The 71,156-nt window shown below is 42.1% G+C and overlaps 5 protein-coding genes and 1 long non-coding RNA gene across 9 annotated transcripts in view; 2 read left to right on the top strand and 4 right to left on the bottom strand.

The window, feature by feature from the left end:
- Nucleotides 1-2,664, bottom strand: part of LOC130382291 (uncharacterized) — an 8,141-nt gene extending 5,477 nt beyond the window's left edge. Inside the window, exon 1 of the long non-coding RNA XR_008895548.1 lies at nt 2,599-2,664. This is a non-coding gene — a long non-coding RNA (uncharacterized LOC130382291). The remainder of the gene's footprint in view (nt 1-2,598) is intronic.
- Nucleotides 2,665-34,929: 32,265 nt separating this feature from the next.
- pcare1 (photoreceptor cilium actin regulator 1) lies at nt 34,930-39,444 on the bottom strand. Its single transcript, XM_056591347.1, has 2 exons — nt 36,119-39,444; nt 34,930-35,154 (listed from the first exon to the last, which is right to left on the bottom strand). Exons 1-2 carry the CDS (start codon nt 39,442-39,444, stop codon nt 35,031-35,033), a joined length of 3,450 nt encoding a protein of 1,149 aa, XP_056447322.1. The 3' UTR covers nt 34,930-35,030.
- Nucleotides 39,445-39,978: 534 nt separating this feature from the next.
- LOC130383001 (G-protein coupled receptor family C group 6 member A-like) lies at nt 39,979-45,653 on the bottom strand. 2 transcript variants are annotated; one of them, XM_056590978.1, is made up of 7 exons: nt 45,406-45,653; nt 44,385-44,566; nt 43,480-43,768; nt 42,530-43,384; nt 42,200-42,409; nt 41,974-42,091; nt 39,979-41,896 (listed from the first exon to the last, which is right to left on the bottom strand). In XM_056590978.1, exons 2-7 carry the CDS (start codon nt 44,495-44,497, stop codon nt 40,776-40,778), a joined length of 2,706 nt encoding a protein of 901 aa, XP_056446953.1. In that variant the 5' UTR covers nt 44,498-44,566; nt 45,406-45,653; the 3' UTR covers nt 39,979-40,775. The 2 variants fall into 2 exon arrangements, with proteins under 2 accessions (XP_056446953.1, XP_056446952.1); XM_056590977.1 differs by lacking the exon at nt 45,406-45,653 and having other exon boundaries at nt 44,385-44,683.
- spdya (speedy/RINGO cell cycle regulator family member A) lies at nt 44,904-47,996 on the top strand. 3 transcript variants are annotated; one of them, XM_056590981.1, is made up of 7 exons: nt 44,904-45,069; nt 45,479-45,706; nt 46,069-46,127; nt 46,227-46,312; nt 46,435-46,606; nt 46,785-47,235; nt 47,435-47,996. In XM_056590981.1, exons 2-7 carry the CDS (start codon nt 45,565-45,567, stop codon nt 47,494-47,496), a joined length of 972 nt encoding a protein of 323 aa, XP_056446956.1. In that variant the 5' UTR covers nt 44,904-45,069; nt 45,479-45,564; the 3' UTR covers nt 47,497-47,996. The 3 variants fall into 3 exon arrangements, with proteins under 3 accessions (XP_056446956.1, XP_056446955.1, XP_056446954.1); XM_056590980.1 differs by having other exon boundaries at nt 45,479-45,817; nt 46,785-47,276; nt 47,435-47,994; XM_056590979.1 differs by having other exon boundaries at nt 45,479-45,817; nt 47,435-47,990.
- Nucleotides 47,997-48,793: 797 nt separating this feature from the next.
- trmt61b (tRNA methyltransferase 61B) lies at nt 48,794-52,093 on the bottom strand. Its single transcript, XM_056590982.1, has 7 exons — nt 51,065-52,093; nt 50,831-50,933; nt 50,260-50,453; nt 50,026-50,117; nt 49,484-49,677; nt 49,270-49,350; nt 48,794-49,156 (listed from the first exon to the last, which is right to left on the bottom strand). Exons 1-7 carry the CDS (start codon nt 51,854-51,856, stop codon nt 49,122-49,124), a joined length of 1,491 nt encoding a protein of 496 aa, XP_056446957.1. The 5' UTR covers nt 51,857-52,093; the 3' UTR covers nt 48,794-49,121.
- A 1,063-nt stretch (nt 52,094-53,156) lies between these two features.
- On the top strand, nt 53,157-64,876 carry wdr43 (WD repeat domain 43). Its single transcript, XM_056590402.1, has 18 exons — nt 53,157-53,435; nt 54,191-54,325; nt 54,529-54,650; nt 56,801-56,921; nt 57,231-57,349; nt 57,873-57,975; nt 58,092-58,156; nt 58,247-58,406; nt 58,512-58,598; nt 58,746-58,871; nt 59,057-59,206; nt 59,318-59,404; nt 59,498-59,529; nt 59,701-59,764; nt 60,704-60,817; nt 61,323-61,389; nt 63,592-63,650; nt 63,747-64,876. Exons 1-18 carry the CDS (start codon nt 53,229-53,231, stop codon nt 63,879-63,881), a joined length of 1,953 nt encoding a protein of 650 aa, XP_056446377.1. The 5' UTR covers nt 53,157-53,228; the 3' UTR covers nt 63,882-64,876.
- Nucleotides 64,877-71,156: the final 6,280 nt, after the last annotated feature.

The following is a 71,156-nucleotide window of genomic DNA, read 5'->3' as shown; positions in this document are numbered from 1 at the left end:
GTGACACAATGAGTCCTGGCAAGTTTTTCATCTTTTATTCCACGGCACGGGTCGAGCATCAAAGGACATTATATATGCCTCCTATACCTCTGCACATCAAACTCAACAGATAGCATTCGTGGTTCAAAGATCAGAAACCATTCCAGTGTAATTAATCAGTACTTGTTGGATGCTCACATCCGCTTCTTATGAGTGCATATATTGACCGTGGGATGGTAGGTATGCCATGATTTACGGCTCAATGCTGGACACCTTATAACCATAACCCAACCTTTGCATCATATAACACTGTTAGACATTGACATTTTATAATGTAAATGCAATATAATGGCAGACCAGCCAAAAGGTTCGAGGGTTGAAACCCCATGTTGGCAGTCCCTTGAGCACTCTTGAGCAAGATATCTGGGCCCCCATCTGCTCCTTAAAGGTCCCATATTATACCACCAGGTCTGAGTGTGATTAGCTGCTACAAGACGTCATAAACTCTGCCTTTTCCTGAAGGATAGATGAGCAACGTTTGTTCCAGTCAACTGGGTAAACTGATACATCCCGCAAAACGGCTTGTAACGGCTAATCACACTCACACCTGGTGGTATAATATGGGACCTTTAATGACTAGCGGGTAAGTGTCAGGTAACGCCACGGTAAACAACAAATGGATTGTTATGCGTTGAAACGAATGGTTTCACTGTACTGCAAAATGCACACATAAAATATAGAAAATGATCATCATGGTAAGTGCTCCACGGGTGCATATCCATTTCACCCTATTGGCAAGCTCTTACTCCTGTGTCCCATGCTGCAATATAAGAATTGCATTATAAAACATATCCACCAGGGCCCCTGAGCCATGAAACGATTGTTCCTTCTCATTAATCCCCTGGGTTACGCTTTCATTATGCAACCTTATATCTGCCTCCAGTCGCGTCTCTCCGCCCGGCTGTACTGCAGTAACCCGGTCGTTATCCCTGAACGTCACCCACCCCCCGTCTCAGTCCCCAGCATTGTGTTCTCTGCTGCCTGGGACTTGACGAGACATTTGGAGGTTGTGTGTGTTTGCTGTCTGCGTGTTCAGCTGCAAATCTGCAGTTTCTCTACTTCCCACCCGATAGACACAGCACACTTTGTTCCCTGTTCGGAGCTCACTATAGCATGTTACAAGGTGTTCATCTTCAAGGTAAACACTGATGGGGGGGGGGGGGGGGGAGGGAGCCATATGTGTGTGAGTGGGCTTTGAGCTGGTAAAAATAGACGGAAGGATAAAAATGAGCGCCATCGAGACAGAGAGAGAACCCTGCACCTTTCCACCTCCTCCCTGGCCCACCTACACACCCTGCATTTTCTTTCCTCCCACGCCGTCCTTTCTGTGGCAATGATAAAAGGCTTTAGAGGGCTCGGGCCATGTGCGCCCCATAGCTAATGGCCCTGCGGACTGGCGTGTCAGGCCTCAGGATTCTTGCTGCATTCGTTGTTAAAGCCTTCATTAAAACACATTGGGTGAAATTCTTCTACCCTACCCTACACACACACACACACACACAGACACGCACACACACACACACACAGAAACGCACACATTCTATGTATGGCCGCAGTGCAATACCGATGAAGCCTGTCATTGTCGACTCCCCCTGTACCCCCCCAACCCCACCCCTCTACTCATATTCATGCTGATGTCTAATGCCATGAGCAACCCCCTCCCTCGCATCCCACTGAACCCCCCCCCACCACCACCAGGGTGCACTACTGCCCCCCCCCACACCCCCCTCCCTACTGACTGAGGTTCACTGGTCACTGTTGAGATCCAGCACACGCACCGTCGTGATGGAGAGGGAGGGTCAGGGGTCGGCAGTCAGTGCCCCCCCCCCCCCCGCTGATCCGCCCACCAGCAGGGGGGGTGAGCCGGTCAGGAGACGATAACGAGGGCAGCGGCCCGCAGCCTGAAGCATCCACATCAGTGGAAGGATTCTGTATCTACGTAGCTATAGAGATAGACGTATAGATGCATATATAGGTATACATATGTTGATATAGATATATATATGTGTATATATTAAGTCATCTCCAGCTGGTTTGAGCTCGATCAGACTTCAAGAGGTCGATTTAGTAGTTTTGTTTTGCCGATCTTGGTTTGCGATGCAGCTGTGTTTTTGCAGACAAAAACAATAGTGAGTGTAAAGAAAAGAGAGTTTCCCGCCTTAAGTTCACCAATCACACACCTTGGGATAATATAAAACAGAAAATCTGAATCCCGAGAGACACTGAGGGTGAGTTACAGTGTGGTTGATTCCCTCGCTGAAACAATACGAGTTGCAAACTTTAGAAATTACGGAGTACGGAGACATTTGGCAACCACAACCAGGACACAGATCTGGGATTCCATCCAAACCTCTCTCTCTCTCTCTCCCCCCCTCCCCCCCCCCCCCCCCCCCCCCCTCTCTCTCTCTCTCTCTCTCTCTCTCTCTCCCTCTCCCCCCTCTCTCCCTCTCTCCCTCTCTGGATGAACACATTAGATCAAGGATCCAGGCACACATCTTTGATGCAAACCAGTCCGCCCGTCCGTCTCCCTCACACCGGACGCCTCCCTCCATACCGTACCGTTTGTCCAGGCCTTTCATGAGCCCGGACCAAAGCCCGGGCGGGGAACATGTCTCCTTCCCCCAGGGATCTTCCATTAGGCCCCGGTCGGGGGAGACGAGACAGAGGACAGCTCTCACAGGCTCCCCTCGTCCGCTGGGCTCATGTCCACCTCATGGAGGATGGAGATATGGAAGTTAGATCGACTACTACAGTCATCGTCGTTATGTTACAGCGTTTCTCTGTGTTCTTTCTTTGTATTTCTCGAAAACTAACGGCGCCGTTGGCTGTGAAAAGGGAATCGAACAGACCTCTTCTTTGCCTCAGTGCCTGCTCATTTCCGCAGCATGTGGAGTCACACCATTCTGGTGTGACTCTTCCTCTCCTGTTCCTATATCTCCACCTTTCAGTGAAGTTGGGAGAAGTTGGGACGACGTAAACATGGGTAATCTACGACATGGAATAAAATAAAATAAATGGTAAATGGACTGCATATCTAAAGCTCTTTTGTAACAAGTGGCCACTCAAAGCGCTTTACAATTATTGCCATTAGGGTAACATTCACCCATTCATGCACACATTCTCTCACCGACGGCTGAGTCAGCCATGCAAGGCGAAAGCTAGCTCGTCGGGAGCAGCTAGGGTAAGGTGTCTTGCTCAGGGACATCTCGACACTCGGGGAGGAGCAAACAAAGTAATAATCCTCCAAAGTAAAAGTCCTCCTATGTATATATTGATGTGCTTAGTGTGTAGGCTACCAGCTTGTGGGTGTAACTGATCTTGCGACATGATTATATACTCTGGGGACCCCTATATCTTGTGTTGGTGGACAGCTATGCTCTAAGAGATCAAAAGGGAAGCATTGCTGTATGTTTCATGCCCATCCCTATCATGTCTTCAGGGATGTGACCAGGGCATTTTTTTGGCTTGGTAATAGAGAAGCCAGGCGAAGGTAACCTGTTGATTGTCGTCACCATGGAGACAACACAGAAGCTATAATTTGCGCCGCTTCACAAACATATGGAAAAAAAGGTGAGATATTAACTTTATCACTGCTTCAAGGGAGCTCTGGATGACGCACGGCATTATCGGAGCGGATAAAAAGTTGGATTTGTTTAATGGAGTTTTTGTCAGCCTACGAATGGGCGGGGATCCGGTCTTTTCATGTTTAGCGATAAAGACATTACGTTTATTGGGCTAGGAAGGTTTAATATGGCCTATATGCCTTTGGTGTTATTGTTATTAATGCATAAAATAAGTCAACATAAGTAATTTGTCCTGTGTCCACAGAGGATAAAATCAGCAAGGTATGCAGTAAGGTTGTGTCAGGTAATATGCTAAATACTACAAGTGTTTAGTATTGTCCTTCACTGGTTCAAAATGTTGTTGCTGACATTTCAGTTGTAAGTACGGTATGTGGTGGTCACAAAATACAAAAATAAAAGCTTGTTTGGTATCCAGCCAGGCTATTTATAGCAGCAGTAAATCTTGGTGAACACATGTTATAGTATACCGAGGGATGAAGTTAAAGCATGCATGGTCGAGTAATGTGTTCATGATAGTCAATTGTTGGACGCTTTCATCAGAAATCGCTTGAGTGCTTTTATTCTTAGCCTAGGTGGCACCTGTGGGAATTGACCCATAACCTTGTCAGTGCAATGCCGTGTTCTCTAGGTTCAGTATTACCGAACTGGGCTAATGTTTCTGCTGACATGGGTGCATGTGAAGTGAGTACAAGCATCATTTCTACCACAGAAAGGATACAACACAGAATGGATAAAAGTATTTGATACAATTATCAATTTTTTTTCTTTGGTTAAATAAACTCATCTCTCAGTGTTCAACAGGAGGTTGCTAAAGAAAAACAACAGCGGTAAATGACAAAGAAAAAACGAAATATCCTCCCTGAAGGGGAGAAACATCTGCCTTTGTATCCACCCGTGTCTTTCGCACTCTGATGACAGCCACCAGCTGTCAAGCAGTGCAAACAGTCCGGGAAGCCAATGCTGTTTCATAAAGTGACCCCAATACACCGAGATATAATAGGAAATAATGGGGGCGGTGTTGGGGGGGCCAGAGGAGAGGGGATGCGAGAGGGAGTGAGGACAGGAGAGAGTAAGCTAGGAGCTGAGCAGTGAGTGCACTGGGAGAGATGATGATGAGTGAACGGAGAGAGGGAGGGAGAAAACAAAGAGTTCCCTTTTATAAAAGGCTCCATGTGGTAGTTGTGTCGCAGAGGAAAAGAAAACGGGCAAATGCTGCTAGCAACTTCTTTCTGGAAAATCCAACCAAGAAACAAGGCCCTAAGGGACAGAGAAGTAGTACAATGCTTCTGTTGTTGAATACAAAAAATATGAACAGCGGAGAAAGGGGGCAGGTAGATGGACAAGCGGGCCCTGGAAGAGATGGTGGCCACATACAATCTCACAAGAAACTAGTGACTGATATAAACTGGTGATTGTGGCACAAGTGGGAATAGCGATGGTAAGTTTATTCCCTCGTTATTAACATGTAGGCTTATAATTGGGTCATCGTTTATTACCACTGTAGCCAATGGGTGTTTCTAGGATTTGGGGACTTCATGGTCCGGATCTCTGTATTGTTGGTCTCGGGGGTCTTCCCATGCACTGTATTTTTAAACACAATGTTTCTCTGTTATCTCTAGGACCTTATTCAAGATTCAAGGTTCAAAGGTTTTTATTTGTCACATGCTCATACAGGATGTGCAGTGAAATGTTTGGGTGACGTACTCTGTATTTCTGTGCTTAAAATAAAAATAAAATACAATAGAAAAATAGAATAAAATAGAATATACATTTGACCAGAAATGAAGAATATCCTAAATCCTAATCCTAACCCTTACAGAGTAAATGTCTTCATCGTTGTAGTAGTTCTGCTGCCTGACTGACACACAGTGGACCCATGACATACTCGCATTTGTTAACAACGATAACGATTTTTTCGCTGGCTTTAATGTATGATCGGAATCACATTCCAATCATGATTAAGACTTGGCTTTGGGTGCATTATCAATGCACCGCAGGTCATCATTTTGTCCTAACGACGACAAACACACACGGTGAACGTGTATCAGCTTTTGATAAACGCTGTTCGTGATTGAGATGTGAAAATATGAAAACCCATCATTTTCTTTCTATAGAGAATTTGTTTGGCAACGTACTGGGTGCCATGAAAACATTCCCTGGCTAGACCCTGAATCGAGCTGCCTTTTCTTATTAGCATTTCCCAACACAGAGATTCTCTCTTTCCTATGGGCTATTCAGGCCATTCTGTTCATCTCACATGAGACATGACCTTGGGGTAGATATTCGGACTCACAGTAAATCTCAATGTGATGATTCTCTTGAAAGCCTTGTTGTCTCAAAGGAGTTGATTCTCGAAGCAAGGTGGTTGTGAATCAGATGTTTCCTATGAAGTGCTTTTGTCCTTAAAGGCCACGTTGTCCCAAAGAGCTTGTTTTCCACGTAACCATGATTTTGAAGGTCAGTCTTTGTGCAGCACTCTCACAAAGAGAAGATGTTGTAAACTTCATCTACATTTTACTAAGAGAGGGTGTTACGAGAAGTCATTTACTAGTCAGACCAGGGTGGCATTTTTATTTTCTTTCCAGATATTCTGTATAGCAATACTAAAATAGATTTGGTTTTGAAAAGGCACAAAGCGATTTATTCCAGATATATTATAAATCACATAATTGGACAAGAAGGGGTATATTGATTGTAGGATGGTTTGGCAAACCCTTAAATATATAGCATGTGTACCTTGGCCCACATGGCATTAAACTTATTTTTCTAAGATGGCACATAGCACACCTGGATGTCAATGTGCGTACTGGCATGCACGTCCTGCTAGCAGGGATGTACTAGCTTGCACACACTAGTAGGGGGGTAGGAATTCTGAGTGGTAACAACACTTTTAAGGGTGTTCTGGTTGTTGCTGCTGTAATGTCAGGCAATAGTTTGCTGGTTCAGCTGACCTCTGACCGCTGTACACTGCACCAACATTGACTGCCTGCCGACTGTCCACTTTTCAATAGATTTATATGGGGATATTTGCTGAATCACTAAAATACATATTTTTGATAACTGCATTCATTTCATAATAACGGATCAGAATCCCTCAAATTTGCGTCCAAGCGCATTGAACCGGATGGGGCCCCATCATTATGGAAATGGATAACTGTGGGAGAGAGCTCTAGAAGATCAGGCGGAGAAAAAATAAGCCAACGGATGGCAACAAGAACAACAGTTATACTAGCATTCGCTTTTCAGGTTAGTGTTCGCAAACGATTTGTTGAAAATGAATCTTTTGGGTTAATAAACTGAACTGAAGAAATTACTCCCTGAAATGACCTGCTCATTTCTCAGTTAGTTGGGCTCCCAGTCCAACCCGGTATCACGCGATTGCGTGCTCCTGCGCATCCAACCCCCCTTTTATCAAAGGGGATCTCAAAGGACTTATACGCTTCAACAGCGGCTGCAGCAGAAGTGTTGAGACGAAAGATGATATCAAGACATTTATAGAATATTCCCATTCACATGATTCATCGCACGACCTGCAGGTTGGAGAGACTGAAATAACCCCCAAAATGAGTAATAATGTAAAAGCAGCCAAGTCCCACAAATTGATTGAACTATTTATTTCATTCCATTGTTTCGTTGATATGCATTATTGAAAAGTTTCAAGCATATGGATTTAATGCAATATCCACAAACAGTTCAAAATGGTACCATGAAATGTCTTGTTTAATGTATTAACCAGTTCATCTCTTTTGTGAAAGTCACCAAAAGTCAAAAAAAGTTAAACGCAAGGTCACAGGCTAACAGTGGAGCCGTGTTGGGAACCAGCAGCCAAGAGCTTCCATGGAAACTTTCTACCCATGTTAAATAGATTTAGTTGGCAGTTCCTTTTCTGCCCATTCTTTTTTAAACTTGTGGAAGCACTTTGCAGTACTGGGAGACACCATTTCTAACGGCAATGGAGCTAGATTCTAAAAATATCAAAAGATGCCCAAAGCAAATACCTTTAACCCATAGTTGTGTTTCATCAAATTAAAAAATTTCAGAGTTTCATTGACCACAAATTGAGCAGAAATATTTTGCATACAAATCTTTAAATAGTTTAACCACATTAAGAAAAATACATTCGTTAATTATTTTTATTAGTGAAGCCACAAGTTTTGCACATTATCCAAACAGAATACCTGAAATGTTGATATTTCAGCCCTTTCGGGTTAAAACAAGAGAAAAGGACAACCTAACAAGAGTGAAAAGTTTGGGTTAGGTGACCTATAGTTCAAAGATATCCCTGGTCAGGTAGACTAAATAAAAGTGTATTCCCAATTGCTCCAGGACATTCGTGTAATTTACTTGTGAGCTCTCCCTCAAGCCTAGAGAGACATCAGTGTTGAACCACCAACTGAAAGAGGGTATTTGCCATTAGTATGAGTGACAACATTTCATGGCTATTAATTTGGTTCATTATATTTAGCCAATTTGAATAGACTTTTCTAGCAGGTGAGGCTGTCAAAGAACTAAATATGGAGCAACTACAAAAAGTAAATTTGCAGCATGACCAAATTATACAAAAAGTATAGGAACTGTTCTAGCAGATATGTTTTAGAAATCTCTTTTGATAGGCAGGGAATAATTGTCTTTGTCACCCTGTAGTCATGCCATCAAATCTGTTGGGCAAAGTACCGCTACTGATTAATCCAGTAGACTCACCAGTCAAGTCCCCCTAGTTAGAAAATGGAAGAAACCCAGTTAGTCATGTTAATTATTCTGTTGTTACAAATGAAGACTAATACTTTCCACATATTGCGATCCAAGTTACTGGCTGCAGTCTTGGATTTTATAGTTCTATATGAATAGATTCAATTTACTAAACTATTAATCATGTGTGAGAAAGAGGTATTGAACCCTCAACTCACATGCGGGACGGGACGCAACCAAGGAGTCAGTTGGTCAGAAAATCAGGAGTCAGCAAAGAGAGTTGAAGGTTGCAAAAATGATGCCGGTTTATTTACAGTGCACAAAAAGATAACACAAAAGAATACAGCCTCTCGGCAAGCTGTTGCATGTCAAATGCCCGACCTTTTTCCCCTCCCATGTCTCCCCTTAAATAGGCCTACCAATCAGGGCCGATTGGGAGAAACCACTGGGATAGGTGACGCATCAATATCACATGATCAATCAAACACCACAAAACAATAGCCCCAACACTATATGTTCATCAAACGATGCATACCAATATATGCACACACACACCCACAACACAGTCTTGATAAATAAATCACACCAACCATAACGACACTCAAAGTACAAACGCTACCTCACCACCCCCGCCATTAGCAAACCAAATGAACTGTCCCGGAACAGAAAATAAAGCCCTGGTTCCCATGCGGCACGCGTTCCCCATGGACCAGTTTGCCGGACGGACAGGAAGAAGGGTAGTTGACAAACACATCTATGTGTGAATTATCTAGCATGTTTGTAAATAAATGGAGTGTATTAAACTGTGTTGCGTGGTTGTTTGTAGTGTGGTGCTTTGTGTGAATGCAAAGGTAAATGGCTAAATGGTAGCATCTGGGGAAATACGACCCTCGCTTTTCACAATGCTTCAGAAGAATTAACCTTTCTTGGATGGCAGATCTACCACAAGCCTCCATTGCCACAACCTCCAGATGGCTTACGACCTACGCCAACTCCTCGACTACTGCAAGCCAACAAATTGGCTCTTGCACACCAGACACACATTTTGCTTTATTTTAGGTTTTCAAGCATCTTAAAATACCCAAATCATCGCTCCAATACACAAGTCAGCTAATGGCCTACAAGGAAATGCTGAAGCTAGTGTTAGTGATGGCGATAGAAATGGACAAGCTTGCGTGTACAAATATGCAACTAGAATTGCAAGGTTCACAGCCCAGTTGCATAAGTTGTCACAACCGTTGGATTGTAAGCAAAGTTAAAAAAAAAACTTCCCACAAACTAGTCAACATGGTCAATTGAAAGCCTGTACAAAACGACCCTGGAATAGTCAAATGCAGCTTTACTGCGGATGAATTAAGCCAAATTGCATAAACATCCAATGGTAAACAGTATACAAATGCAATCAAGGTTGCACTCACACTAGGCCATCTGGCCATGGCCGTCGCAACTGTGGCCTGGCCACGGTAGGCTCTTGTACAGACGCCATCACGTCGCTAGCATCCAAACAATTATACCAAACCTTAACCAACTAGTGAAAAATGGAACAAAACTTTAGCACACACCCAGTGACTAATCACCTTGTCCAGGGGTGTTCCAACGTGGTTTACCAGAGGGCCTTGCGGACTTAAATTAAGCCACACATTGAGACAGAGACAGCACGGAATGACGTTAAACTAAGCTAATCTACAGGTTACTAGTGCTAGTGCAATTACATGAGCATTTTGCACAATATTTGTACTCCAATGCTACGTAAAGCAGGCTTCTTCAGAAACCCGTAGCCTGCTACATTGAAGGGCAACTGTAACAAATCCTGACCAAGACCGAAAGATGGCTCTGGAAGCCCCTACGGCCCACGCAGAAGATTACTGCGTGGACCGTGGTGGCTTCCAGATCAACCCTTCGGTGGACCATTCATACACATGTATTCCGAGGATGTTTTGAAGACACTGGAGTCCCATGGGACTAGATTCCTTTGAAGACTAAGTTGGTATGGGGGGGCCCAAAGGGGGCCCCCCCATAGATCTTGTCAGTCATCTAACACCTGTTAAGAAAAACACACACACATCACAAGATACAAATCAGCAAAGCTAGGTTAACAAACAGCGGCGACATGCATGTCAAGGTGCAAAGAGCAGGGATACTGATGGCTTGTGTCTGAGGAGACAGCCCAAAAACGTCAACATTTAATAAAGGAAAATAACTTTTACTCACTGCGGTGGTCTGTTTCGAAGTGCCATGTTGGTAGCAATATTTGTCTGGGCTGTTCAGTCAAATGCCCACAAAAACAAACACGCAACAACGCATACTTTCAGTTTGTATAAAGTGACAATAGTGATCTGCAATCTAGATCGAAAACTTCTAACCCTCACTAAACTCAACCTCGATTGACACAGGCCGATGCGAAAAGTAAACCAAACCCATTGAGTTCACCTTTTATAAAGGGGTGCGTGACAGGTGATCTAGATTAAGAGCTAATCAGAAAGAACACCTGATCGGCCATGAGTGAGACGTTCAAAACGAGGACGAGGATTTAACGGAATTGTTACCATTCAAACTGAAATTTCTTTATTATTGGATAGGGTATGATATCAATGGGCTTTGAGTAGGCCTATATTTCTTAAATATATTTCTTAAATTTTTTCACCCCTTCGCCCTTTGAATATGAAATCTATAATCTCAGCCTCTCTATAAACTGCCCAACACATATTTTATTGTTCAAATAAAATCCCATCCTTATTTTACCATTCATATTGAATCTTTACTGTCTTTCATTGTACAACACAATCATATAATAATTATTCATAACGCTCTTCCATCTCCTTGGCTGCATTAAGACGAGGCTCGGGTCAGAGCAAAGATCGGGATCCACACATGATAAGGGATAAAGTTATTTATTAGAATAAAGTAAGTATCATGAAATCTGTCAAGGGATTAGTGTAGCGTATGGAAGATTAGAAAATGTGCGATTATATGGTTTGGACAGAAAACCAGTACCAAAATCACAAGGACCGACCGAGCCAGAACGGAGGAAACTTACCCAGACAGACAAAACAAATGCTGGGAACAACAAACCATCTTTACCATGTTGGAAATACCCAAACAAAATGCAACAAACCAAACCTGAACAGCAAACCAACATATGTGACCAACCAACTGAACTACTGACCAAACACACAATTCTTTCGACTAGCCTATGTATATGGGCAGTGGAAAGTGTGCTGTGGGGATGTTGAATAGTGTTAACATAAAACAAAACATGGAACCAATCCAAAGGTCCAAAACCTTAAGGAGCCACCCTAAACAGAGCCCAAGCCCGCCTGCCTCTGTGGAAAGAGAGAGAGACTGACTAAAGCCTGCGTGGCAGACCTGCACAGGTGCACCTCATCAGCTGACAAGCCTCTCAGCCCCGCCCACTGGCTACCTGTAGCAGGTAGGCAAACACAGAGGACCGAAGGAGAGAGAGAGCAGTCACAGCTGTCACATCTGTTGCCTGAAGATTCTTTGTTTGTCTCCAACAAAACCTTCCAAACAGATGAATCATTGGCTCATCCCAGAAGTGTCAAATTACTTTTGTGTGTCAAAACGGGCAGGGTGGTCGTGGACTCCTGAAAAATACTATGGTTGTTTTGTATGTAGAATAAAATGCCATTGTACAGTTAAAAAAAAAAGGGAAGACTTTCACTATGCAGGATTCTTGGAATGCAGTGATGGAATCCCGATAACACCTGTTCCCTAATAAATGGGCTCAAGATTCTGAGTCTGCCTGCAAGAGGTTGTGTGTGTGTGTGTGTGTGTGTGTGTGTGTGTGTGTGTGTGTGTGTGTGTGTGTGTGTGTGTGTGTGTGTGTGTGTGTGTGTGTGTGTGTGTGTGTGGTTGCAACCCGGTATCACGCGATTGCGTGCTCCTGCGCACAAACGTTGATCTATTGAAGCGTGTTCCAGAGCACGATAGTCCGACTTTTTGCGTGTTACACAGAACGAAATGTAAACCAATGCATTCTGAATGGGAGTGTTCTAAGAAAATTAACTAAACGGTACGAGAGAGAGAGAAAGAGAGAGAGGGAGGGACAGAGAGAGAGAGAGAGAGAGAGAGAGAGCGAGAGAGAGGCTTCAGAAAGGGTGTGCGCAGATAGTACAGTGCACCCTAGTTATGTTTATGCCAAAACCAAAAAAATGCTATATGTATATATATATATATATATTGCCTAATTATATATATTGCCTATATATATGTATAGGCTATATATAATTAGGCTTCAATAGATTGACGTTTGTGCGCAGGAGCACGCAATCGCGTGATACCGGGTTGCCCAGTCAGTCGCGAGCGAACACGATTCATTCGCAGGGATGCACTCAGTCACTCAGGTAATTTGTTCGCAGGAGGAATGACGTATGTTCACCCCAGCAAATACATTGGGTTGCCGATATTCAGCTGCCATGATTCAAGAGCATGGCCTGCATTTAGATATATGTATATGCAGTGTCGCGTTCGCATGCGCGCACACACACACACACACACACACACACGCACACATACACATGAAGTTGCTAAATGTGAAGTTGCCAAACGCCATGTTAAACGCTACATGTTTAGAGTATCACTGCCGTTTCCTCATAAGATGGCGGCCCCATCCCAGCGTTTGTGTGTGGCACTATTAATTTGTACATAATAAACAATCAATAGAAACGGTATGGGATATGTTTCAGAGTAAAAGGCAGTCTGGAACTCCACATGTTACAAACTGTACCGTACTTCTCAGCTCACCCTCGGCTGTGTTTCAGTTCAGTGAGTTGGACTACGCAGTCAGAAGCACAGAAGAACGACACTCGTGAATTAATCATTTGACCAGATCTTTATAACGAGCTGATTCAAAGTACTGCTTTGCCCATCACTATTTGAGGTTATGCTTCAAACATTTCTGGTCGCATGGTGCAAGAAAACCCCCTTAAATGACGAGCCCTGTTTCACACTCTGTTGGTCGGCTTGTTTAGATAGAACGCACTCGGATGGAAACCTCGATCATTCCTTTGGCACTTTTATTGATGCAGCTGCGTTAGCCATAGACCCTCCTAGCTGCATGGCCCGAAAATCACTACACGCACAAGGTCCGTCCTGCCGCATGGCTATCCATCTCAACCCTAATAGATTGCGGGAGAAGGGCAAACAAGCCCCTCAATTGTCCCGAACGGCTACACCATCTCCCTGCGAGCTGCCGGTTCTCCTCCCTCAGACCCCGCACGCCCTCTCCACTCTCAGAGGGGGCTGAGGCAGCTGAAGCAGATCCATCGCGGCTACAGCATGACAGCGTTGGGAGTTTATATAAAGAGCCCCGTTCAGAAATCTGGGCATGTACATCATTCTGCGCCGTTGTGGTGTAATGTCTCCATTTCAGAAGCCTTGAAATATCTCCATCAAACTTTTCATCGTGAGACGACGAGGGAAGAGCAGCGGCAGTTTGTTAATGTCCTGGTGCTAAAGCTAAATAGGACTGCATTGCTAGTTGAGGAAGCCTTATCATATATTCCATTCAAGTTAAAGCAATTACAACACAGATTTGTCGACTTGATTATAATTTAATTGCCACATTTACTCCAAACTCCAAACACTAACAATGAACCAAATAATATAGTAAAAGTCCAAATAAACATCCACTTTCACAGGCCAAAGTTGATAACTAAATAAAGGTAATATAAAGAAGGGAATAAACTCTAAAGCAACAAACCCCATATTTTGAATGCTTTCGCTTTTCACCCTCGGAATCCAAGTCACCAGGCTAAGAGGACCTTTATTTAACTCTTCGCCTGGAAACTCACTAGCTACACAGCTGCCTCCAACGGTGGTTATGTGTTTTTTGTAGCCTAGAAAACTCACAATTGTCTGTCATTCCCAATAGGGCACTCTAAGGATGTATACTTGCCAAAAACTCAAGTAAACTAAAAACAACGTCTGACAGCAATACTTCTGAACACCCTCCTACCACCACCACCCATTACCACCCACTAAACGTCTGCACCAATGTGTTACTCCAGCTTTAATGTCTGCCAAATTCTTAACCCTGTTTCAGACTTATTCCCAGAACCTGTCTCAGCCTACCAGCTGTTCCTCACACGCAACTAGTTCCCTGTGTTTATCGTCACCGCAACAGCACACTCCTTTTTCTTTACAGTGAGTCTTCACCCAAGTCGAACAAATATTGTTTATTCAGCCCTATATACAGCTAGTGTTCTCAACAGACAGCCCTAATTGGTTAAATACATGCCCTATAAGAAAGACATAAAGGCATATCTCATAAAGAGTCCTGTCCTGCAGCATTCCCGGACGGCAAGGCAGCAATGGCTCTGGAGTGGGCAACAAAAATGGGTCCGTGAAAAGTGAGTAGCCGAAAGTAAATCTGTATGAACAGAAAGAAAAAAATGAGTAAAACGACACAGAAGTGCAGAAGGAGTCCCTCAAGGTCAGCGTATATAGCGAGCGGCATACTTTCACATTCCCCTTTAGGTCTGTTTTTCTTGAATTTACTGAGATTATTTGTACTTATATATATATCACCTAGGGCAGCAAATACTTTGTTGGCAAGAGGAGAATTTCAATGAAAAACAATTATTTAGAAGAATGTATGCGCTTCCACGACCCAGGTCATCGACTTGTCCTTCTTTCTTTTTGATCACAGGCCCAGATCTTCTCGATTTTCCAAAGGGCTCAGCTTGACCCGCTAACCATGGACGGCACCTCAGGCGACTCTGAGACTACAGAGTATCCAGAGTGGGGGTCTGAGTGTCAGAATTTCCTCTCCTCCTCTTCGCCAGGGGACATGGAAGTGTTTTTTTTGTTCCATCAGAGGATTCTGCCATAGCCCTCGCCCCCGCCATGTGAGTTCCTTGTCCTTCCTCCTTGTTAACGCGGTCCACAGCATCTTCCACAGGATACCTTTGTGTGATCAATCTCCCTTTTGAGATGAATCATCCCTGAGACCAGCACCGCACCACAGATGTGGAAAAACCGCATGACTCCTGCTGATTCCTTTCGTTCTGTCCATGGTACAGACATCTCTTGAAGAACCATTCCATGTAGCTTATGTGCCCCCGCCTTTCTTAAACATCTTTTATCACATTGGTATTCTCTGCAATGGCTAGAGAGTGAATCTGGAAGAGCCCTTGCTGCATGCTGTATTTCCTAAATAATACTCTGAACCTGGGTCGAGCATGGTGGCACAGCTTCTGTTTCCACACCAGGCAATGAAACAATGGGATTGCTCTGTAGTCCCAATAAATGCTCTTTGACTTCAATGACACATTAAAGTGGCTGTAGGTATGATTCGAGAGTTGTAAAAACATCATTGTGAAATAAAACAACAAAAAAAGGTTCCCACCCTCCCCAATCAATCCCTCTGTGTTGCATTTCACCCACCTGTGATGAAGCATATTTATTAGGGCTGTTAAAATTAGCGCTATGATAATGCTATAACGCAATTTTAATCTTAGTAAAAAAAAATAATGCATTAACACACTATTCTTTTTTTTCATCACTATGCAATCATTTGACAGCCCTTATATATATATATATATTATACGGGTCATCTCAATGCTGTGGAACGCTCCGTACACTGGCCTTCAGAACTTCCGGTGGAGAATTATTTTTTGATAATTTAACTGTTGCTAAGCATATAATGACTGCTGTCAAGGAAAGTGGTCTTCCGTATCAACCCCGTGGATAAGCGACGTCAACGTCTTTGGCGGACTAGTTCTGTGCTAATCAACACTACGAATGCTGGTAACCAATAAATAAATAGTAAAAAGACACAGCATGTGAAGTTATTTTTTCGTTTTGGCAAGAAGCCGTGTAATAAGCGGGATAATGTATAAAACGTTGCCAGTCATTATCGAAAATAAGCCCCTTCCTCCGCTTTCCGGTTTACCCTGTCGGGGCTTATTTTCCATACATTATCCCTTGCATAATTACTGGATCAAATATGTAATGGATGTACCCTATATGCCATATGCATTCTCTCCTCCTTTTGCAATGTAATTTCCTTATGTCAAGCAAATAATTATGTTATAGATTACATACCGCCATTCTGTGCCCTTTGTTACTCTAAAAACCTGCAGTAGAAGCATGAAGCAAGAACAGAAGAACAGAACACCACATGCTATGTGTGCTCACAGCGAGCATGTTTTCTCTCCTCTGCGGTACCTGAAAATAGACAGATGACGACTATACAGTGCATGTTAGCATATTTCCAATAGTCAGGAGGGAATTCATAAAAACTGTGCACTTTTGGAAAAGTTTTTGATTTTTGGAAGGGTATTAGGTATGGGCCTAAAGGTGCGGCCACACCAGACGCGTATCTCGCGCACTTCACGTATAAAATCGCCATTTTTTCCATAGGGAACCATTGGTTTACGCGTGTATTACGCGTTTCACGCGTTTCACGTGTATAAGCAACATTTTACGCGCGTAACACGCGTATGAGGCACGTAATGCGCGTATGAGGCGCGTATATTTACGCGCTATACGCGCGTATATCGCGTACATTTCAAGAGTTCAAAAAATTGAACTTTTTACGCTCATACGCATGACGATTAGCCGTGTTGCCCAATCAGAGCTTGACCCGACGTCACTGGCAGAGAGTAGTGAGCTTGGACAGAAGCATACGGCCGACATCTTTCTTTATTCTGTGTGGAAATAGTAACATACTTACGCCATTAAATGCTTTTATGGAAACATTTCTAGCGAGAAATGTGCATTTTACTTTCATAATGTTCGCTCGGTGAATGTGAAGGATTTTTGGTTTGATAGTTACGACGAAGAGGGAACGCTCCGTTCACTTGCATGGACAGAGTCTCTGGTTACTAAGCAACCTCAACGTCTTGGCGGACTATATATCTGCTGATCAACACTACGAATGCTGGAAACACACCAGACACACCATGTGAAGTTATTTAACCCGATTATTGTTATTTATATCCGAGATTATTTAATCTAACCCGATCTAAACTCTATCACCCAAACACGGCGGCGTTTGGGATTCCTACCTCGGACTCCAGCGCAGCCACGGCCGACAACTTTCTTTATTCTGGGTGGAAATAGTAACATAGTTACGCCATTAAATGCGTTTATGGAAACATTTTTAGCGAGAAATGTGCATTTTACTTTCGTAATGTTCGCTCGGTGAATGTGAAGGATGTTTGGTTTGATAGTTATGACGAAGAGGGAACGCTCCGTTCACTTGCATGGACATGGACTCATCTAGGCGAGTGACGTAGGCGCGTATGCGACCATTTTTGACACAAAATGGTCAAGCAACATTTTACGCGCGTATCTCACGTAAAAATTACGCGAGATACGCGTCTGGTGTGGCCGCACCTTAAGGTTTCTAAAAATCCGTGGATGCAAGTTGGGGCGGCCCCCTAGTGGCCGGTATACATAAAAATCCAAAATGGTCCCCCGCTTTTTGATTGGACAAGTCGCTAGCACTATTGTGTCAGAAAGGTGACCAAAAGGACCATTGTTGAGGATTTAGATCACATTTTCAGAAACAAGCCACAGTAAAGTTATATTTGGCTTTTCAACATCTGAAGGATCAATATCATCAGTTTTCTTGCCAATTCCATACAATGCTGATACCACGTCACATCCTGTGAACGCATGGAAGAGAGGCAGTGCTTGGCATTTTTTTTGGCTCGCTGCAAATTGTGAGACCGGGATCCATCATTTAATCTTTCCAATGTCACTCTGAGAGGCAATGGGATACTAGCTTCAGCAAATGATATCAAATCTTTTTCAAGGGTTTGAAATGCTATGAGAAAACGCTCCATTTTATATGGACATTGCAAATCTTTGTTTGATTTCTGTTGACACAAGCAACACAATTCCCAATCTATTCCTCGTCTTGTACTTAACGTATTTTCATCACTCATGATGAGATATGTAGATCTTCAGACCTGGCATATGAAGAGGGAAGCCTGAAATGTAAAAGGATGGCCGCATCCGAATTGAAGTGTCATCTAATGTTTAGACCTGAATTGAATTAATTTAATAATGAACCTGGCTGCATATACATTCCAGGGCTATATTTTTATGACTAGCTACCTCAGTAATCAAGATCAGTTTAAACTGTAGGCCTGACTTTAATCAGTGAAGGCTGTTGAGCGGAATGAAGTCACCCATGTATGAAATGTGGGTGAAAATATACACCTCTAGATAAGCTCTCCGAGGACTTCTAAGAAGAGTTCTAAGAACTATCCCTTTTTTTACATTTTACAATGGACTAAATATTCTAGTAAAACCAACTGATTCCGATGGCAAAGCTTGGCTAAACTGGCCGAACACATTCTGGAGCATTTCATAGAACAATTAAACAATTTTTGCACCTTTTTTGACTTGATTTCAGAAATAGCCAGTTTCTGGTAAAGGCTTTTGCAAAACAATGATTATACACTAGATACACTAGAATGATTGTAAGTTGTTCAATATTATTCCTAAAGGGTGAGCATATGGTTTTGAGGCCTGAATGATCATTATATGCTATTTAACTTCAAAGATGGACCGTTTTTCCAGCAAAAAGTGACTATAATAATACATTTAACATAAAAATGGACTTAAAACAAGAAGATAACATCAGAATTGCATTTGTTGTATCAAACAAAGCAGAACAATTACATTATACAACAATTCAAGACTAAAGGAAGCTGAGATATAACCTTTTCTCTTTTCAGCGGGGGCCATTTTGGATTTTTATGTATACCGGCCACTAGGGGGCCGCCCAAACTTGCATCCACGGATTTATAAAAACCTTAGGCCCATACCTAACACCCTGCCAAAAATCAAAAACTTTTCCAGAAGTGCACAATCCCTATGATTTTTCATGAATTCCCTCCTGACTACAAAGGCTCTCCCCGCTGTTAAGGTTAGAAACTGAACACACTTCCACAGAGCAGACACAATGTCTCCAGAGCTGTGACTTCCTCATGATGCCGTGAGATCCCGGTGAAGGAATAGCAGGGAGGTATGGAGTCAGAACAGTCTCATTATTAATGAATGCACAGAGAAGGATTCACAAATGTATTTTGTGATTTATATATAAATTACTCTCTTCTCACAAATACATTTCAATGCACACACAAATGGATATCGGCATGTATAAATGTAAAATAAATCCATAAACAAAAATAAGTTTCACAAACATATTTCTGATCCACACACAAATATGTCTTGTTTTAAATAAAGGTCATATAAATCCATAAATATATTAATTTAAAAAAGATTTGCAATTTTCATCAAAAATGTATTTGGATGTTGTTACATTTATGTACAAACTGTTAAACTTGAATGTACAAGACGCTTTTCATTTGTGAGCTAGTTTGCATTTGTGTGTGAAACTGTCTGCATTTATGTGTGGATTTTTGAGACTCTCCTGACGTCGCTAGATTCACAAATGCATTTTTTTCAACAAGGAACTCTCTGTAGCCAATCAGATGCCTCCCTCGTTTTCAGCCAATCACATGGCTGCAGTTCCGACCTCTGAGTCCAGCCTCCGAGCCTCCTGGTTCTCTGTCAAATGTCTACTCTATCGGAAAGAACATGGTTTTTTGAATGATCGTACATAACAATCTCTAGGTGGTGAAGAAGTAAATGCTGCGTCACGACACTTTTTCCATCTCGACTGGGTTTTGGGATTATCGGTGCCGTTAAAGTAGTAAACGGCACCGACGTAAAAACCCAGTCACAGCAGTCATGTGGTTGACTGAAAACGAGGGAGGCATCTGATTGGCTACAGAGACTTCCTTGTTGAAAAAAATGCATTTGTGAATCTAGCGACGTCAGGAGAGTCTCAAAAATCCACACATAAATGCAGACAGTTTCACACACAAATGCAAACAAGCTCACAAATGAAAAGCGTCTTGTAAATTCAAGTTTAACAGTTTGTACATAAATGTAACAACATCCAAATACATTTTTGATGAAAATTGCAAATCTTTTTTAAATTAATATATTTATGGATTTATATTACCTTTATTTAAAACAAGACATATTTGTGTGTGGATCAGAAATATGTTTGTGAAACTTATTTTTGTTTATGGATTTATTTTACATTTATACATGCCGATATCCATTTGTGTGTGCATTGAAATGTATTTGTGAGAAGAGAGTAATTTATATATAAATCACAAAATACATTTGTGAATCCTTCTCTGTGCATTCATTAATAATGAGACTGTTCTGACTCCATAGGGAGGGGAGGGGTGTGAAGGCATGCCTCCACACTAGGGTCATTGGGATGCGTAGTATGATACACATTTAGATCCTGTGCCTAATAAGATGTGGTTTCCCCAAATCCAGGCGGCAATTAAAGTCAGATATCACTTTGAGTCTCGGGCTGAAGTGTGATTGCAGTCGGCAGGAGCCCGGAGAGCAGCGAGGGAGGCATCCGGATCTCTGTAGACCCCCCACCCACACATCCAGACACAAGGATCTAACACACATGCTCCCACGCAGACCATATGGGTGCACACACACACACACACACACACACACACATAAACACACACACACACACACACACACACACACAGGCACCACTACACTAATGCATGCACACATCCACAAACCAACCCACCAAGACAGACAGAAAAACACAATCACACACCCAAGCAGACAGACAGACACGTTCACACACACACACATACATCTCACACACAGGCACCACCACACAAATGCATGCACACATCCACAAACTCACACACACAGACACAGACACACACATACACACAGAAAAGGTTGACCTTGTCGCATACACTTTTAAGTGAGACAAACAACGTTTTCAAAAACACTCGCAAATATATAGTTAAAGAGAGAGAGTGTGAGTACAGAGTAGAGGGAGTGGAAGAAACGTATAAGTAACGCCACGGCTGAAGCTGCTCTAGATATGCACGTTTTATTCCTTTCACGTGTAGCAGTCAACACCTGAGAATGGAGAACTAAATAATGTATTTACAGAAGTGAAGCTAGAGGTGAGGAACACCAAAGGCTGCTCCAGGTGATGTATACCCGTTTTGTCCGGCCATCCATACCGGTTAGTGATTTATTGTATTTTAAGAACTCAGGAAAACAGTTCTGATGCCCCTCAAAATCAATGCTGTTTTATCCGTTTTCATCCTCATTTGGTGTTTTCTGGCCTCTTGAAGGGCTGGGGAAGAGCAGCCACAACATGATCCAAGAATAACAAAGACGTTAATAACAACAAAAGTGTTGCATGCTTCAAAACACACATAGAAAAGTATGTATTTGATGACGGAAAATACGTTATTGATGCTTCTACTATAATCATTAGGTCTAAACCCCACACCTAAGGACTGCACCTACTGTTAACCTTGTTATTTGTTATTTATTTGATACATTTTTCGATTACTTCAGGGTCCCTGCACATTTGGCACATTTGACACATTTATATTTATATTTATACTTATTTTTTTATTATATCTCATATTTCATCGTACTTATTTATTTACTTAACACACAGGTCACCTACAAACGGAGAGTTACATGTATATAGTATGTTTGTTTTATCTTAATCTTATTAAAATAGTTTTGTACTATAATTTATTTTCAATTAGTAAATGTATTGTATATATACTTCTCTTTTCCCACTGTACTGCTGGTCACCTGTGAATTTCTCCCAAGGGGGATTAATAAAGGACTATCTTATCTTATCTTATCTTATTAAGAAAGACATGTTGACATCAGAACACAAACCGACATCCAATGCCGAAATGGTTAACAATGTATATATGTGAAAGGACGTACTTCCTAATATTTCATTGCTATAGGTGAGGTTACTGGCTGTCGTCTGTATGGTGTTCATTTAAGCAGCGCTAATAGGCATGAGGAGGACTTCACAGCCCAGGTGGTTAGGTTATCTTTGGTTATGACTGACGCTATCGCAACTACTGTAGGAGATCCTGTAGGACTGACAGAGGCCAAACGGAAAAACAGGCAGACAGACGGATAGATACTAGACATATCTAACCCTAGGTAATTAGATTGATGGATATATATAAACTCTAGAATAGATGGATGGATGGACAGATAGATGATAGAGAGACAGATGTGTGGGTATATACATATTTATATTATATATATATATATATATATATATATATATATATATACATATAAATATATATAGATACTTAGATGGATGGATAGATTTAAACTCTAGAATAGTTGGATTTATATACAGATTGATGGATAAACAGACAGACAGAGGAGCACTCGGTAGTCCGGCATAATAAACAATCAAAATAACTCTGGAATGATTTGTGACAGACTCAATGTGGAGATGGACAGCTCAGAGCCGAGAAGCATGACCGAGTTTGCGCAGAGAGAAAGATTGAGCAAAGGCCCCTCCACACGCTGTGCTGTCAGCCCCTTCTTATGCCGCTATAGGATTGCAAGGGTTATGATTGTTATGTCCCCCGTTGTGTGTCCATCCGTCTTCGGAGAGGGAAAGGCTCTGCTCCGGTCTCCAGGAAGATTCTCCACGTGCTTATGCGCACCGTGTGATGATGTGAGAGGAGCAGAGACGATCCCAGGTCTGCAGTCAAGACGCAACAAGGAAAGACCCTCATGAGGAGAAAACAAACACTAGAAGAGAATACTTTTCTCTTTCTTGCTTTTTCATTTACCTCTTGGATTTTAGTTGGATTTAATAAAGGACGTTTTTATTTTGTTTGCCACCACATGCCTGTGATTCAAATCAGGAAATATTTGTTTGTAATTATATGATGTGAAGCCATGGTATCTCAAAAGTATTATTTATATTGTGATTGCTTTGATGTCTAACTGCATTAGGAAACTAAATGTGGGACTTGTCCCAGCTGCTGTCTTAGGTCCTGCTTTGGATTTGTCAATGTCAATGTCCTAGCATCAGGGCAGGATTGTGGGGTATTGTTTTTTATACAACTGCCATCTTTTACCATCTCACCACTTTTGGCAGTGAGACATATCAGCTGTAAGTCAGAAAATAGATGGCGAAAAAAAAACATCTTATCATGTCGGAAATGGTTACAGAAATGGATGGATTGGATTGGTTGAGCCAGCCCGAATTCAGAGAGACAGAGACAGAGACAGAGACAGAGACAGAGACAGAGACAGAGACAGAGAGAGAGAGAGAGAGAGAGAGAGAGACGGAATATGCTTTAAAAAAAAAAAAAATGTGTCTATTTTATGTTCCTAAATGCTGCTCTACACCTTTTGAGGACATTGCTTTGCAGATAAAGCCTGTTGTCAAGGTTTCAATTATTTCAATATTTGAAAGAAAAACATTTCCAGCAAAGGAAAACTTTAGAAAATTGAACTCCAATCTTCAGTACAGTTTACATGTATATAATACATGTCTTACATTCAGGTCTGTTCTGCAGGCTTATCCTTTTCAGCTTACAGTCAAACACAATCTCACCAACAGCTCCTGTCAAACCTCACACAACACAGACTACATCAGAGCAATTTGGTCCCATTCATTCAAAGCATTGTCTTTTACCCTTCAACTCAACACATTTTTGTCTTTTACCCTTCAACTCAACAAAGTAAAAAACAAAGTAAGAAGCTCTGTAAAAAGAAAATACAAACAAAACATCGACCTATATTCTGCTGGGTACGAAGGTGACTACAGATGGGTTGCTATAGTTTTTTGTCCACAGAGCACATTTGACTTCGCTCAAAGTCAAACAGAGTTGCAAACACTCAACCTGATTCATGTGTTCGGCAATCCAGAGCCTTTGGGAAGTCTTTGGTAACTCTTAGATTTCAAAGATCTGTATCCGCCAGACTGGCGCTGGTCCATTCAAACCACTTTAATAGGATCCTTGTGTTTAGCCATAGAGTGGCCCCCACTGTACTCTGTCCCCTCTGAGGGATGGTCAAAAGTCAAAGTGAACTTGGTTTTAAATTAAGTAGATTTAAGGTAAAATATGACTACTCCAAGCTAAAGAAAAGAGCACACAGGAAGACGCTTTCAGGTAGAAAAAATAATAGATACGATATGATTGGATCTAGATGTATATATATATATATATCCAAAATAAAATAATTTTCCCATAAATAACAACTACACACCAGCTTTCAGTTTTATATATATATATATATTAGATGTATTTCTGAAGTATCCTTTTAACAAGGCCACTTCAAACCAAAACTGAAAATATCTTAGAATTATCTGAAATTTTTAGGAGACAAATTAATTCATTAATTAAATAATTAACTCAATTATTAATAGTTCAATATTTGTATTAAGAGTTAAATCGTTTTATATACTTAACACCTTCTGTGTTGTTATGACTTTATTATTGTGCTCCAACTCACAGAGAGCTCAAGCACAACGCTAGACACAGAAAAATACCGCTGCTCGGCCGCAATATTTTCAAAACCACAATCATGGAAGCCAATTGTCTTCTGACCTATACGATGGTTTGCATTATATTATTATTTCTGACAAAAAACCAGAGGGTCAATACTTTGTAATTCTATAATCAATTTTGATATAGATTGAGTCATAACAATGCCTTAACAGCAAGCAATGAACAATGAATCAAGACGGCATCAGTGTGATAGAGTAAGTTTTAAAACACCAATGCCATTAATGGATTAGTGCTACTGTTTATATAAATTATGTATAGTGTGCTTGTCATTTAAAACATGACACTGTGGGTCGTGGTCAATTGAATGCATGCAATGTGAATTGATGCAAAAATAAACAGTGACGTACTTTCAAATTCTTGGCAAAAAAATAGGAAGGAAGAAGCCAGCTAAATCGTGCATGTGTGTGCACGTGCATGCGCGCACGTGTGTGTGTGTGTGTGTGTGTGTGCGTGTGTTTGTGTTTGCAACCTGAATCCTAAATGTAGAAGAAGGTAGTCCATCTTCGATGCCTGAGAGAGGTGAAGCTGCTCCCTTGGAGACCTATATGTCCACATTCATCTCCATTAGGATCATTATGGCCCCAAAAGTTGTTGGACAGCTGGCAGAATTGGATTGACTGACTGGAGGATAAAGTAATCAATATTGTAATGCTAATTATAGATTGCTTTAGGTCCACCGTTTATCGGCCCTCTTAGGTTGTTCATTCAACAGTTTATGTCATTGGAACCAGGTTGGATATTAACTATCGGTAGGATGATTGCTTCCCTGTGACTGGAAGAAGAAAAGGGTTGCCAGTTTTAGGCCACGTTTATACATAGCAGGGTATTTAGAGAAACAAATATTTCCCCCCCTCCGTTTTCAAAAATAACATTGTGCACACATCTTTTTCAAAAAAGTTGTCATTTACAGCAACCCACATAAATACGCCGTTGAGCGCCATTATTATTATATAACTATGCCAAACCTATGGGCGCCAGTGTAGGGAGAAGGATAAAGCCATGCAAGCCAATCAGAATCCTCTGAATCAACAACAACGAATAACACGAGCGACTTCCTGTTCCTTTCAAAACTGTTTAATTAATTTTTCACAATTTACCGGCTCTCGTTTTGAAGAATAATCACCGCGCCATTCGTTCCAATGGGAATCGCGACGGTCAATACTTTCAACATAAAGTGTACATGTTTATAATTTGAAATTCGTCCCAGCCTTTATACCACAGATACGATAGGGTCTATAGCATAGAACCGTGTTTTCTGATTACGTAACAGTAAGCTGACAACATCGCTAATTAACACCGCAACTGCAAATTGACCACATGGAGATAACCATGGCAACCGGTAAGACAATTTTTCTTTTAGCGATCATTCTGCGCGCATCCGCCATGTTGATAAACAAATAATACCCCTATATGGCGCAAGGTTCGTTTGTGTGGACAGACAGCGGGAGCTCACATGACGTTTAGCATTTTCTGGCGCTTGATGTGACACTTGAGAAACCTAAAACCCTGTTTCTCCCAGTTGACACGACAACACATAACTGGCGATATCAGAAATCTCCACTTTGGCCGGAGTTTTTAGAAATAATCGTTTTCTGTGTTAAAAACCGGGTTTTCGTAAATGAGAGGCCAAACCGCGTGGAAATATCTGCGTTTTCCCTTCGTGTAAACGGGGCCTAAATATCACTAGAGCAAGCAAAAGTGTTGGAATCAGATGTGTCTTCAAAGATAACTTCAATTTTGTTATTTTGCAATATTAGTAGTCTGGAAATCCAGACCAACATCTAGAAAGCTGTAGGGTCTGGCAACGAGTAATGAAATGGCCCAACTCGAGGGGCAAATTTGGTGTGACAGCGGCACCAAGCATGCATTTGAAATATCACTTCCCGCAATTGGACAACACTACGACCAATCAGAAGACTACAAGGGGTCACGTAATCAGAGCCTACAGAACCATACACTAGCTGCCAGCGGAGCTAACCGATAGATTAGACTATTGCCGTATCCAGTCGGTAAAACGGCTAAAACGTCCTTCATGCAAAGGAAAGCTTTGAAGACATCTTATGTTCCTCTTTTAGAGGAAAAGCCAAGTCTAACCCTTTTCTTATTGTAGCGGCCAAAGCTCTTTCAAACAACTGTTGGTCGTCCGCATTGTCGTCATCTGTTTAGCTAGCTTTCGGCCCGCCTATATCAGATACACCGATGTGATTGGTTAATGTTCGGATCCAGGTGAATTCCCCAGAGTGACTCGCTGAGCAAATTCAAATTGTGCTCTCGCGAGAACTCTGGATTTCCAGGGTAAAATATTAGTGCTATAAGGCCAAACTGCTGTTAATTTCCCTCATTCATTCATCGAACCATGTTTGTTTTGAGGAGAGGTCCAATAACCAATGAGCAAACAACACGATTAGGATGCTATTCCAGACACCCTTGACAGAGATGTGGACATGTGTGTGGTAAAAGTGAGGATACCTACCGCACAGTGCAGTCAGTGAGTGCATGCTCTGTCTACAAAGAACGATCACTTGAACGGGGGGACGTGATGGAGTTGGTAGTCGTCCATTAGGTACAACCAACGCCATTGACACCACTATCACTTTCCTCCCCGGGGAGATACGATGGAACACAGCCATCAGAGGGGGTGTGGGGGGGTCCAGGCGACAGCAGTATCAGCAGGTAACCAGCAGAGTGAGTGTGAGCTTGCATTTTAATAGTGTGCTCTAGCTTTGAGGGTGTTGGCCAGAGGCCTGCACAGCTGCAGTTGTTTCGCCAGGACACGACTGCGAGAGTCATATTGCATTTATTACGTCAGCATAGTCATAATTAGCTTTTGCTACTTTTTAAATAAAAAATATGCTAGACCCACCTTTTTAATCCTTATACCGTTTCTCAAAGCCCACTTAGCGTGATGATGACTACCGCGCCCATACCTCCACTGTAGTAGGCTACTATGAGCACCGCCCCAGCGGCCCCTATACATACCATGGACATCCCCAAACCAGTGGTTAGAGTTATCCCGGCAGATAAGGTGTCCCGTCAGTCACACCGACCCTCGGGGCCTGCTGACATTTGAGTGAGTGGTCCAATGTCGTCGCTGCTTACCTGACCTTTCACAAAGACCGCGCCGACGCAAGCGTAGGAGGAGGTGTCACACAGAGCTCTACCAGCGCCTGCGCCTCGATACCAGCCACGCTCCGCCGTAGCGATTGACTGAAAGGGTGGAGGATATAGCGACCCGAGGGTTCAGCTCGTCGACCTAAGTATAGTATTGGGACCTGTGCAGACAGGACGCGAGAAAACCAAAGGTATGATCAACGATACCCCGCCAGGGAATCAAATCCATAACATGAGGGAAAGGGACCAACGAGAAGAAAGAAGATGCCTTTGTGTACAGTGCCACCCTGTGTACGAAGGGTGAAAATTATCATGAGTCACATAATAGTGTTGGCAGGATTGGCGAAAAAAAAAAATATTTTATTTTGACTTCAACAGACCAATGACACGAATTTTGGGTGGCCATATCAGTGTTTTAGCATTTCCTACACCTTCTTCACAAAAGCAGTTTCTTCACAGATAAAGGTGAACCAGCATGACATGCAAGCCTGTTTTGTATTCACTGTGTTGACCGGGGAGTGTGTGTCCTATTTGCTTTTGTAGCCATACCATTCAACTCACTTCAACTCATTATCTATTATATGTGTTAGGCAAAGTGATCGGAATCTGACTACAGTCGGTTGTTCACATTAATGTTCTATCTAACCTTACTCCACACACACACACACACACACACACACACACACACACACACACACACACACACACACACACACACTTTATATTTATTTTAGCAATCAAACAAATCTCTCTTTAGAGGATCTCACCACTGCTATCTATATGCAAATGTATTTTTCTGGGTAGCTCTGCATAGAAAGGAGCAGAGCAAATCCACGTCACACATTCAATAAGTCGCTGCCATTGGTGTCTTGCCATCTCCAACAGCCATCCATTATATCACTAATCATTTTCATTAAAACTTGCTTCCCCAATGTTGATAACACTTCTGTTTAGTATGCAGATCTCATGTCGGCTGGGGAAAGTGGGCTACGGCCATTTATGTGTTGAATTGTAAAATGATTTCATTGAGTGGATTGTCTATATATATTATATATCTTATAGACAAGAGACAAAAACATCCATTACAATCAAAGAAGACACAGTATTACGAACATAGCACAAGAATAGTATAAACATACCAAAACAATCTGAGTTTGAATAACAAAAGTCCTTGGGTAATACATATAGAATATCAAAAGTGTAAATAAAGGTCCTTTTCTTTCGCTGAATGTTTCAGATAAAAGGACCACGAGCTTAGGAACATCTGATAGGCAGTTCATTTAACAGGAATGTTGGCCTTCAGGGGCATCAGCTTTCATGTGGTTCTCAGTCAGTCAGCAGAAACACGACACCCTCAGATTCCATAGAATAAATACAATATGAATTGTATTATTGCCATAGATAAAAGGCAAGTGTGCCTTTTAAAGGGTGTTGAGATAGCAACAGCAGAGGCAGCCAATTTGCAGACCAAACACGTTGATAAATAGCCTGTTTGAAGTTTGCCCCCGAAACCAAAGCAGATTACACAGCACGTGCTGATTATGAAATCAGCAAATGGAGCATAATACCAAAACAACTTAATGACTTTTAGTAGCCTCTGTTAGTTATATCAGAAAACTAAATAAGACAAAGTCTAGTTTTGTAGGCCTTCATCAACATAAAAACTCACAGAAATTACAGTTTGATCTTTCAGTCATTACAAAATGGATGCATACTCAATCAATGCGTCTGAAGAGTTGAACATCCTCAACCAATAAGACCATAAAATCCTATGTCATACATACAGCCAGAGAGATGTATAGATGGACATCTTTACAATGTTAATATTTTGCGTCAGGCTTGATGCAGTATGGATCCTAAAAATTATATGAATCTCCGAAAATACTTCATAATTTTGGATTCCATTTTTGTCAAGTGCCATGACAAAAATGTTTAACCTGATTTGGACTTATTAAATGATGAAATTAGCAAGCAAAGCTTTGAATGACAACAAAATAGTCGTAAATATGCTCTACTCCCTCAGTTTATTCTCTCACTATCCATTGTTTTCTCCGGCCAGAGGAAAGGCCACCGAGCCAAGCCAGAACATCTGGATGCATTTCAGACCAACTTTCCAGCGGGGGGCCCCTGGTGATCTGGGCTCAGCTTCAGGTTCCGGGGCCATTGGAACCACAGGCCGTTCTATCAGATAGTGTTATCTAGGGGAACTGTCATGTCCCAACCGGCCCTGTGTACACACGCGGAACCTGATAACAGAGAACTAATCGCAGGTACTCGGCCATGTCCCCCCCTCCCCAGGCTGGGCACGAAGCCTCCAGTAAATATGAGCGGTTGGTCTGGAACATTTTGAAATAGTCTTTGGACCTGAACACAAGATAATAACTGGAATCCTAAGAGAACCTCCTCAAAAATTGAAAATACATTAATTTTTGAGCCCAATGGCTTGGTGACAATTCCTTTAGTCAGAGTCTCACACATAGCCTTGTTATGTTAAAACCCTATATGCAACAAAAAATACCACATTGCAATATGACAAGCATTTTTATCAATGCGTCCATGAGCCAATTAGTGCACTGTACTGTGCACTAATGAAATGAGAACATGCCGTTACACCATAGTAATTGTGTACATGATGCACAATTAATTGTTACATCAAGAGTTCATCATGATTCCAGCTGATTTGAGATAAACTCTTGAAAAGCATCCTCAATATGTTGTAAACTCTGTAACTTGAAGTGCCTGGGCCCAGGTTCATTTGAACCAAAAGGAACGGAGAGACATAAGGTCCTGACATATCACGGGGAAGTAACACACACAAGGTCCTGACACATCATGGGGAAGTAACACACACAAGGTCCTGACACATCACGGGGGAGTAACACACAGAAAGGCCTGACAGATATGTAGAGACCACTGTCGTGACACTATAGTGTCACACTTTAGGGCATATTGGCATTCTCATGCCTCCCTGTTTAGTGATACTCCACCATTGCAGTACCACTTCACGATGTACAAGCCCTTTAGCGAAACCCTAGGAAACTACTGGAGCCGGTCAAGACGTTAGAGGAAAGCAATATTGACTGATCAAATTTCCTGGTCAAAAAAAGCCCTCTGGCCATATCAACGATCGGTGATATTGTGATAGTGGATCAGTGAGATTCAATAAGACACGTTTATCTGAGGAGACAATTGTGTTCATCTTAACAAACACTACAAGGCCAGAGAGAAAAGGGACATACAAGCACACAATTTGGGCTTTTTTAGTGGTCAAGGTTGAGTGTTTTTTACTGGTAAAGTACGTTATGACGATTTTCTTACATTATGAAGATGCCTTGTTGAAGCACCTCGTTTTCAAACATTAAAAGGATTTTTTTGCTTTCGCAGCTTAGTAACATGCTATAGGGGCTACCTGGCCTAGCTTTTGCAGGAGCACAATTGTTTTGGTGAAGAAATATATCAAAGTATTTTCTTTCATTCTTTTTGTACTTTGGAGTGGCAGATCTTTGATCTGAACTGTAACCTCGGCAAGGTTTGGTGAGATCAACATCTTTCTTTCTCCCCTTGATTTCCTCGGATCACGGTGACCTTTCATGACAAATGCTATCAGCCTCCAGAAAAGTTTCATAAAAGTCTGTCTGGGCCAACTCCTTGAAATTGCTTCGGAAGATTGACTGGATAAGCGGCCAAGCACATCTGTATACGTCAGCTAAGAATATTCCTTTGTCTCAGGTCCCTTCTTAATCTTGTCCGGGTCAGGACCTCGCTCACTCTCTTTTCGGGATGGTAATATTGTTTAAAATATATATATAAATACCTTCCGGGCCTTGGTCTGGACACCATCCATAGAAATACGACCGCGAATAGACCAGTTATAGTCTAGTTTGTATGAATGGGAAAAGTGACACACACTTTATTAGCAGGATATCATATATGTTTACTAGGTTTTAAGCAATGTTAACCACACAAAATACTGTCAAAAACTATCATATGGATAAAGGTTAATACAAATCTGACACTGGCAATTGCATCATTGCATTATTTGTCCAATATGTATTGAAACTGAGCTAGAACTTGAGCCAATCATAAAAATAAATAGAAATTACAGATTATATTAGTAGCCTATGTCAGAAGAAGGTTTTAAATCCCCCAAAATGTCAATTTATATAGAAACAATACCTGCAGATAGATACGTCGTATACTGTACGTATATGGTCAAAAGACCACAAGAGATGAACGATGGAAATAGGAAACATAGCACCCTTTAGTGGCGGTCATCCGTAACTACAACACAAGAGATTAACTACAGTTATCGAAGTATGCACACTTAAACGTATTTACAAGTAAATGCGTACAGGTTTTAAGGATTGTAGAAATTTTTCTGATGTTTAAAAAAAGAATGATAATATATATTGTGGTGTGTGAGTGTGTGTGGCTTATGGTTGGTTTACCTGTCTTGAGTAAGACTGATTGGACTCTGGGGCTGGGTGAAGCTGCACACTTGTTGCACATTGTGCATTCAATTTGCACCGGTAATTCCAGCCATCTCCACACAGACATTCCAGAAGATATATCCCGCATGGAGCCCAGGCTGTAATAATCTACAAACCTTACTAAACCAGCTTCAACACAACCCCCTGCGTCCTTTGAGGAGCCAAGTTAAAGTAACCTAGGTGGCGGATAGCATTTTATATACATATATATATATATATATACAATGACTCAATGCTTTGTGATGCCTGCAGTTAAATGCAGTTGGCCACAGACACAATTAGCAAAAACTACTTAAATATAAAGCTAAATCCTATTTATACATAAGCAATGATTAAAACAGCTTAACATATTTACCTAAATCAAAATGACGTCAGTTTTATTAGTGATAAGTTAAATGGGACCAATTCCTTTGAGTCTTTAGCTGACTGGCATCCTTGAATAATCTCTTTATTAGATGATCAGTGATTAGCATAATAGCATGGTGGTCTTTCAATTTCAGTCATGTCTGTGATCCAAGGCCTTCCTTGTGCTCTCTAGCAAGCTTTATTTTTTTAATTCATGGAAATAAATTATGGATGAAGAGAAAAAGACCTGAGTACAATTAAGGCAGGCCTAGTCGAGTGGTTAAAGTTTCTGTCTACCAGCTGAGCGGTCGTGGGTAACCCAACCACACTCTCCAGTCTGAATGCATTGTTGACAAGACACCTCTACAAAACCACCTGCTTATTCATGATGATAAGATACAAAAAACAATTCACTGTAAACAGTCCCATTCAATGTAATTTTCTATTGATAGAAACAGCTGATCAGTGAATCATAAGTAGATGTGCTCTGAATCACCGGTCGAACCGGTCCACCGTAGCAATGCTCATTTCAGTGAATGAGGAAGGAGTGTGTGTTTTTTCCTTGTCTCATGCCATGCAAGGCGCTCTTAAGTCAACTGGTTTGCATTTAAGTTAACATTTAATTCCTTTCTCAAGCCAACCCTTCTGATAAATCTGAACGAATTATGTTATTGTTTGTAAAATGTGTTTTTTCATTTTACCTCGGTCTCACTTTCTTCCCACTTTCTTTGTTTCTACTGAGTGAACTGAACAGACCGGTCTCCCTAATCCCATGCGCAGGGGGAATTTTTTTTAAGCCTCACAGCTGGGAGGATGTGTGAACTCCCCCAATGCCCGTCACAAACTTTTCACACTGTTTGCTAAGTACAATAGGACATCTGCATATCTTCGGTTGTATCTTCAAAAAATGTCCCACAAGACCTACATGACAGACGTTAACCAGAATTTTCCATTGCCCTGCTTTTTAATGTTCACTCTTTCTGATGGCAACACTGTGTACATTGTACATTGACTGCCTTGTACGCAGTGAGTTCTGACCTTGTAATTTGATTGGAAAAGAGGCCTAACATGATGTTGATAGAGAGAGTATACCAGCGCTGGGACTTTTAACGAGTATCTCTCTGCTGTACAGGTGTTTCTAATAAACGTTAATTACATAAGCAATCATAAGCTGTATCGGAATCTCACATGCCACCAAAGGGACTGTCAACACACCCCTATTCACGAAATTAATGGAAACGTACGTGCAAATAAATGTACATGATACAAAGAAGCTAGCTCGCAGTATTGTTTAGGCCTACACAAAGTAGAAATCTTGTGTTAAGAAAAATGTTTGTGTTTGGCAATGTGTGTTACTGTGTGTTACTATTTGTGTTGGTGGAGCCAACTCAATATTTAGATAAACAACCAATTCATAATTTTAGAGTTGAGTTGTTACTTATGCCTTAGGCTATGTTTGAACTTCTGCATGGTGGTGCAGCCCAGTGTAGGTACAGAAAAATGGCAGACTCATGCTTAGTTTTATATTTGACCTATGATGTCACCTCTATGAAATAATTACTCTATTCCGAGAAGAAAGTAAAAATAAGTTAATCAAGTATAGCGTAATGAAAACAAAACAAAACTGTCCTGATGTACGATTCTATTTCTGCTGCATCTGGTATGTTTGGTATTTCCCAGGAAGAAGGTTAATTTAACCAGAGCTTGTGTGGTTTATACCCATTATGGTTAATATAAATTATTATATTCCCAGTAAAGACTTACTTAAAACAAACTCTACTATATCTGGGATGATCAAATGATAACACCGCCTGATCCCAATTAAAATAACTTCTAGGCACTACCTTTAAAATGTGTAGGGACGTGGAAAAACTACCTGAAACAAAATCGTCTTTAAATTCAACAAATTATGACAAATAATTTCTCATTAGAAGAATGTATTAGCACATTGTATTAGTAGACCAATAAAGACAGAAATATTCATTAAGATATCCAAAATATTCACAGGCTCTACTTGATCAATTAAATCAAATACGCAGTGAGTTTAACCTAGCCATATTTAGAAAAACAAAAGGCCAGACATTCAATGTATTGAGTGTTTTCATAACGTGAAATATATACAGTATGTACTGTATTGTACCGTATGTGTTTTTTCTGTGTATATATTCACGCAAAGACACACAGATGCACACACATTGTATAAAATCATACAAAAACATTTAAAAAAAACATTTGAAGTAAGGTTAAGAGAAAAGTTTTTCTCAAAAAAAACAAAAGGGATAACTTTCTTCAAAACAACAAGAAATCCTTTGAGAGGCCTGCTAATCCCTAATCCCACTTGGTCGTTACCAACCCCTTCACACTCGATGTAAGGACTGACCCACAATGCATAGATCAGGGTGAGTAAGAGAGCGTGAGGTAGTACGCAGATCTGATTGGCTCCTCCACAATTCATCCTCCCTGGGAGCTTCATCCCCCAGCCTATGAGAAAAAAGGGAAGGGCGTGGTTACGGTAGATTAGAGAATAGGGCCAGGTAGGGCCATGCCAGTTAGACTCAGGCTAAATGCGTCACAGAGATTAGCCAGTGAGAGAAACACAGCCACGGTTGGTTACTTTCATCCTGAGATGGAAGACATAATCCCTCCCAGGAAACCAACAACTACATGTACAGAACGATTACTGTAGATTCAGATCATACTGGGGCTGGAGAACAACTATAAACGTGAACTCAAAGGGATTTAATTGAGGGAAATAAATCATGAATCATTAAAAAGATACAGAAGTTGGAGAGTTGACATGCAACAAAAGGAATATGGAAAATTAAAGTCAGCTGTTTTCCGAATAGGCAGGCAAATCTAAAGTAATTATGAGATTATGTTGTTTTTACCTTTAATCAGCCAAATTTAACAGGGGATATAGGATTCCAAGTCAACACGTGACTGTTGACCTTTCGCGGTTTTCATACACATGCTGCTGGTATCCATGTCGGGTAGAATAAGTAAGTGCTGAAGTTAACCTGAATACAGCGTTGTTAATCTTTCAACCTTACCTAAGATACACAAGACAAATCCTAACTGTCTGTTCTAATGTCTGTTAGGGTATATTATGGAGCAGAATCAATTTGTAGAAATTGTTGAGGAATATACAAAATAGGAATATCGACACATGATGAATTAGCTTTTAGGACAACTTACTGCTACTAATAGTGTTTTGTGAAATATAGTTATTTATTGAATTATTTAACTTACTCAATTTGTTTTTAGGTTTATTTTTTTGACCATTTTGTGATCAGAAATCAATGAATAGGATGCATGTTATTAGTTCTCCTTCAGTTTACTCATTCATCCCACCGAGACAAAAACATATTGTCATTTTGGGACGATGACATTGAGAATATGAGAACATTTATGCAATACGGGGCAAAGACGGCAATGGATCACTCACCCCTGTGTATTTAAGGATGGCTCGCTCCCACAGCTCTGGGCCATGGAGAAGCTGACAGCTGAGCGAGATGGCAGACTTGTTCTTCGCTCTGAATGGCAGCGCCGGATAAAAGGCTGCGGTCCTCGGAGAGCTACAGGATATCGTGCATGGCTTCCCCAAGGGCGCGGATGAGGGGAACCCCCAGCAGAGGTCCATGCTTGGGGAGGTTGAGGCACTGAGTAAGGCTGGGCCTCAAACAGAGATGGGGAAGCGAGGCCAAACACAGAGCAAGCGTTGCCCGTCAGCCGAGACGTAGAGTCGTTACTGCTGCAGCTGCTGCTCGCCCTCGACCATCTCTGAACTTGCGGTGAGGCTGGTGGAGACGGTGCCTTGAAAGGAAACGAGGAGGCCGCGTTTGGAACATTTCGCCATGTAACAGGTGGGCTTGGGAGTCTCCTGTGAACAGGCGGTGGAGTGGGAAGCTTCCGGCTGATTGGGGGGCTGCTTGAAGAGGCAGGGATAGGCTGCTTTCTAGAACTGCAGGGACTAGTGAGTCGTTGCTGCACGGTGCTTGGAACCGAAGGTGTTGACGGTAGCATTCGCACCCTGGACAAAGGTGTGGTGACAGATGGTTGGCTGTTGCTAACTATGGTTTGAGGCACACTTTTGAACTCCGGATCTGGTTGTCTTTTATAATTTTGTTCTCCTAGTGAGGCTGCTGCGTTGCTGAGAAATGGCCCTGAATGACAATTAGTTATTGATGAGACCTCAGAATGCGTTTCGGAAGATTCCTGCAGATGAGTGATCTTTTTAGCTTGCTTTTGAGTGGAGGTAGCCACGGCTTTCTCTGGCTCCATCTTCGTAACTGTGTCATGTGTGTCAGGTCTCATCACGAGCGGGACCCTGGAGAGTTGTGGCAGATTCCCTTTACATGGCAGCACTGTGACTGACTGAACTGAGGCCCTTAACCGTGATACAATAGCTCTCTTAGCGACAGGTGAGTTACATTTTTTTGTTGATCCATTATCTGATGAAGCGAAACGGTGAGCCCCCTCAAAGGAATTGTCATTTAATACCTCTAGTGGAGGTGGTGGAAGACTGTCAAGATCTAAATCATCCGTTTTATCATTCAATGTTGATTCATCTCGACAGCTTGTGATTCCAGTACTGAGAACGGCCTCAATATTACCTAAGCCTGGCATGACAGGAACGCCACACTTTCTGACACCTTTGAGAGGTCCTAAAACGCGGGTTTCCTCATATTGCTCCCTGCCTTTACTGAATGTATCGATCAGTTTTTTGACAGAATTCCGCCCTCTGGAAAATCTGGATGAAGGTCGTGGTGATGATGGAGGGCTTGGTGGTGGAGTAGCTTTTATCGGACCCTTGGATGATTGGACGGCTGGTTTTTCGTCATCCTCATCCACACAGCTTGTCTCCTGGTGTTTGCAGGGCTGTGTTATCAAGTGTGCCTTTTCTTTAGGAGGCTGCACATTGTTGTTCTTGACTGATGGACCTTGTTTACGACTTGCTGCTGGAGACTGTGCTGGAGAGGTTCCTAGATTTTTTTGGGATGGAACCGTTCTGGTGTTTGATCCTGCCTTTCCCTTGCTCATTCTCTCTATCCTTTGATTGAGAACTTTTTGGGTTCTTTCTAACTCAAGTAGAGTTTGGTCTTCACCCCTGCTCCTCAGAGACTCTGCAGACTGAGAGCGTCGCTGTTTGGACACTTGGCTCTTTTGTACTGCTGCCCTCCGACCAGAAGCGGCAGTTTGTGGTCTCTTACAAGATCGCTCCTCATCCTCCTCCCTCCACTGTTCTCCATTATGTTTTGGGCTTCCTGTTACCTTAGTTTTGGAAATTGCATGTTGCGATGGAACAAATTGAATACGGCCACTGATGGCGTCTTTCATTTTTAAAGTCATCTCCACATTACGCGGGTTTTCAATGCGCTTTGGTGCGAGACGTCGAGGTCGTTGTGATGGGTCTATAGGAGATGAATTAGCTCGCCTTCTAACCACCATATCCCTGTCATCAACATCTGCATCCCCAACACCATCTATGTCATCTTCCTCACCATAGTCCAACGAGAACGAACCCAGGATTGACTCTGTGTCATTTAGTTCCTTGGCCATTATTGTACACGTAGAATCTATGGACGTGAGGGACCCACTCAAACTGTTTTTACCTGCAAGCCTTCGACTCGAACGCCAGTTCCTAGTAGTTGCGTTGCACCCAATGGGACTGCTACTAGTAGTTCTATTTGTTTCGGTAGATTCACAGCTTTCTCTCCTAAGCCGCCTTTCAGATCCAGCAAGGGATTCGCTCTCGGCCCCAATACCACTGTCCTCGCTAAAGAGAGCCGAATCCTCTGGTCCAGGCTTACGTAGCGAGGCTGTTTCAATCCGTGTGAGAAGTTGCATTAGCCTAGCATCCGTTGCACGCTTGATATGCAGTTTCTCTTCTAAAAGCTCAGAGAGCGATGCAAAGTACTCCACAGCCTCCTCCAAAGCGGAATCCCCAATTCCCCCAACAGTCTGGCACACATTCTGCATCCGTTGTGTGGTGTACTGGAGCAGCTGCTGCAGCAAATCTGGTGGGGGGTCAACGTCGGCAGAGGCTGGCTTCACAGGAGAAGAAGATGAGGGTTTTTTCGTTGGACATGGCCAAGCCAGATGCTCACCGTTTTCCTTCAGGAGTTTTTCTCCTTCGTAAGCCATTGCTTCCAAGCCACGATTTAATTCCTCATAACGCATGAGCATGAAAGCGGCCATAGGCTGCACAGACACCTGGGTCTGTGTGGCCTGTTCCAAGAGTCCCAGTAGAATGTCATACTTAGTTATACTTGGGTTTAAAAAACCATAAGCGGCCTGGTGAGCCTTCACCAGAGGTTCTGGGAAGTCTACCTTCTGCTCTGAGAGAATTACTTTTTTCGCTTTCTCCTTTTTAACAGGTTTCACACCTGTACTAGTTTTCTTTGGTTTCTTGGCCAATCTTTTGTCTGTCGTATCTTTCTCCACCGACTTCTGTTTCCCCTTCGCCGCCGGAGTGTTACTTGTTGCTTGACTTCCTGAAATATCCAAATGGACCACTTCTTGAGGCGGATCCGACAAACAAGTTCTCCTTTTCTGCGGCGAGAACGGAGGCTCCCTCTGCGATGACTGGGCTGGGCCGTTGACCGGCTTTCTCTCTTTCGTTTCTCCATCTGCTGATACGGACAAATCTCTGGACTCTACACACTGGAAGTCTCGAGGACTAGCATCCTCTGTCCCGGGTAGCAATGCTCTACCCCTCCTGAAGGAGCCATAAGTCCCAAAAGCTTTACCTTTTGATGGAGAACAGCCCATTGTATGCACAAAAGGCTCTGGTTCTCTCACGGTAGGGTCACAATACAGCAGGGTAAAACATGCTGTGAGCAGCCCAAAACAATTGACAAGGTCCTTAGCCACCTGCTGGCTCTGTCATCTTCAGATGGCTTCGGTTGTTCAGCCTTCCATGCTCTCTGCGTCACATAAGCTCGTCCCCCAAAGAAAATAAACTGATAACGCTGTCTTCAATGTCTCTGCTGAGAATCCATAGATGAGGAAAGCAAATCCATATATTATTCCTCATCACTTGTTTTTCATTCCTTTAATATTTCAATAAAGCATGTACCGAAACACAGAGAATCTGTGTGTGCCTGGCTGAGCACACGCAGCTAAAAGGATTAGGGAGGCTTTTACTTAACCCCTCGCTGTGCACATATGTCACGTTAAAGCGTGCAACTCACCTACCTCTAAGACTATAAGCCCATTTAGGTAATGAGGACTGGCTGCACGTCACTATCTATAGGCACAGGGCACAACAACAGGTTTTTTGGGTAGCAGTCATTTTAATGTGTTGATTTTGTAAGTGTAACATAAAAAATAAAATACAAAACCACTATGTTGAGGGGCCCGATGTGTGCCACCTAATATATTGGTTCAAATGTATTGTTATTGCATTTTTTAATGCTACACATGTCATTAAGTCATTTATTTACAAAGTTACAATGAAAAGGTGTTAAAACGGATTGCCATGCCACATTTAGTTGTTTTGCTATGGTACAATGACAAAGAAAACCCACCACAATGAAATTATGTTGTTTATTGACCAGTGAAGAGTTTACAGTCCGATGTCGAAAATAGACAATAGAGTTGCAATGTTCAACACTTTATTTGTGGGCTTACGAAGGATACACAGAACAAACACCTTCCATTGTTACTTAAATTCTGCCCTCCTTCCTGTTAATCCTGCCTGATCTCCAATTATTATTCCTCCTTAATTCATCATAAAACACAACTCCTCAAGAGTAGTTGAGGGATAGAGTTTTTTGGCAGGGAGTGGGGTTAATAACAGGATGATGGTAAAACATATTTACTGGCTGTTGATTGATACAATCCTCCACAGTATCTTAAAGGTATTTTCAGTTAATTTATAGACAGAATTGATAATACTATTTGCTTAAATTTTAAAGATTGAGGATGACTGAGGAGGAATATGTTTTTTTTTTCCTGTGTATGTTTTCTGTTTACCATGCAGTAAAACGATTTTGGTTGTTACTGACACAGCTAATGCCAAGCAGTAAATAGAAAAGTACACGTAGTTTCAGTGGAATTCTCAGATTAATAATATGGAATACTCCGTTTCTGAGTAATATTCAAAGGGACTTTGCTCGCAGCCGTTGCCTTATTTGATTTGATGAGGAAATGCCAGTGTTATGGGACTCCGCCTTCATTGTCATAGCAGAGGCCCTGGAAGACTTTGGGGTGCTTGCCCCAGCATCTGTTATATAAAATGACTTCTCAAATGAATTTTCTACATCAGATCCGTGCCCAGAATCAGGGGTATACGACAGTTCATTGCTTATTGTGCTGATTGAAAAGTTGTGTACAGTTTTTAAATATGACCGTCTGTCTGTGTCATGCTTTTTCTTGCAAAGCATCATGTAGCACTTTGGGAAAAAATGACAGAAAATAATTCCAAAGTTGGATACAACAATGGCAGAGGCCTGCACTGCAGGGCGCTGTTGAATTTTGGTCACATAAATAGGGATAAAACAGACCCACACAAATAGATAGATGATCATACTGAAAATGATGTAACCGGTTTCATTGAAGCGCTGTGGAACCTTCCTACCTTTGAGGGCAAGGAGGAAACAGATGCTGGCGAGCAGCGCAATATAAGAGAGCATGATGCCAAATCCCCAGTTGGATCCTTCATTGCACTGCAACACAATCTTCATGCTTTGCCTTGAGATTTCTTGGTCAACTTTAGGGGCATCAAAGATCAACCAGAAAGTACAAATAAGGCCTTGAATTCCAGTGCCAGACACCACAATGACAACCGGTTTATATAGTTTGTTCAGCATATGCTGCTGGTTCATGTCAAACAGGAATGCAAGAAAGGTGCGAAAGGCCTTGACTAAAATGCAAGAGACGGACAGTGTAAAACCAAGGCCATACACAGTTTGGCGGGATTTACAAATTTCATCTGTAGGCTTGCTAACAAACAAGACCACTGCACCGAAGCTAACTGCTAGCCCAGCCATCATAACAAAGACAATTTCTCCACCTGCCACTTTGAAAATGACACTACTACGCTTATTCAGGAAGATGACAAATATGGAAAATAGCAAAAGAAGTCCTATCCCCGTGACAACAAGCAAGGAAATAGCAAAGGGATCGTCCCATTTTAAGAAACTTTCAGTTCTTTGATAACACTTTTTCTCACCCCTCAAGGACCAAGTTTCCCCAGGACATTTTAGACAGTTGGGAAGATCTGTAAAGAAAAACGTTGTTTTAGTATTTTGTATGGTTGTATTTTTCATAAGAATAAATGCACAAAAATATTCTCACCAGAATCATTGGTGAAGGATCCCTCTTCACATTCACTACAGTTGTAGCAACAGGATATCATTGAGATTTTTTTAAATGTTCCAGGTGGACAAGACTGTGAACATTTTGACTCAGGGATCTGAAAAAATATGAATAAAAAATATAAAAATATTACAAACATTGCAATTAAAGAAAGAAAAAACTTTATCTATGTAAAGTCACTCCAGTATGTTGTAGCCAGTCTTACCGTTTTGTTTGGAGTATGCCATTCGATGGTCTTCTCTTCAATACCCAGAGTGCGTATCGTCACATTGTACCCTCCAATAACTTCAAAATGCCTCTTATTTTGTCTCTTAACCCAGTTGATTAATTCATAGCCAGTTGCAAGGCTAGATTTATCAAAGTAAAACTGCCTCTTGTCAAGGGTGAAATTTACATTCTTCATTTCAAGAAGAAGCTGAAACCAAAAGACATATGTTTGATGAAATGTTGATAACGCATATATGTTAAGGTTACAAGATTAAACCTGCACTATGTCAGTCTTCCCATTACCAAATTAGTATTGAAAAATACATACGTTGCCAGGTTTAAAGTCCCGCTCTCCGGGGCATGTAGTTGTGTTGCATTGGAGGAGTGATCGCAGAGCGAACGCTATTGACCATGTAGCCAATCTATGAGCATACGTCTGATCAGGAGCCTGAGCCAAAAAGTCATCATTTGCTTTTTGAGGGTCTGGTAGCACACAAGCAAGTTTCGATTTCAGCTTCAGAGAGTCAGGTAATGGACACTGGTCTGCAGGTCTATCTTTAAGGCAATCCTGGTGTTGTTGAGCCTCTGGAGTACATTCAAACCTCAGATCCTTGTACTCCTCGATGAACCTATTCACAGCCCCCGGGCCAGGCGAAAGGTTGGTGAGGAAATGCTCGTACCCTGGGTTGGGTCCTGTGATGAACCGAATGCCAAAGACGTCTCCTATCGTATTGATCCCAGTCATTTCAGCCACCGCTTGATACTGGGACCAGGAATCAGTGGCAATCCAGGTCCTGGAGATCCCCTTGCTGATCATCACCCTAAAAAGCTGCTCCACCAGCTGCCCCTTCAGGATGAGCAGAACCACCCGAGCGTCGGAGGACTGGATGTGAGTAGCAACCTCGTCAATCCGTTGCTTGCTCTCAGGGTGGTCCAGGTAATGCGGTATGACCTCATTGAAGGCCGCACAAACATTCGCATCTTCTGCATATTTTAAGAAGTCGTGTAGAGCGGCTCTCCCGTAGTCATCATCACCGGATACGACACCCACCCAGTTCCACTTAAAATGGGCCATGAGCTGGGCCAGGGCGTGGGTCTGATGCACGTCACTAGGTATGGTGCGCAAAAAGGACGGATATCGTAACGTATCGTCCAGAGTGTTTGCAGATGACGTGGCACTTATCTTGAAAAGAATCCGAAACACTTTGTGGTTATTTGCGTGACAATTGAAAACAAATTAAATTGAGAGAAGATGCTATGTTTGCACTTTATGCTCACCTGGGGAACCATATAGAGGCCCAGAAGTCTGGCTACAGCAGTTGATACCTCTGAATAACGTGCCCCAATGATTGCTTTAACTAATGGTCGCTCTATCAAGTCACATCCGAAAGGCTTGGTTTGGTTGATGGCCAACATATGGATGGCATCTTGGATTCCTTTGCTGGCGTCTGAGCATGTATCACAGACCAAATAGCCAAGACGGATGCCAGGAAGGAAGCCAGAGTCATTGATTGTGTCAATCGTGTGAATGACAGCTAAGGTCTCCACAAATGATTCCAAGTCAAACCTGAATGAGAATGCAGAATGCGTTCGAATTAGAAATGTTTACATTTCGCCTTTCTCCCAGCTGTCAGCAGTAGTTTTGATGATAGCATGATGCTATGTAATCTCATCTTGTTTTGATCATATCATAGTTTACAATCACAAACGCTTTGCATTCAACCCTTAAATATGCCTCTAAAAGAATCAAACTAAGCATATAAATGCAAGCATGGCTGTAATAATTAAGGTAAGTATAAACATACATGTATAAATAACATCAGTGATTTATGCAAAATCGTAATAATAGGAAATATAAATAAATATAAAACATAATACAGGGCGACGTAATATTCCACATTCGTTTATTTGTTTTTTTTAAGGCTTCTTTTATTTCATATTCTAGGATATCATTTAAATTACATTGACTTGCTTTTATTCTAAACGGTGCAGCATGCCTTATAGCTGCCTATACCAATTATAACAAAGAACAACCAACTCCATTTTCTTATGAACTATTGTTATATGAACTGCATGTGAGACTGTTAACACCTATCTGTCTGATTTTGCATCTGCAATCAACTTTATTTGAAATAAAGGAAATAAAGACTATGAAATAAACAAAAACTTGTTTGAAGGCTTACCCTGTGCAGTTGAATCTCTCTGCTTGAATTCGCCCTTCCAGGTTCGCCACCTTAGAGTGGCAGGCATTTAGTACTCCAATGATGATGTCCCCTGGACCTCGGGCACCACACATAGACCCAGAGTAATCACAGCATGACAGCTGGCCCACTGAAAGAGCCCAAATCAGTAAGAGCAAATGTACCTGCAGTAACATTGTACAGTTAAGAGTGATGCTTTCGCAATGTGGGACAAAGAGGAAATAGTGAAACCGGACAGGTTCAGCATTTTAAATCTTTCTTTCCACACCCACATTTCTCGGAAAGGGAAAGAAAAAATCCCCCAGTTGGCTGAAAGACAAAAGACAGAAAGACAAATCATTTAAAGTTAAAAACGTTTAACCGAAAGATATATATTTTGTTTTTTCATCATACCAAAATAACCATTAATAGTATTTATGTATTGAGAGAGAGAGAGAGAGAGAGAGAGAGAGAGAGAGAGAGAGAGAGAGAGAGAGAGAGAGCTCTCGCGCGCAAGAGAGACGCACGCACACATACATAGACGCACGAGGACCAGACGTTGGTAGATGCAGGTACCAAACACTGCTATAATAGGGAACCGCACTTGTCAATGGTCTCTACTTGGGATACCTAGCCGTATTTAAACCCCCTAGAACCACAGCGTTCATTATAAACCTTCAGAGCAAAGGTAAGAACGTAAATTTGATATCCAGTAACTGCTCTGATGCTTTGCCAAGTGGTTAAGTTAGCCGTGTGGCCCAGAACGCAAAAGTTAACATGTGGGCTTAGATGACCACTCAAGGCATTTATAATGAAAAAAGATTGTACTGTATCTAAATGAAATCGTTTAGCAAATGCCTTTGTTTGTCACATGTGCTTTACAATCTGTGGCTGTCTTATTTGACGTCAGCTAGCCGACTAGCTGACGGGGCAGAAAGCTCGGTGACAGGTGACGGGAAAACAAACCGCGACCTATTGTTTGAGATGCTCTTGTGCAGAAATCATAAGCGTGTGACTAACTCACTTTGAATGACACCCGTTCAGTTCAACTTCTTGGTGAACAGGTTCAATTTAATTTCTCCCTTATCTCATTCCAGAACAAAACAATCTTCGTTGGTAAAGGGCACACCTTTTTGTTTGTTTGTTTGTTTTTTTTACCACAAACGATCCAAACGGAGGCAGCATGAAGAAACAAACACTGAGATTGTGCCAGACCCCGCCCTCGGTAACCGTACGCACCAAGCCCAACAATGCATATTCCCTCCAGATCAAGAGAAGTCTCCGTCTTAAAAGACCCAATCAACAAGTTGAAAAGGGTCCAGCAGGCAAGAGCCAGCCAAGTCAGTGTCAACATGAGTTGTATCGTGCCAAAGTTATCTCGGGGGCGACACTTGTTGTACAGCGAGAGGAGATGACCGCCTTCTTTAGAATTTTTGGTGAATGGCTTTTCTACTACAAAGAATGAATGTTCTTTTTCAATACCCTACATTTCCTGTTTATTTTGGTCATCATACCTTTGTATCCTGGATTCTTAACCCATCGTGGATAATGTATGAAATAATGTTTACTCAATCACAGCTGTTTTGGCAAATGTCCATAATGTAGGTTCATAGATTCTACAACATGATCCATTTAAAATGTTCATCTTGTGGTAGACCTAATCACAAATTAATGTGTTTGGTTGCAGATGATGTCCTCATTCAAGACTTTCTGTGCAGGGACTGTTGCTGTAAAGTCACAGACAAGGTACTTGCCAAACTCTTGACTCTTAACAAACTCCTTCTAAAACTGTATTGGGATCTCAATCTACAGATTTTAACGGTATTCCTGCTTCTGGCTCACTAGTATCTCCTTGCCATGACCTTTATCTACTTCAAACGGGCTGACTTCAGCATCGGTGAACACAACAGAACAAACTTTTTCATTGCTCTGTAAGTTTGACCTGTTGATCAAGTTATTATATTAGATGTTTTTCCAGCATCAGGATAGCTATTTTTTTTCAAAAGTTTTTGGACGATATAGCAGAGCCTGAAGTAAGATGCTTACATAACAGTTACCTTGCCAACACCATGGAGGAGGATGAGGAGGAGAACAAGTATGAGATATTCCCCTGGGCACTGGGCAGTAGCTGGAGGAAGCACTTCCCACACTTCCTCAAGCAGCGCGACAAACTCTGGGCTCGCATGGAATACAGAGGTGTCGTGAGCAAGCGCTGCTGCGAGGAGGTAGGCATGCCACAGTAAATGTGTCATTTAAATGTATCAGCTAAAAGATAACCAACCCAGTTGAAGGGAGTTCTGTACTTCAGAGTTTCATTTCAGAGTACCCATTGTTACCTGAGATTTTCATCTAATATATTCCAGTATTATGAGAGCTTCCCTCTGTCGTTCCCCCCACTCCAAGGTGATCGCCATCATGCCATCCCACTTGTTGTGGCAACGAGAGAGGGCGGAGCACCACAGTGGCGCCCGGCGGCATAACGGCCAGCGAGATCAGGTGTGCCTTCCACGGGGTCCCTCTGCGGCTCCTGCTCAATGCACCCTATGTGGGCACGGGGCAAAACGCTGTCGAAGCCTGGTCCTCTTCTCCTCCTCCTCCTCGTCCTCCTCCAAGTGCTCCTCCGCTACGACCCCCAGCCTCGACTCTCCGCTCTGGCTGGAGGTGGAGGCCACGCCGCCCCAGGCCAAGCCACCCCAGGCCAAGCCACCCCAGGCCAAGCCACCCCAGGCCAAGCCACCCCAGGCCAAGCCACCCAAGGCCAAGCCATCCAAGGCCAAGCCACCCAAGGGGAAGGCCCGCAAGGCCAGAGGCCAGGCCCAGCGCTCCGCCTGCAGACTCACCGAGGTTCCTCCCAGTAAGGATCCAACCATGAAAACACTTGCAAAGAAAAACTGAGTAAGAACTATGCTTAGGAGATGGACCTCTCAAACGGGGTGCCCCCTAGTTGATCATGGTCTATATACACACAGCTCTTCATAAATTGAATAGATTTAACCTGGTTTTAACTAAAACATGACCAGACTAATGACCTTTTGGATATATTTCTTTCTTAGGGCATGATTCTGGCTGTGGGTCTACTCATGATGCCTCCATGGACTGGATCAACGAAGAGTAAAGCACAACTCTGTTTGGTTTAGGGTTACATGTATTATTCTTGTCTGGGATTCCCCAGGGTTACACATGAATAGGCCATCATCAGGAACGTCGAGTTTCGTTCACAGCTAAATAACCACTCAGTCAAAGCAATTTCATAGCTACCATTAATTGTAAACACTTCCTTGATGTGTGTTTATGAAGGAATAATAATTTGAATAATATTATATTCTCTAATATCTATATTGGCTCTGACCACAGGTCCTAGGATGTCTTGCACTCGTACTTTAAGGGCATGTTTTGATTCTACTCTGGCTTTTAAAATGACGCAGCCTGCCTTTGTAAGTGTTAAATAAAGGCACTATATTAATTACCAGTCAGTCTTTCACCCTGCCCTACTTTCAGTGTTGTGCTTTGTTTGAAATACACAAGTTGTATCACCTGCTGCAAAAACACAAGCCATAATGTTTGCCTTATTTTTGATTGAATTATACTATTCACTGGTTGCTTGTGAAAGCAAAAAAAATAACTGACTGCATACAGTCACAGAAGGCATCCAACGCCTATCCCAGCAGCCCCCCTTTTCAGGTAAATCAAGGGTTGAGTCATTACTACAAAACTTTGCCTCCGTCTTTGTTCTCAACACTATATATTTTTTTACTCCCATAGCCCACGTGTGACCACAAACGCACACCAGACATACAGAAGGCGCATTCACTCTTCTGGTGATAACGAGACGGCTCACCAGTGATGAGGCTCAATCTTATGCGTGTTCCTGACAGCGACCGTTCGTGTGCACTTGGGAAACATGAATAGTAAAGTATGTGATATGATGGCTGATTCTTTTAAAACGTTCATGTTCAGGCATGTCACTAGTAAACCATACGTCACCAACTGGGCAACTGTTATCAAAATTTGGATGCCGTTTGTGTGAAATTTGGGCCCTCTATAGGCAAATTGGTGCATTTCGCTTATGAGGAATTACTGCGCCGTGATTCAATGAGATGTCAACACCAATCTTAATGTAAACTTTCAAACTTTGTTAGGGGAGGTGCCCTCAATCAATGTGCATGGCAATTTTCAACATTCTGCTACCTTCTGGAGCTGACAGCTCTTAGAATAATGTATGCATATTTGCATATCTAGAATTGGCCATTCTGCCATGTTTTACATTATCAGACCAGAAATGATGGGTAATTTTGACTTTGACTCAGAATTTTTAATCCATCAGTGAATAGTTTTAACCTTGACTGAATCAAAGTGTCCCCCTATGGGAAAACTTTAACACTCCAATAAAATTGATATGTCAATAACAATAGGTACATTGTGAAACCCTAAATACTACTGTTGTGGTGCATGTGTGTGGTTTCTATTGTGATTATTCTTCTAGCGGAGGGCTAAATAGAGAAGAGAATTAAACTTCAGTATGGTCTTGTTTTGTCTTTAATTTTGTCATTATTGTGTCTCATACAAAACCTCCCTTTGGCATAGTTCTGCCAACCAAGAAAATGTACCATATTCTCGTGGCAATGCCTGTGCCTGGATCTTCGTTTGATAACATTCACACCCGAACAAAAATGAAGGGTAACAGGTCACAAGTTTTTATTAGTCTAAGTGTACAATAAATGTATGTCAATTGCAAAGAGGCTACTGTACATATTTCCGTAGTTTTACCAGGAATGCTGAAAGTGAAAACAAAAGCAATTTCAAATCAGGAAACTATCGTGCAATATCTCACATATTTCACATGTGAGATTTTAGATTTGAAGGATGAACACTTCAAATGCTTTGTTACCAGTGTGGCTCAATTGCTCCGGGTGTGGTCTGCTAATGTAGGGGACGCTTCCGAAAGGCCGTGCATCGTTCGCAGACTCTCCTTAAAAAATAAAACATTTAGATGAAACAGGATCTGTGTGATCCTAAGCTTCCAGTAACACCTTCTGCACCTCTATAAAGAACACATTCCTTAACACGTCTTATCTTACATCAAAAGCTGTATTGAACTTCACCTTTTTCCTCCACTCCACATAGGTCCTTCTTGTCCTCGTTGGACAGGGGAGACTTCCTTGTGCAGAAGTCCCCGTCTTTCTGGCGAGCCGGCGCCACAAGCCAATCCCTGACGGGCACCTCGATGATGCGCTCGCACAGCAGAGGAAGGGACGAGCAACGGATGCCGTCAAGTAGATCGACGACTTGTGTTATACTATAGGATCGATACAAGTGTGAGGTTTGTCCGTATGGCCCAATTTAAAAAAAAAAGCAGGCAAGTACAATATACCTGATCAATGTGGAGTAATGTGTGATCATATATATACTGTGGATGGTGTAAGGACGATTCAAAAACATTTAAAATAACTTCAGACTATCTGACAGAACCTCTTAAAACATCTCTCAAATATGGGATGGCAAACCTGAGATCACACCTTTATACTCAATAAGGGCTTTGCACACCTAATGAGCAAATGTTGTTCTCCTTGTTGTTTACGTATTTTTAGGGGTTGTGACACACAATCCACTTATCTACTCTAGTGGGGAAGCTCATGTTACACACTTAGCCAAGTAGACCGCACACACAGCCCCGGGGTGGAGGTGAGGAACCACCGTTGGCAATACCAACTGGGGACTGATGAGATCTAGAGCAACCTGCAACACAAAGAATCCATGTCAGTACCTCAAGAATGAAATATCTCCATAATGTGCTGGGTTATTGTGTTGGGGAAAGAACTAAAAAAAACGCTCAATGGACTGTAGTTTGTAGTTTTGCATTTCTGCTGTTTAAACCGACTGAATGGAACCCCCGACCGGCGAGCAGGGAGGAGGCGGAGCTCAGGTCGGCCTGGTGGAAGTGAACGTTGTCGGGCCACTCCTCGCCCCCACGCCGCCGGGCCCACGACAACCGCCAGCGTTTGTAGTTCTTCACCGATCTGCCGAGGTGGTCTTCTCTGACCTCCACACTCAGCACGGTACCCTTGGAGCCCACTGTCGTGCATGCAACACACACACACACACACACACACACACACACACACACACACACACACGAATAATAAAGTATTTTCACCACCAGTGTAGAATGGAAGAGAAGGCCTAACACTGTTACTCCACTACTCAGTAATTGCTGATTAGTAAATAGTTAAAAGGATAAGTACATCAGGATTTAATTTTATTGTAGTCAGGGTTTAAAAAAATCCATTAGTGCAACAGTTTATTGATATAACTTGTGAAGTCTTTAACATAGAAGGTGTGAATATCGATTTCAGTTTCAAGTGTTAATGTCTTCATAAAACCATTGATGCATGTTGTACGCATGTCTCACATATGTATTAAGCCTAATGTATGTGGCTCGTACTACAGACCTGCTCGGGACAGGAAAAGGGACATCGCCCCGGACCCTGATCCCGACTCCAACACACAGTCTCCCTCTACCACGTCCATCATTGTCATCATCATGCTGGCATCCTGAAGGGAATAGAAATGCATGGATACAAATGTTACAATGTTTAGTCTGTAATGAACTGTTCAATAACACACCATGACAGAGAACGATATTGGTAACAATAGGCCCATGAACTGAACTAAACAAACAGAACCTTTGGGTACGCTATTGCTGGTCCCCTCTTCATTAACAGCACATAATCCTCCAGGCTCGGGCGGCGAATGAGGATGGGAGCCCAGTGTGTGGTCCTCATAATCCGGCCCGAGGGTCGCCCTGCCATGTCGTCGTGGTTTATGGTACCCCAGGAGCTTTGCAGACGCACTCCCTCCTGCAGTTGGAACATCTTCCTAAACTCTACCCGACCTTTCTTGCGAAACTCGGCAACAAGCAGCTCCCCGAACTCGATCATGGTCTCCCGAGGGAGAGATTTTGGCAGTGGTTCGGCCATGTGAGATGGAGTTCCAGCCCCCACTTGGCTTTGCACGTCACTGCAATCGGCAACAGTCCGACCATTAGATAGATGTGTAATCTCTTCTTGGGGCATTGTGATTTCCTTTATGGGTGTATCTGATTCACAGATTTTGTCAGATGCGACTAGAGTGTTTGAATCCTCAGTGACAGCCAGGCTTTCATCAGTTCTGTCATCATTACAATCTCTTAACTGTTCCACTTCAGGTCCAAGGGACTCCTGAGGTAATAACTGACTAATTCTCTCCAGTGGAGACAGGGGACGTCTTCTGACTAGAGACACATCTCGTCTTACTTTTTGGCTGTCGTCCTCGTCCATCTTATTAGTACCTACGGAAAAACGTCTTACTTCATGGACCCTTGACTGTACATTGTATTGATGCAGCTTCCTATAACGTTTGTGTCCAATACTGGGTATTTGATTTCGTGCGAGCGTCTGCCAAAGCAAAGCCCTTGCCATGGGGATATGTATCGACATGGTTTAAATTAACAGTTAATAATATATAAAACTATATCTAAACAATTGAGTAAACTTATCCAAAACATTGAAGTTGCAGTCACGACAGCCGAGAAAACAAAGACTTTGGGATATCTACTACAATGCTGCGCATGAAAGTCAAGTAGGTCTCCAACGATGGCATTGCATCCGGCAGCAGAATGTCATGCTCCCCATGCAGCAACACGATTCACGTCATCAATCTGCGACAACGCATGCTCCGCCTCCTGTGCGTTCTAGGCATGGACAGGTTCTAGGCAGTATCCAATCAGAATTACTTGTATTACATCTTATTGTACAAGTACACAAGAGTCGTTTGTGAACCAAGTCGTTTGGCTTGGTCCATCAACAGCCACAAAGAAGCAACAATGCAAGATAAAGTAAATAAAAATATGAAAAATATGTAAACAATAAGTAGCAGCAAAGATCACAATAATAAATAATAACATAAAGTAAGTATTAATAAGAGGCTACAACAACTAAAACAGTGGTAATAAGTAAAAATGACTAATAATAAGTAATGAGGTGTAGTAAAGCGTAAGTGTAATGTGTAAGTGTAAAGGGTTCAAGTGGTCGTGGGACCAGCAACAGTTGATTCTAGTGCAAAAATGCTTTGCAAATTACGACTTACAAATTATTTGAATAATCAGTTTGGTAGGGTTTGGATTTTTCCAGGAGCCTGACTGCTTGGGGCCAGCTACCATCATTTTCCAGCAGAGGACGCCATTGGTTCTCTGTGAAGTACCCCAAAAAAACTAAGAAAAAAAACCCAAAAGTGTATACTTGTATTATAATTATAATAATAATTATTATTATCATTATCATCGTTAACTTTTTTAAACTTTCATTAACTGTGAAATCTGTCTTATCGGTGCAAAAAAATGGTATTCGTTTTTTTAATTGGGCAGCCCACAAAATACTATTGTGACCTCACAGATGTTATAGAGGGATAACGTTGTTGCGTATATCAGTGAGGTTCAATTGTGGTACTGTGCACTTATACGATTAATACCAAATAATCAAAGCACTTTCCCCGTTTCGATAATACCCGAGTGGTAAACTGGGATGCTCACCTTTGCACTCAGCTGCTTGTTTGTTTTGCTGTGGACAAGGCAAAATCGACAAACGAGGTAATTACAATTCACCACATACTCAAATGTAGTACTAAGCCTTGTATTTGATTTAAAACTCAAATCTAATATTGTTTCCCAAAAGGGATTCGATTTTTTTTAAGACACACCCATTTGTAGATAGTAGCCAATGGGAAGGCTGTAAACTCCAGGGGAAATGCGCCTGCTTGTGAACACTCACACGTGGTTTTTTCGACCACGCAGACTCACGCAGTACTGGGGAAATGGCGGCTGACGGTGGCAGCACTTCGCTTGGACTACCCTGCGTTTTCTCACCTAAATCACGCCAGTATCTAGCCTTGTGTGCCCAAGATGGTAGATTAAGAATCTGGAATACTGATAGTAAAACTATTCACCAAGAGTATGTGCCTTCTGCCCATCTGAGTGCCACTTGTACCTGCATAGCATGGGGACCATGCCGGACAGTCAAGGTATGTGGTGGTAGCAGTACTTTAAAATGCTTAGGCCTTGACGAAATGCATGAGTTGTAACCGGGCGTCGGCAGTTAACCGAGTATATTGCATTTATTGTTGAGCATAGGAGTGACTAACCATATGTGTTAATGTGAAGATCATCTCCTGTGTGACACGGACAGGGATGGGGTTAGCAGCGGTGGCCACGTTAGCAGCTATTAGCTGGCTATGTAGCGCCTGAGGGAAACGCACATGTTGGTCCCACATGGTTGGGAAATTAGTTTTCAATTCAGAAAATGCTGCTGGAAATCAGTGTTATTCGAATGAAACAACCCCACATTGTGTTTGTTTGTTTTCAGATGCGCCGTTATTTAATGTCCCGCATCGTTGATGTCTCCTCAGTCGCTTGTAAAAGTGCATTTGGAAGTTAGCGTTAGCTACACAAGGTTTAGCTTTCAAGCTAACATGTTCCACCATGACACTTGAAGCCATAGATCACTGGCGTTTTAATATACTTTAGATACTAAGACAAGTAAACGCAAATGTCCTTATACTTTAAGGGTTTATATCTTACCGAGCAAGATTGCTGCCCCTGAAAAACTTTTGGTCCCTCGTGATATTGGCCATTTCGGCATACATCACTTTGACATTTACTTATCCAGCTGAATATGGTCTTATTCCTTTATGTCCCAATTTTATGTAAAACACAAGCATCAAAATATGTTTCTAATGGATTTGATCTTTTTCATTAACTGTTAACTTTGTTTTTTTAGGAGGGTCCCCTGAGGAAGAAGAGGAAATCAGAGGCAGTGCAGGTGGAGCAGAAGGCAGACCTTTTGGCAATGGGCACGGCGGCGGGCACTGTGCTTATCTACAGCACAGCAAAAGGAGCATTGCACTGCACTCTGGTGAGGTCACGGTACACTTACATTTGTAATGTTTGTAAATCACAAATTATTCCACTGGTAGCCTTATCAATTAAATATATCTAATTATCCACAACCCCAGAGGTGGGCTGTGGGGTTATGTGAAAAATTGCTGGTTACGTACATTTCATTGCATTATTATTGTTGTGTTTTTTGTTAATGTGTTTTCTTTCTTCTGTTGATAGGACGGTGGTCATAGTGGAGCAGTGAACTGTGTGGATTGGCACCCCCAGGACGCCTTGTTATACAGCGGTTCAGACGATACTCAAATTGTAGAGTGGGACCTACAAACGGGAAAGTCACGCTGGTCAGTAGCCACATACTACGCACATAACTTGTATTTTCTAGAACAACTTGCGCCCTTTTTTATTTATCTGTGTACCCATATTGATGAAATGGAGGGGAAATACATTTTTCTCAGGCAGATTGCTGGCATCTTCTTTTTTGAATGCCTTGCATCCACAAGGCCATTTCTAAAGTATGCTGGATAATGTATTGTTGAACATCCTTTGCCAATTGTTCATTCAAATTTGGGTCACAGTTGTGAACGAAAATGATGCTCAACAATATATCCAACTGCACATTATGTAAGTTACGTAGTAACTTACATAACATTACATATCTTACATAACAATTACATATCTTACATAACAATTGCTATATTTGTTGGTATATAACATTTGCTATATACCAACAATTCTGTTGGTATATAAGCAAACTAATGTCAAAGGCCCCCAAAAGTTCCACGTGCGCACACTTCAAGAATATAAAAGACAATTGAAATATGTCTAGGGCCTCTGTAGATGTGCGGAGTAGAGCTGGTGAACGCCAGTCACAGGGAGACCACAGGCTTCTGGTTGGGAACGTTCCTTTGAGAAAGAATGTGTTCTTAAGGGAACGATGATACATGAACAATTATATCGAACAGTAATAACACACAAGCAATTGCTTTTTCAACTAGCACACGTATAAGCCATAACACTGGTATATCAATGTACTGGTAATTTGGAGCTGTACACATTATTAACATGGCTCTTAATGTAGCCCGACTATTGGGGCCTAGCCCGGAATATGATCTCAAAAGTCACGAACAGCCTAACCGTAGGAGATGGTTTAGTTCACTGCTCTACTGGTACACAGAACAGGCTTATGTACAACCTTGATAGTTGGAAAGATAATTGGCCAACATATCTAACAAATCTCACTAGCGGAGGAACACAGACGGGGACATATTTACATAAACGGTCACCAGGGTAAATAGAAGTAGCGAATAAGCACAAACCTGCATAAATATGTTACCAACATCTATAATTTACATACAACTTATCCAAAGTGGAAGAAAAGCAACAAAGCGTCAAGGAAAACCAACCGCTGAGATCGTCCCTGCAGTTCTATCCGAGACGTAACTTAATTCCACTTAAAGTGCCAATGACCTAATACAGGCAAACTCAATTAGATGGGCAATGCTTTTTGTTCTACATGGAGCATGTTTTTCAAGGTATTATCCGATGTGCATTTCTGGCAAAAATACTATTCGATATTCACTGAGAAGCATTGGAATAATATTCGAAAATCAGTCCAAGAACCCCGCACACACAAGGGCTTTGACTCCGAACTTCGTTATTCGAATATAATTAGAATATCAAAAAATAAATCAAAATTCGAACGAGTATTAGGCAGCCCTTAATATTCGAACCTGTTATGGGCAGGCCAAGAGGGAGAGACGTCGGAGAACCCGACGCAGTCTATTCATAATGTTGTAATGACCACGGAAGAGGCAGTGAATGAAGTATTGATTAGACAGCGATTTATTAGAAACCTAATGAACTGTTGGAACATGCAAGACCGGTAAGCATAGTACCGCCTGTAAACAAACTTCGAATATGATTTTTGGGCAAAAGTCAAAGCCCTCGCACGCACGCACCTCGTATATACGCACACACAATGACACAGGGAGAGGTTATTATGATTTGTATGAAATCAATTGTTTAGAAGAAAATAAATCCATGTTCCTTGACAGCGGTCATTAAATGCTTAGCAACGGTGAATTATAAAAAAAAGTATTCACCACCGGAAGTTGTAAAGGCCCATGCAAATTAACGGAGAGTTTAACAGCATTGAGAAGAACTGTGTAAGAAATTACGATAGTCACATTCATTATTTAATTTTCTACGTTACTCAGACTATCGGACTATTCGACGTTCGTTGCCCATCCCTAGTATTAAGTGATTTATTGCAAATGATCCATGGCTGCCTTTGTAAATTCAGTCTTATTGCTTATGGCCATCTGTTGCCATGCCCATGTATTGTCAAACCCCCAATTAACCTTTGGTTATTTGATTCAAAGTTTATTCCCATGATATTTAAGCTTTGATAAAGAGTCCTATTTTACCCCATGTTTGTATGGGGTGATGACAGATGAGTTAATGTGTGAATGTATCTGTTCAATGTGTTCAGCAAGTGGAAAGCGGACCGTGCAGCAGTGACCAGTTTGTGTGCGAGTCCTGACGGCAAGCTGCTGCTTTCTGCTGGACAGACCATCAAGATGTGGGACTTGGAGACTAAGGAGGTGTATAGGGTGAGCACGGCAGCTCTTTGGTACTGGACACAAATGGATCTTTATTCCTGGGTGCATCATCATTATTCCACTAATGTCTACCCAAGTTGAAATCTCCCCACTACTACAGCCTGTACTTATTTATAAAGAGCTGGTTTGATTTTCGGTCTGAATATGGCCAAGAGGGAACGTCATACTGTGGCTCTATCGTTAACCATGTTTTTTCTATTATCTTGGCTTCAAATAACAGTAAATACACTAATTAATGTTTTGCAGTTAGTCAATGAATGAAAAAAACATGGGAACATTTGCTTTCTGCCCTCTTTTCAGAAATTCACAGGCCACTCGACGGCTATAACGACCCTATGCTTTGCTACCACCCGGCCACCAGACGGCAATGGACTGTACTTTCTGTCTGGGGCTGCATATGACAGGCTCCTCAGCGTTTGGTGAGTTACGGGATTTCTGTGAATGAATAGCAGTAGTAGTAATAGTATTACTTGTACAATTTGGCGGCGATCTTCTTGGTTTTGGTTTTTATTTATAGTATTTTTGTTTCATGGCACGGAATAGAGCTGCATGGATTTCTAAAGAAGTCATCCTAACGGGTGCAGTGTTTTCAGGCATTCGTATTTAACTAGCCCAGCCTATCATGAGCTCCTCATCGCATATTGTAACATTCTTTTCACATCAATACAGTATAAAGACTGCACAGTGGTAGCATGGGGTAGATGCTGGCAGCTAATTAACATGTATACCACTGAAGACTCATCCTCAAAGATGTTTCTATTGTGGTACCTTTCCATGTGTTTTTGCATGCTTATTTGATCCTTTTCCCTCTTTATGCGTTTTCATAATTAACTTGTTTTTTCTATTGGATTTTGTTGTATACCTGTCCACTTAAATGCACATAGTTATATCAATAGTTTGTGTTACTGCTATGATACTCATGCATTTGTATGTGTTTTATAGGCAAGTGCGAGACGATGGCAAGGACAAGAACTCTGTGGTGTCGTTCACATTGACCGACGAACCCCTGCACATTGACCTCTACTCTTCCAACAGCAAAGAGGAGGTCAGACGCGTTGTGCTCTCATATGACCGATTTGAAAAATATTGATGCTACTGTCTTTCATGCAGTTTTGGATAGGTTATTCTCAATAATAAGTCAGTCTAATATTCTTTGTGCAGGCAATGAGACTGGCTGTGGTGTGCAAAGATGGACAGCTCCATCTTTTTGAGCACTTTTTGAACGGGTAAGACCCTCAAAGTGTTGTTCCTAGTCACCTAGCATGTGTTTATCCGGAAGCATCTGTAGATTGATTTGTTGTTTGTGTTTCTCACAGGCCGTGCAAGAAGCCCCTTTCCCCCTCCTGTACCGTGCAGATGTCGGGCGTAGAAGACTCCCCGGTGCCCATTCCCTTGCTGGCCACAGCCCTGGGGTCAGACTCGCGCAGTGTGATGCTGGCCTATGGCAACCACCTTCAGCCTGTCATGGAGAGGGTGGTGAGTAAAGCAGAACAGTTGAAATACAGCAGCATGTTGTGGGCTTTGTTTACAGGATGACGTTTTATTTATTTTTAACACCCCCACCCACTCGCCTATCTGCAGGAGGTGAACTCATCTGAAAGACACATCTGCTTGACCCGGGACGTGAAGACCACTTTATCCCTCTCCGTTGACGCCAATGTCTCCAAGGTACCACCATCTTGTCCTTACCGCCACTTGTCTTGTCCCTTGCTCCAGCGAATTGCAAGTGCTTGGCATGTAGACATTTTGATTTTCTGTGTGGCAATCATGGAGTGAACACGTGGTCAATATTTAAAGTGAATCCAAATTTTCCAGGTGAAAACGCCATTAGTCAATACCAAGAGCAAAGTGTTGGTCCCAGGGCTTCCTGGTCACCAGGCTCCCATCACCATGACCTCACTAGGATCAGAGAAGAGGAAACTAGGCGGTAAAACTACAGAGGTAAGCTTAATTTATCTTTTCGTATTCTTATAAATTGCTTTTGACTTTTGGGGAAAATGGAACCATATCTGCCATTTGTTTTGTAGTTGTGGTTGGTGTTTCACTATCGAGTTGGCAAGCCAGTTGAATATGTGGAACCAATTGGATACCCTTTTTATAACCACTTGTTCATTCCCTTTGTGCAGATGTCAATAGAAGAGCGTCTTGAAGAGATCGATCTTTCCACCGTATCTGCACAGAAGGGCCGGGTGAAGGGGCTTCCCTCCCTCCAGATGGACAACTTTGCAGTGCTTCTGGTGCAAGGCTTGGAGAGCCAAGATGCAGAGATCCTGAATGTACGTGTGCTTTATCATCGCCCCCAATCAATTCTAATGTGCAAGTTTGTTTGTAACTTGTCTGTTACCTCGATGCAGATCTCCAAATAATGTTTCCACTCCTCCTTGCAGAAAGTGTTCCAGAACAAGAAAGAAATGCAGATAAAGAAGACTGTGGCCCGGTTGCCACTCCCAGCAGTCCTGCCGTTGGTGAACCAAGTGAGTCCAAATCATTATTTCTCAACTTCTATTGTTAAAAAAAAAAAAGAAAGCCTTGCAACGAATATCTAAACTTTTGTTTCGTTCTCTCAGATCACCAAGAGACTGCAAGGACATCCCCTAGCGTAAGTGAAGCACACCCCGCCCTGCCCTGCGCACTTCATTATTTTGTCACAACACCGCAGGTTCCCACTCGGTCTAGAGGGCCACATCATACCGGCACCACCATCATACCGCTGTACAACGCTATGTGAGCCGCTAATGGAGTATGGCTTCTTCTCCCCCTCCCCCTGCAGGGCCCTACTAATGGTACGGTGGCTCAAGGCGGTGCTCGTGCAACACACCTCGTACCTGTCATCGGTGAGTCCACCCTGCAACCCGCCTGATGGACTAGACACTGACACTGGCTGACGGTTAAGAAATGGGTCATTAATTTGTCATTTTGCTAGCTTGCAATACTTATTTTCATTGCAAGTCTTGTGTTCCCTAGTAGTACAACTTGTTCAATTTAAAATGATTCCATTCAAGTTAACTTTGGATGTGATGCAGGCCAGTAATGTATTCTGTACTCCACTAAGTACAGAATAGCTGCAGCCAGTGCGTAAACCATTTAGTCAAGGTTGACAAAAGTATTTTTAAGCCTTAGATATTGGGAGTGCTTTGCAAAACACTTTCCGTATTTAAATTTGATTAGACATCCTGACTGCCGGTAGCATTACTGTGATATTGTTTGTGCACATTATTTGACTTTTATTGGAATCTCATTTATAACAACCGGGTTTAATATTTGTAGTCAAATCTTAATTTCCCATATTGGCAGCAAACCTGACAAAATAACACTATAAAAATTAGAAACTGGGTTGACGTGTCTTGGCGTTGGTCAGTTTTCATCTCATTTACGTCGGGATTCAGCTGAACTATTGCACAACCCAGGGCACACTCACCTATAGGGAGTGAGCCATTGATCATGATCAGTTTTGAGCTTCACTAACACAAAATTGATCTCCTTACTTTCAAACATTGTAATGTTTCTCAGTACTCTGTACTTATTGGTACCTCTTTAAGGCATATCAGTTGCCTCTTAGGTTTGGCGAACTTAAAAAATAATAATCACGTACTAAGACTAACCCCCAAAAGCCTGCATGTGGACAGCAACACAAGTCGTCTGTTTTCGCCCTAGTGCAATGCTACCTGACATATCTTTTCATGCCTGGTATGAACCTGTTAATATTGTTCTTAAACGCCGCCAATTACCCAGCTTCTTGTTCATTATGGTCCTCATGTGTTCCCATTCCACAGCTGCCTGACTTGGTAAACCAACTCGGAGTGCTGTACCACATGATCGAAAGCAGGGTGAAAATGTTCCACAGGTTAAACAAGCTGAATGGCAAACTGCTTCTTCTCATCACACAGGTATGCACCTTTTACATAGAGCTTTGTACATTAGCATTGTGTACCAAAACCAGAATCGGCCTACGAAGCATTAACCTTCTTGGACATTAAGGTCACATCTCCATTTGTCACTGAATCTCAGAATTGCCTCGATCCCATTGCATTCAAAACAAGTGGAAGGACCAATCAAGGGATAGATAGTTAATTCATGACTAAGCACGGCGTGAGTGTTACAGCCTGCATAATTTCCAAAAAGACTGCGGCGACAGAAAGTAAGTGTAAAAATCGAAGCAAGCCTTCGGATCAAATTTCTGTCAAATGTATTTGCTTGACTTAAGACCAGATTCAGCAGCGGCAGGGAACTTGGCGACTTAAACTCTCTCCCATAGCACTGATTGGTCCCGAAGCTTTTGGGGTTTTGAAAGTTGGTGCCAATGGGATTGAGCAACGAAGAGACCAGGAGAAGGCTGCTCTGGGGATTTGATTTGAATGTTTTTTGCATCTACCTCCTTGTTTTCACCACTAGGTGGCGACAAGCAACAGCTGCACAGACACAGAAGTGGACCGCACTGCTAAGCTGGTCTACGAAGAGGGTAAGGAATACATCACCGTTTGTCCTTGGGGGGGGTGGAATGAGATGAAACTTCAGTCCATTTCATCAAAGCCATTATGTTTGGTACCCTGCGGTTCAGGACGTGCAGGGATTCGGTCAGCACCTTCAATGGCGGACATTCTGGCTTTTCAGTTTGACTGAACCGGTAGACGTGCTTTTTTTTTTTTATCAAAGGGTTGCTTGTCAAAGTGGTTTCCCAGAGCAGGTGTACAATTGGTGGCAGTAATAGTCGGTATTCTACATTTTATTGAGTGCCGTTCTCTCTGCGAGCCCTTGAGCTGATGCGCTGACGCATCTCAACACGGGCACATGTAACTCGGCAAGGCACTTTTGAATTCCGTGCAGTCACTCATCTAACATGCAAACAAGGCTCCTGTTGCCAGGCAACCTGGTCAGCAGCTTTCAGACCCCTCTCTGAGCGGAACGTGGCTCTGTTTAGTCTCATTACTGTACTGCAGTCCTATGCAAATCACGAGCTCCTCCGTCCCGAGTCCTTTCTATCTGAACATAAAACAACCAGAGTAACAATTCCACCGCAAAAGGCAACCACGGAAAATCATAGTAAAAGGCTTCTGTGAATTACCAACTGAGGGTGCCTATTAGGGCCCGGCCGTGTCCTGAACAAGAGGAGTTCAATAGCCCCCCCACTTCTGTGGAAATATGATCACTAGTGGCTTGCTGCCATATTTTATGTATGATCAGTAGATTGATTTATGCCTGAGGCCGTTTATATTGATAGTCTGAATCAAAGTTCAAAGAGAACAAAGGTTAAAGCTAAAAGTGAAAAGTATATTTTGACCTGAAGTGATAATAATTAAAACTTCAATAGCAATAAGGTTGATCTGATTAAGTTCAATATTGCCCTGATGTCGATTTTATAAAAAATCCATCCATCCACCTTTTGTATTTCATCGCCATTTCCTATACACACAAATTTCATCTGCGGCATAAGGTCATGCTGGAATGTGCTCAGCTACCATCAACTTTTTTCTCTCCTCACTGTTTAGAGAAGCTTTCAGTTTTTAAAGTTACATTTAACTTTCGCTGCAACGCGGTCAATAGAGTGGTCAAGTGACTCATTGTCATTCCTTGAATCTCATCATAGCGAATCTGATTGTTTTAACTTGTGCCTTTAAAAAAAAAAACGTGCGTGTTCATTTTGTTAGTTTATGCAAAACAGCCACATTCAATTGGCGTTATGTTATTATAGGAAGTACACCACAACTCAATTAGATAAGGGTGGACATGTACAAAACTGTTTATAAAGTACAACTGACTTGACAACTATCCTCATATCATTAACATAACAAAATTGGGGTCCGAGCAATCATCAGGTTATAATGGGTGTTGTGATGCCTTTCACGTCATCTTCAACAGATACCATAAGCAATGAAAATAAGTATTCTAAAATAGCATTGGTTGTATTGCGTTGACGTTCAGTACCTTAATATCCTCTCGGTAAAATGGCAAAACCTCTTGCTATGACGAAGGTGTATGGTTTCTTAAGTATCGAGTCAGGGATTGGGAAGTTAAGCCCTTGGTCATTGTCCTCACCAAAACAAAGCCCTTTCTGCCAGCTAACCATTTGCATTGCTTGTGAGCTGATGAGTCCCGTCTAAACGTTTGAATGCGTATGTGATCCATCTCCATACAATTTCGCTTCACCACTGACCTCTCCTCCCACGCGAAAAATTGATGTCAACAAATGAATATACATCTTTATATAAATGGCAGTAATGCATCTTTGAATTGTTCTTTTAGATTTAATAATAGTTTTTTTATATGTAGTGTCTTTCTGAAATGGCAATAACTGGCATGAAATTTGGCGTTCCACATATAAGTCAAAGTAGTGGAATGTTTGACATTTGTAAAATAACAGAGCTGCCTAATGCGCGTTTGGTGGGTGGGGTCAGGTGGGTTTGTGCACGGTGTGTGTAAATGGCCTTTGCTGTGGTATTTCAAATGCAGATTATTCCAGTCGCCCCACACTTGGAACTCAAACACCAATGTGAGATCTTCTAAGACGGGGTGTTTACTGATTCACTGGTTGCGTTATTGCCCATCTGAGCACGCGTCTCCGACCGTAGTCATAAGGTGTAGTGCACACCGGGGCGTGCTCCAGAGTTTTTACATGTCCATGACTGCAGAGGTTGGATTAATGTGTTTCCCCTTGGTCCTCCAGAGTCCTCTGAAGACGACGCCTCCGGGGACGAAGGCCTTCCTGATGATGATAACTCTGACGTGAGTACCACACCGTCCTTCCAGTGTTGTACATGGGTTGTCCTTTTTCTTTTTTTGAGTTGTCTAATCCTGTGACCTCTACCGTTTTCTCTTCAGAATTGGGAGGAAGAGGATGAGGAGGACGATGGAGCGATGGAAGGGCAAAACAGCGGTGATGAAGACGGGAGATTGGAGTCCAAAACAAACGGCGATGAGGACATGGAGCATGAAAACGAGAGCGAGGAAGAATAAACGCCAATCGTACACCAATTAAGGGTCGGGACGGGGGAGGGAGGGTTAAAGATTTATATATATACTTTTTATTTTCATGCTTTTGATTTTATCTGAACAAATGATGGTTTTACAGAATTGCAAACAGACCAAGCGCCTCCTCTGAGCCCTGCCATTTCACTGCGGTCTCCCAGCACAGACATTGTTCTCCTCGGCCCACCCAGCTGGAGGGCTGTGCTGTGATGCGGCCACACTCATAGTTTTCTTTTGTTTCCCCCCCCACATACCAATGTATAAGTAATCTGTGACTAAACTCTACAGCCGTCATATAGTAACTTAACCACCCCTATTACACAAGACAAATGTGTTGATCACTTGATTTTTGCCTGGTCCTGAGTTACCATACGGTATTCTGTCATGCCTCATCATTCTCATGATTGTACCGTTTCACCTAAATGTTCGTTCCCTAATTTGTAGAACGTGAGTCACCAAGTAAGCCTCTTGTGGTGAAACTAAATTTGCCCACCGGTGTGTAGACAACCTGATGATGAAAGCAAAGCTTGGGCTTTGGGTACTGTATAGCGATGCAGAGGCATCTGTTCTCCCTTTGTACAGTAAATGCTTGATCACAGATGGTGTTGCTGACGTGTCCATAGATCATGACCACGCAAAGCAAATCTGTATGTACAGTGCCGCTGTTTCGTCAAAGCCCTCCACACTTGTCCGCAGGAAGCAAAACAATAGTACGTATTAAATGAATTGCTGTTCTGTTGTCCCCTCAATAATGTTCCTTATTTGTGTTTTTGTTTTTGGGTTGTTGCCTGATTTTGAACCCATAGCCACAACATAAAACGATGTGAATTTGCTCAAATTGATAAATAAATGGGTTTTTCCAACAGGCTACCAAGTTCATAACATTTGAAACTTAGTATTTTCATGGGTACTGAACATATTCATTGTTAAGTTGCAACATTTACTTTATTTGTTGGATGAAAGGGCTAGACATCCAAGCTGTTTACAATGATTGTTTACTCAAATGTAGTCAACTGATTATTCATAGTTCCTAATGGTCTTTACTATCATAATGTTGCACCCTATCATGCTTTCTTAGCATGAACAAATCCTCATTTACCAAGGCGTATGTTTGCAGGGAAGTCAAACCGAAGAGCGCTGGCTTTTTACGTGACTTTTTGCTTTTAACTATTGAGCTACCTGTGCTTTTTAACTTCGTAATACCTTGTTCATCTATTGGCTGGATGTTTCATTGGACTCATTATTTATTGGGTTTAATTTAAACCAAATATCTGCAGTTTAAACGAGCATAATGAAAGATTTATTTTTCTACCTTTAATTTGGCTTTCATTCTCAGTCACTACGTTTCATGTTTGCGAATGCAAACAAATTGAGGAATGCTTTTAATTGCGCATCATGGCTTCTGTAACGCAACAAAAACTGGGCACCTCAAGCGCACCTTTCCCCTCGGTTAAAACACTTTAGATAATTGCCGCTTGTAGTTTTCAATTCCAATTAAAGGTAATGTTTATAACCGACTGCAATAGGATTATCAAGTTTGGATCTATGAGGACATTGGCAGCGTTATGCATTCCCCCTGGGACCTGAGTAAGCCTCAACTTCACGCTTCTCTCCCCTGTGTAACTGGCGTTACATGACATCAACCCGTCCCCAGAGGGAATCACTTTCACCCGATATCATGGTGCATCTGTCAAAAAACTGCGTAGGCCTACATGGATGTATTGGAATACTCTGAATCCCTTCCGAGCACTGCGCCCACTGGGGAGTATCCTGGTCCCAGCTCGGCTGAGTAAATCGCTGTGGATGGAAGGGCGTCACTGGATGAGCAGCTACTGCTAATGGGGAACAAAGTCAGCCCTTCTTGCAGATGACCATAGGAATAACCAATAGCCCCACGCCAATGTCTCGCTAAGTGATGTAAATGATTCTAGTCTGTGCTCTATTGTGACTTCATGTTTCAAGGTAACACCAGTAATGAAAGGTTTCCTCTCCACATAGTGGACCACGCCATATAAGGTTTTATGAGTTTGTAGATAGGTTAAACACTACAAACATGGCCTCTTCGACATATCCGCCAAAGCCAAAACAGACCAAAGGGTTACCGGGGTAAATTAAACCTGTAGGCGTGGCCTATATACCATTCCGCTCACCTCCAATCTAAACTGAATTCTTACCTGTGCTCGAGAGATGCTTCATAAACCACGTCCAGAGAGCACGCTCGTTGACCTTGTCTGTTAGTTTAAATAAACCACCTGTTGAGCATCAACAATACCACAAAGGATCAAATTAGTGTGATAGAGAATTATGAGAATCATGTTAACGTTGCTCCGGCGAAACGCATGGACCAAATGACACACGGCGAGCATCCCTAGTAGCACAAGAGGGATTTTTTCAAATCTGTTTTCACTTTATCTTTCATCTGCGTGGTGCAGGTAACGCTGTGCAAACGATTAGAAGGGATAAGGCTATTTTTGGAGTCATCTGAACATCACCCCATAGCAGTAGCGTAGCCAGGATTCTTCAACGGGGTGAACTTTTGCGAAAGAGGGTGGGCCACTATTTTTTACATTCCTTTTTTTTATTACAATATAGACTACAGCAATTGTACCAAAATTAAACCACATGTGATTTAATCGCAGATCAAACGATTAATGTCAAACAATAATAGGCTACATTGATAAATAGATGTATTTTATTCATCCCCCCGGCGGGGATTAAAGGCACAACATGCATGTGATTTTAACTTTGAACATAGCCTACAGACTTGTCAAATAGTGAACACCATGGAGAAGAGAATCATATAAAGTAGCCTGGGCTAAATATCAAAAGGTTGTAGAAGGCCTAGGCTATTGGGGGTGCTTTGTTAAAAAAAAAATATATAGGCCTACTTGTTCTGTGCCGCCTCAACCCAAAACATTGATTCTGAAGGTACTACTCAAAATAACAAAACAGAACAGAACCACCTCTGACCAAGAAGTCTACTGAGTTCAACAAACATATCAAGGATTTTCAATTCCGTGCGTGCGTGCCGGGAGCTGGAGAGGCATGGAGAGAGCTGAATGACAAAGAGTGGAGGTGGTTGTGGACGAGGTTGAAGGCAATGAGACTGAGTCATCGTTGTTGGCAACATTTATCCTTTCTGTAGTGGTAACAACTAATCTTGGTTTCTTAAATGATGACACCAACAACGTTTGTTTTTTACATAGCCTAACCGAATTGCGATTGTGGACACAGCTTACGGACAGAATATTAAAAATGAACAAAAAGAGCATTTCTGTAAATATTCGTAACATAATGATACTTAATTGAAACATAATAGATCTCAAACCATTTAGTATGACATTATAATATGGGCAAATTTTTTCGTTCCTTGAATTTCGAGATAATGCCGGGCACTTCTGATAGGGTGGGCCAGCTGTCAATCATAGTGGCACTGGCCCAGCTGTCAATCATAGTGGCACTGGCCCAGGTTGGCCCTTATGAGGCTCGTCTGCCCCATAGGCTGCCTATGTGCTGAAACGCTCATACAACACAAGAGGCGCTGAGATCATACTTTAGGCCTATATGATTTGAGCCTGTGTACCGATTTCATTCAAAGTTATTCAGAACTTTTATTTATTGCAACCCACTTGTCAAACAAATTTTCTTCATAAACAATGCCAAAGGATCCATTAGCACAATCTTGACAATATAACATTGTTTTTTAATGAAAGACGAATGCTGCAAGACAACAAAAAATCCAAACCAATCTGTCTAATTGGTCTAGATGGAATAAAGCAATAAAATACATTTCTCTGAGAACCTGTACGACTTTACACAAATACATTGCATCTGTTTTATTTGAATGTTAAAGGTCAGTTTTTTATACATTTCATGGAACCATATTCTGTTACATCAACACAAAATTGAAGTAGACAAAACAAGTCTTCTTAGAGAACACCAGTGAAAAGAATTTGGATTTGGATTTAAGTTAAAAAAAAAACGTAACTGTTTCACAATTGCCGGTGCTAATGAGCTTGTGACTGGTAATTGTAATTATCTCGCTACTGTAATGAGAAGGTTGAACACATTTTCAATGACTGATTTAGTTAGCTATCTAGGCTTAATTTATAAGAACCACAACCTTATTGGTTGCTCGGAAGAAACTCAACCTATGAACACAAGATTCGAGAGAAAATGTTTGGCAGGTTGATGAGGCCTAAAAGCCAATAGAGGGAAATCAGACCCTTATCGTGAACCAACTCTGCAGACTTATTCCAATCGTACATTATTATAAAAGTAGGCTAGAAGGCGTTAGAGTTCTGTCAGAATAAGAAACTTTCCAGTGCCATTAGTTGTGGGCACCAGGCCCGCTGCATCCACATCCATCCAACCAAACCCAAGTCCCTCCTGGGAAACCCTTGGCCCTTCCATCTCAAATGTTACGATTTCTTAGCCGATAGACCACTAGATGTCATCATTGTCATGGTTTTGAATGACTTATCGTGGCACGTTTGGCCAACTCAGAACTTATGTAACGTTCACCACGATGGAAATGTGAACACGCATGCATGAATACACCCACAATAATAAAAAACGGTTAGAATTGTAAGAATAATGCAATTTCAGTTTTCCTCTTATTCTCTCTTTTCTTTCCGTGTGTGTGTGTGTGTGTGTGTGTGTGTGTGTGTGTGTGTGTGTGTGTGTGTGTGTGTGTGTGTGTGTGTGTGTGTGTGTGTGTGTGTGTGTGTGTGTGCACGTGTTGTTTAGTAAAAGCGCTCTACGTTATGAATTACTTGTGCTATAACCTGTAGCTGTCATTCATAGTTATAGCCTACAGTATAATTACCAATAATCTGGTTGTTTTTTGTATTCACAGGACCCGGCCAATGCAGTTTTTAATATAGGCCTACAGTATATGTTTTAATTTACAGAAAGAAAATGTATACTTTTTTTTTTATTGAATAATTTCGAGGTATTTATTGAATCTCTTTCTTGGCACCGGCCCTTGGGATAAGGGTGGTATTGTTCTGGATGAAAATTGAGGTAAATCAAATTTCCATTAGCCTTTTAGTGGCCATTGTGAACTACTTCACTTCTATATGACGTCAAACCTATGACGGCGAGAGCCACCGGGACTGGATCCATTCATCAAAGGTATTTTATATCAAACGCTGGAACTGCTCTTGTCTCTCCGTTTATTAGCGCAAATCAAATTACTTGGAGCGCTGCTTGCAAGCGAGTAAAACACGTGCTGGGCTGTAGAAAATGATTGGACCCCCTGAATGGCAATATGGTGCCAACCCCTGAATTTACTGTGATTATCATTGGCTTCATCACATAACGTTTTAATTTAATCTAAAATGTAATTTAATTAGAAACTCAATTTTAGGTTTACCTAATCCTTTCACTCAGAATTAATGTGCCTCACAGTTTATTAAAGAGTGTTTGAGAAATCGTTATAGAATTAATAATATGTTAAATATTTAGGGAAAATCTGCATGTGGTTCATTAGCTGTTCAACCAGTTTCCAGCCTGCTCAAACATAGCACCCCAGCCTCAGGAAATACTAAACTCACGGCAACACAAAGCCAAAAGGGAAATGGATAACATCCCACGAATACGAATCTGCAGACATAAAAGGGGTTGATGACCGCACCAGCCGGTCGCGCTGTTACAAAGGCACAGTCAAATAAAAGGTGATGGGTGATCGTCACCATAGGACACATGCTCTCACACATAGCCTCACCAAACAGCATTGTGGCCAATTAACACCGTACAAGCCTTTCAGACCCCCTTAGGCACATCTCCCTTGAGTCAGGGTCCCAGCCTGGAACCCCATTCAAAACATGAGCCCCGTCCCTAAAATCACCCTAACACCTGCACTTTCGAAATTCAAACCTGTCAGAAGTCAAATGACGCTTGATGCAAGCTTTTATCAAGTTCCCCCTATCTTCAATGATCGCTCCGTTTCTTCGCAGCCGCCGCCGCTGCCTGAGAAGGGGATTATCCGGGCTACTGAGGAGGACGATCAGCTACAATACCCTCTCTCTCTCTCTCTCTCTCTCTCTCTCTCTCTCTCTCTCTCTCTCTCTCTCTCTCTCTCTCTCTCTCTCTCTCTCGCTCTCACACCGAGAGGCCTACGTTTGAAGGCCGCGGCCGGCTCTTTAAAGCGCTGCCCGCACCCATCCTCACATCCCCCCAGGACTTCCCTGCGGTGAGGGGGCTCTGGTCCAAATTCTAAACTAAAACACCCCCAACAGGGTTGTGGTTCAATAACAAGACAACGTACGCCCTCCAGTGTACCTAGACTTCTTCCATCTGTCCGTCCCTTATCCAACCTGACAGCCCGTACACCTCCTCTTCTGACACATATCCACAGAGAGAATACAATGATATATTATATATTTGAATGCGCATAACGCAAGCTGCTTTTAAATCTTTAATCTCTGCGCTTTGGTCTGCTGAACAGTACCGTTCTACAGGCTTCTGTTTTCACTGGTGTGATAATGGCGTCGTCAGGGAAGCAGAACTCAACATTGTATGCTTTTTAAGTTATTCAGTATACCATTGTGGAGTGTGTGTGGTGATGTCTGATTTAAAGGGGTGATGTTATGCCATAAGGTGGGCGTGTGATTAGCCATTACAAGTCGTTTGGGGCGTTTCCACCTAGATGTATGCTGGATAGATCAGTCTACCAGCCTACCCAGTGGACTGTAGCAAATTAGGCTTATCTATCCGTCATAAATCCAGGTGGGCACGCCCACTTGTCATGTCACTAAAACACAAGAAAAGGCAGATTTTCAAATGGCTTGTAATGGCCCATCACACTCACCCCGGGGGCCTGTTTTTTGCTTAGGAAATTTCCTACTTGGAGGAAATGTTGTTGGAATTCTAAAAATGCTAAGGAAAGGTGCCTCGATGCAACCTTTAACCCACCTTTAGCATAGGCTACTCCTGACCAACCTTTACAAAAGAAAAGGAGATATTTGTAACCCGTAATCATTTACGGTGGCAATATTAAAAGCAAGCGGCCACCGACAAAGTTTACACACTACGTATGAGAGAAGCGGTACGGCAGAAGAAGAGAAGAGGGGAAAAGAAAATGCCGACTTCACATTTAAAGGTCCCATGGCAAGCTACTTTATGGATGCTTTAATATAGATATTAGTGGGCCCCTAACACAGTATTTGAAGACGTTCCCGAAATTCTACCGTGGTGCTGAATTACAGCCACCCAATTGAGCTTTCCCCAAATGCGCCGTTTTGTTATCTGTAGCTTTAA

Source organism: Gadus chalcogrammus, chromosome 5 (genome assembly GCF_026213295.1).
Source record: "Gadus chalcogrammus isolate NIFS_2021 chromosome 5, NIFS_Gcha_1.0, whole genome shotgun sequence".
Classification (NCBI taxonomy): Eukaryota; Metazoa; Chordata; class Actinopteri; order Gadiformes; family Gadidae; genus Gadus; species Gadus chalcogrammus.
The sequence above is the reverse complement of the archived record's forward strand: the minus strand, read 5'-3'. Positions and strand labels throughout refer to the sequence as shown.

Coding starts and splice junctions, on each gene's coding strand:
- pcare1 (XM_056591347.1), bottom strand. CDS start 39,444: ATGGGCTGTTCTCCATCAAAAGGTAAAGCTTTTGGGACTTATGGCTCC. Junction 35,155..36,118: donor CCATCCTTAAATACACAGGG/GTGAGTGATCCA, acceptor TTTTTCTCATAG/GCTGGGGGATGAAGCTCCCA.
- LOC130383001 (XM_056590977.1), bottom strand. CDS start 44,578: ATGTTACTGCAGGTACATTTGCTCTTACTGATTTGGGCTCTTTCAGTG. Junction 43,769..44,384: donor GAGAGATTCAACTGCACAGG/GTAAGCCTTCAA, acceptor ATTCTCATTCAG/GTTTGACTTGGAATCATTTG. Junction 41,897..41,973: donor ATCCTTCACCAATGATTCTG/GTGAGAATATTT, acceptor TTTTCTTTACAG/ATCTTCCCAACTGTCTAAAA.
- spdya (XM_056590979.1), top strand. CDS start 45,565: ATGAAGAAACAAACACTGAGATTGTGCCAGACCCCGCCCTCGGTAACC. Junction 46,313..46,434: donor ACAAACTTTTTCATTGCTCT/GTAAGTTTGACC, acceptor CTTACATAACAG/TTACCTTGCCAACACCATGG. Junction 46,607..46,784: donor GCAAGCGCTGCTGCGAGGAG/GTAGGCATGCCA, acceptor CCCCACTCCAAG/GTGATCGCCATCATGCCATC.
- trmt61b (XM_056590982.1), bottom strand. CDS start 51,856: ATGTCGATACATATCCCCATGGCAAGGGCTTTGCTTTGGCAGACGCTC. Junction 50,454..50,830: donor CCTTTTCCTGTCCCGAGCAG/GTCTGTAGTACG, acceptor CATGCACGACAG/TGGGCTCCAAGGGTACCGTG. Junction 49,157..49,269: donor GGAGCAATTGAGCCACACTG/GTAACAAAGCAT, acceptor TTTCACTTTCAG/CATTCCTGGTAAAACTACGG.
- wdr43 (XM_056590402.1), top strand. CDS start 53,229: ATGGCGGCTGACGGTGGCAGCACTTCGCTTGGACTACCCTGCGTTTTC. Junction 58,157..58,246: donor TTTGAGCACTTTTTGAACGG/GTAAGACCCTCA, acceptor TGTTTCTCACAG/GCCGTGCAAGAAGCCCCTTT. Junction 63,651..63,746: donor CTGATGATGATAACTCTGAC/GTGAGTACCACA, acceptor TTTTCTCTTCAG/AATTGGGAGGAAGAGGATGA.